We start from the raw sequence: 72,089 nt of genomic DNA on the forward strand, positions 1-72,089 counted from the left end.
CTTCACCCAGGCTCTCACTCTGAAGAGATTGAACATGATGGTCTGTAAACACCATTCCTTCAAAGGACTTATTTCTTTTGACCACACATACTTTCTGGAGCCTGCCATATAGAATAACCCAAACAATGGGACTGCCTGGAGCCAAAACAAGTGGTGCCAGGTGAACCCAGTCTCCTTCAAATCAGAGGCAGACGCTGGGTCAATCCACAGATAATACAACACTCTTGAAAATATGTAACTGATATTGAAAAAAACTCTGAAAATTATCTAAAAAATATTAACCTTTACCAGAAACAGGAAAGCAGATAAATGACTGAGGAACAAATAAGGCTCTTTCTTTGAAAAAAAACTCAAAAATTTTAAGAATGTGATTTTCTCTGTTTGGTAATACATTTTTTATGTATGAATTTGTATTCCAGCATTCAAAAAATCCAGCCCCCAAACATTCCTACCTTTTTTTCTCCCCTGTTTTCAAACTATTTTGATTTTTAGCCTTTGAGGAGGAAGAATAATAACTGAAGTAATGTATTACTTTGGATGTAAAAGCTGAAACAATTTGGGTTTATGAACAGAGGTCCAGCAGAGGTCCCTGTTTCCTGAAAAGCGAGAGTAAGGATTGGTTACATTCACAAAGAAAAGGAGTAATGCTTAGTATTTTCCAAATTATGACACACCTTGATAACACACTTACCACACTTTTTGCCTTCCAAAACTTTCTCTGCTGTGGTTCTTGAGTAGCGACTCGTGAAAAGCACCCTTGTGCCTGCCTGGTGCTTGTAATGCCCATATGGAGTGCTGAAAAGCGGCAGCTCCTCATGGGGCCCTTCCAAGCACAGGTTGTTTTGCACAAGCAAGAACCCCTGGAGAAATGGAGCCAAAGGCAGAACAGAGCTCACTCCCAGCTCTAGGTTTGCAATGGGCCAGAGAGAGCCTGGGCACGTGTGGTGCCTTGGAAGCACAAGTGAAGCAGGCAGGAACAGAGTTGGAAAGGCCCTGAGAAGCCCCAGCAAGGGGCTTTGTTCAATGACACACAGGACAAGAGGCAACTCCTGGGGGCCAGCCTTGGAGCCTAGAAAGTTGCCCTTCCCCAGATGTGGGGCATAAGGGTCACCTTTGTGGGGCATGAGCGGCAGGCAGCAACCTGGCCAAAAGGGACCCAAGAAGCCCTGAGCAGTGGTCATGCTTGATGCTGCAGAGGAAGGCCAAAAAGCCACGAAAAATTGTGACAATCTGTCCCACAGAAAAATTCCTTTCTGATCTCAGCACCAGTACAGGCTATTCTCTAGGCATGTGTCTAAGATGGGTTTTGTTGTCTCACAGGTTGGTCAATACTTCCCAGATGCCTAAAATCTATTATCCCTCAGCATGGAGCTGTCTCAGGGCCTTGTGAAAGTGGCAACACTCAAATGGATGCTGAACTAGCACATCCTGAATCAATTAGCTCTGGCTGTACTATTTGCATTCCTATAGTGTGCTGTATTTAGCAATAATCCAGACTGGAAGTAACAACTTCCTATATAATTGGCACCGAGTGCCACATCAAAATAAAAAAATAGTCACATCTTTTGGCCGCTGTAGGTGGAATTTTTTTTAGAAGTGAGACTTCGCTGTTTTCTTTTACTTTAGTTTTTAATTATGGCCATTGATGGCCTGATCTGAGGTTTATATCTTGTCTCAAACCTGGTTTTCCTATGGGCTGCTGTTGCACAGCAGGGCACTTTAGCGCGAGGGTTTTCAGTACAAAGCAAGTGCTGTTAACAGCACTGGAGTGCAGTAATTCTGCTCATGCCTTCAGGTTCAGGTGGCCCAAAGTTCACTGTAGTGCACAAGACACCTGACCAAACACACACCACCTATGTCTGCCTTCTCTACAGCCCTTTGCCAGCCATTTTTTCAGGCAGCTGCTGTGGAAATAAAAGAGGAAGTTTTAGTCATGTATTGTGCTTGGCCGCCCTTGCCTGATGCTTTTGGTTGGCAAGGACATGTTTCACCATCGACACAATATCCAACATTTCTTTCTGCTGTTTAAAAAGATCCTCTGGGAGTAAAGATTTTGTTAGTGAGCAACCCATCTGACATCATGCTAGAGCTGCTCTAATATAGGCAACATTGAGGCCCACTCTTTGAAGCACAATACTGCTTTGCTTCGTGTGGCTTAGCTTTTGCAACTGCCCATTTCATGAGTCCAGCTCAGTGATGGGAGAGGCAGCAGGTGTATGGGAACTTGTCCTACCTTGCTTCATTCTGGACTTCACCCTCTGATTATTACTCCTAAGGTTTCCCATGGGGATCATCAGTCCTTTTCTTTTCATCCACATCTGTAAGAGTGAGACTGTTGGAACAAATAATCCTAAGGGCAATATCATTTTGGCAGTGTGAGCTAGCACAAGGTGGAAATTAAATGGAAGGGAGTTGGGCACTTTCAATGTCCAAATTCAGCAGCTCTGTTATGAAAACTTTTCTTGGAATTGAAAGAACAGGGTCATAAGTGCCGACTGTTTATTCCACCGGCTAGAGATTATTTCACTCTTGATCTAGTTGCTTCAGTGGGAGGTGCAAATGTTTGGTACTTCCCTGAAGCAGGTGTGAAAGGCCAAATCCATCCAAGGCCTCCTTCCTTCTGCAGGGCACCCAAGAGCCAAGCACTGGTCCCTGCAGGGCCATCAGGCGCTGAGTGAACAGAGCCTGTGTGAGCAAACCCCATGAGTGCTCTGTCAGACTGGTCAAGTCTTTCAGGGATTTGTATTGCCCAAAAAGAAATGCCCAAAAAGAAAAGATGTTTAGGAAACTCTGAATTTGAATTTGGGTCCCCACAATAAATGTCCTTTCAATAAATCCATAAAACAGGCTAATAAGAGGCAGGCAAACATGGTTCTCCATCTTCCTTTCTTCCCCCTCCCACCCCACCTTTTCTTTGGGGTGTGGTTGAGTGATTTTTTTTGGTTACCACTCTGTTGGCATATTTTAATTTTGTATTATCTCATTTCTTTTTTCACCTTGCTCTATTATTGCTGTTTTTCTCCCCTTCTCACCTACAGGAAACATGAACTTTACAGATTTCTGAATGAGATTTCCAATTTAGGATGGCCCAGCAGGCTGGAAACAGAGAAAAATGTCTTCAGTTTGGGTAAGCCTTCTTCCATGGTAAGGGACACTGCCACTTGCTCATAGCCTCCTCTGTGTTCAAGCAAGCACATTTGACAAAACAAAAGATTCAGAACAGATCCTGTGCTGCCATAAAACATCATATTTCTTTGGAAATCTGCTGAGTACCGAGCCAACACACAAGAAACCCGACTTCTTTGACAGGACTAGGTCTGCAGGAAGAAGCAATGTCGTTAATTAGCTGAATTGGTATCATTGCAGCCAGCTTTAGGCAAGAGCTCCTCTTCAAGCCTACAACTGAAACAGCTTCTTTCAAAGCTGAATGCCAGTTGAGAGGGATTATTCTAAGTTTAGTCCTTCTGACAAGCTGAGTTATTTATTTACTTTAAAGTAGAAGTTGTAAGGCTGAATAACTTTATATGAAAGCTATGTATTGCTTTACAGATACAGTGTTTGTTCCACAACAAATCTTTGGAGCTTTCTACAAACCATTTCTTTAATTCAAAAGTCAACATTTTCTGAAAATAACTTTTACATAATTTCTGTAGAAGAATGCTGGGAGAAAACGCTTTGTTTTCTGTCTCTCTATGAAGCAACTGCTTGAGAATGAATTACGGTCCTGCATACAGGACTTAGTACTTAAATAAAGTAAAAGCAATGTGCATAGTTCCCCATCTCCTTTAAAGAGATGTGGTGTATTTCCTGGGGTTAAGTGTCTACAGGCTCTGCAGAGCCCAGAGTTTTAACACTTTCATCACAGCTGGTAGTCACTTGGGCCACCAGTAAGGGTATCTCCACTGTCACTCATCATTACTTTCAGCACTTCCACCTCCTCCGCTCTTGCCAGTGCAAACTGCTGCCAACATCAAGAATGTCCTCCTTTATACAAGTCACTGATTACGGGGTATTGCAGCAATAAACAAGGGTTGTTACATGGCACCAAGTCTGTGGTAAAAAAACCCCAAACTCAACATCCATATGAAAAAGTGCCCCATTAAATTAACAGATGCAGCTCTCATACAAAAAAAAAAAAAAAAAGGAAAACAGGTGAAGAAACCACATAAAAAATTCATTTCAAAATGGCACGACAATGGAAAGATAGGAAGGGCTTTTCCCACTTTAAAAACCCTATAGGCAAGCAGAGAAGACTTGCCTGCCCTGTGTTGTGGGTACAGCAAGGTCCCTGACAGATCTGAAGAATGAAGATGGGACAGTGGGTACAAGCCGAAGGGCACTGTCTGGCCACACAGGGGCTGTCACAGACCGCTGGACTGGGGCAGCAGGCATGAGTACAAACCCCTGCCAGACAGGCTGGGACAGCAGCGGCAGAGGTGATGGGAGCGGGCATGCATTCTCCATGCAAAACAAAACTGAGTCACTGGCCTGGCCTGAAGGATAATTTTGGTGCAGAGGGTGAAACCCAGCCCTCTCCTTCAGCGTGACATGGGCTGTGACGTGGAGCTGGCAACTCAGCTGCTGCTGTTTCAGGAACGTCAAAGCTGTTTATTAGCCCTTAGCAAGCGTGGGAAAAACCTTGGTGGGGAGCAGGGTGAGCCCAGCAGGTTTTCCTTTCATTTCCTCTCCTTCCCTTTTGCTCACGAGCCCCTTTGCCCGGCGTCATGGAAGCCTGAGCTGAGCCAAATTAATGGTGACGGCTGTGGGCTGTGGGCATGAGCAACACCCCTGTGCACAAAGCAAGCGCTCAGGGGCACATAGGGTAAGCCCAGACGTTTAACATACAGACGTAATTTCATTCCACGTTGGAAGGCAGGGCTGGGAACCCTCCATGACATTGGTGCTACTGCCTCAATGCCTCCAGGCCACTGAGGGCCCCACTGAAGGAGGCAGCGATGCTGGCCCTGAGTTATCACAATCAGAAAGGCAAGAGCAGGCGGAAAGCAGAATTAATGTTCCCAGCTTGCAAGGGGGGAAAGAAATGAGTCTGAAGTAGATTCCTACGGATGTAGTGGTGAGACAATTAATTCATCAGTCTTCAAAGGCAGCAGGCAGCACTCTTTTAAAGGCACACACATTCTTGCAGATAAACACCCAGGTCGTCAGTCACACACTTGTGCCTGCAAAATGAGCAGTGCTGGGCTATTCGTCTTTGTTTCAAACAAAGTATCATACTGCAGCTATGTGCATCGCTTCATTTACGATGCAGTTTCAGGCTCTATGCTGAAATAGCCATAGCAAACCACATGGATCTTTACCCTGGAGCATGGTGAATCAGTAGGCACTCAAAGTAGTGTTTGGAAATTTACGCTAACATCTTTAGAGCAGAAGATGTCCTACATTTCTGACAGTTTTCCAGGACTACTGATTGGATCATAAGTTTTTTCCTCTCTCCTTACAAAGCAGTAAGGATTGTTTAAAAAGTTTTCCAAGCTTGCTCCATTTGCTCCTATGCCGAAGTGTAGATGTAAAGATTAAATCTGTAAGTGTCTGAGTCCATGCCATACATGCAGCCTCCTGGAAAGACTGTGACCTCCAGATCTTTATAGTCAGGGACCTCTGTCTATTTTCATGGATGCCCTTTTGAAATCTTTATTCTTTATAGTTAGGGAGTAAACTACTGATGATCTCGTGATGTGCCTTTCTCGTGATGAGCATGGGAGAACATACTGCAGTTTGCCTCCAGCATCAGTGTGGCCAAGGATGCATAAGATGCAGGATGTGATACAACAGACATGCCAAGACCTCTCATCAAATGGTATTTTGGGACAACAGCAATTGCACACGAGCCAACTCTGCTCTCTGTTGGACATCCACATGCAGCTCAATGTATGTTGCTCACATATGCCTGGCATTGCCCTCGCCCTTGAGACAGAACTCCTGGCAAAACAAAGAGCTCAAGTCCCGCTCAGATCCATCAGGTATTTAGATGCTCAACTCCTACTGAAATAAATGCAAGTGAGGTTTGCAAACACAGTTTGGAAGTGACTTCACTGACGTTAGGAAGTAAAGGGCGGTTGAAAAAGAGATGCAAGTTTGCAAGGAGTAAGTGTAAGCACTAAAGTGAACTTCAAGGTGAGAAATACACTGATTTTGTTCATGTTCCAAAAAGAATGTAAGAGTATCCTACTGTTTAGATATTTCTTGACTAAAATTGACTTTGACAATGTGTTTCTTCCTATTTCTTAATGAAAGTTGGCATTCCCTGATAAATGGCAGCACTTCCACGGTGTGCAGCATGGCTTGAGGTAGCAAAATCAGTCCCTAATAATAGGGTTAAGCAAACTGTTAAAACAGGAACTGAACCAAACGCCCAGATCTCCTCCCCAAACGCAAATGAAACCTTTCTTTGAGGTTCAGGAATGTTTGGTTAACTTTAAATTAAACAATGTTGTGTTTCTACACATCCTGCTTTCAGCAAAAACTCCAAGCAGAAACACAAAAATATGGCAGGCACATCTATGTTTGCACTATTTCTGGCCCAGGTGAAACCAGGAAACACTGGAAATCTCACAAAATCAGCTTTGCCTCACAGACTATCCAGGTTCTGTCGCTGTAACCCCACAGAATACAATATAACTCATGTACATACCAATTTATTATTAATTTTTCACCAAATAACTGTGATAAACAAGTTTCCCAGACTATCAGACATATGAACCCCCAATTTTTATTCATTTGTGGCCACATACTATATAGCCACCTTATACTCCTCCTCATTGAGTCACTGGCATAGTTGCCTAAAGACAAAATGCCTCTTGTGGTACTCATCAAACCAAAGCACATCATAACAAAGGTAACAAAACAGGCATATGCATGTTGTCCTTCATATTTGGTTTGTGTCTAATTCAAAATACGTAATCCTGAATTTTGCTGTTTGACATCTCTTTGACAACTCTCTGCATTGGATTTGTAGAGCGTAAATATGAAGGCAACACCATTGTTTCAGAGGTACATATCTGGCCATATGAAATTGCCCTGAAAGTCAGGGCAAATTTTTTAAAGCACTTTTGTGTACCAGACTTTCGCAAAATTGCAAATTTGTATTTAAAGGAACATTTAATGCTATTGCTGGAAACTATACCACTGTCAGCAAAACAAAATACAGACACCCTGATTACCCAGCTATCTGCTCGACCGCAACAAAGCCATCCCAAACGATTCAGTACCACAGCTTCATGCTTGCTAGCCAGATTTATTATATTTTCCAGATTCTAACAAGACACATATTAGGAAATGCATGTTAATCATTGTCCTAATGAGAACAATATGCAGTTAGCATTTAGAGTGTCACACAAAAAATACAGAAGGCAAGTACAGAATAAATGCACCCTAAATTCAAGGAAACCCAATCTTTCTCTCTACTAGCATGTTTCAGTGAAATGGCCCTCTGCAAGAGAAATTTTTAATGAGCTAGCTAAATTTTAACCAGTAGGTATATGTGCTTTCATTAGGCATGGGGCAAAGTAAAATGCCATTCTGACCACAACTGTGAAAGAAAAACAACCACTGTCCCACTTGCTTACGTACAAAAAGCTATGAGTATATAAAGCACTAAAAGCCTGCCCAGCATCTCTCCTCTGGAGACACCAACCTCGCAGTGTTTACATCCGTTTGCAGCCAGATGACTTCTGGAGCAAAAAATTACCCAACATGTGTAAGAGGACAAGAATCTGTCTTTAAATTTATTTGCAAGTACTAAATAAAATGCATAACTTACAGAATAAACCAGTTAATCTCATTTGGTGAAAGTGCAAAACCCATCACACTTCTGAGAGCCTCAAAGGTGCATGAAGGTTTGGTTTGAACTTTCTAATGCAAAATATGTGCATTCCCTGCGCTTTTTTGGTTAGGTGGAGATAATAAGATTTGAGGTACTGATGAAACAGCAAATAAAACAGGCATCAATGGAGTGGGTGCAAAAGAAAGCAAGATTGTCATATCTGCTTAGGCTGTAGTGCCTTGCTGCCACACTACACAGAGGACATCTAAAACCTGTGCCTCCCATTCCTTCCTCCCAACTCTCCTCACAGGTAACAGACTCTGTCTTTCTCTCCATCCCAACCACCACGCACTGTGTGAATGCTGACTCAGCCTTTACTAACTATGCACGAAGAACAACTTTTCTTTTTTCAAACCTCCCTGGAATTATAAAGGTTTTTCCACACCCTGAGTAAAGACTGTTGAAAGTAGCTACAAAACATTAAAGCTGTTTAGAGTGCAGTACCGTTTAATCCCTTCACATAGGATAAAACTAGTAATGCCTTGAAAAGTGAGCGCTGAAATAAAACATGACTGAAAATTGCCTAATCACACCCCACTGGAAGCCCTCCCCAAAAGGGAGATGCATAAAAACTTCAGCTTACTTCTTTTTGAAGGAGTACCTCTCCCTCTTTCCCTTCCTTTCATACCATTCTTGCAAGAAACAGAAAAGTATTTTTTGCACATCAGCAAGCATTACATGAATAAAGCTACATCAGTTTCTTTTCAGAAAGAACAAAACTTAGCTCAAAAATTGACTACCAGCTTCCTGAAGAAAAGAATGAAAGAAAAAAACCCACAATCAAAACAGAACACAAAGCAAAATGAAACCAAAATAACAAATTTACACAATTTTTATGCATATAGTTTAAAATTATATTTTTCACTTAGGGATGAGGTTTTATGCAGGTTATCCTTCTCTTCAAGTCTCCAGAAATAACAACAATAACAACAAAATTTAGCTTTTTCTTTTAGACAGTACCATTGTTGCTGTCTGCTTATGCTTTGTCTTCTTGAAAAAATAAATAATGACATCTTTGCAAAAGGAAAAATCAACCTTAAATAAATAATATCTAGAAATATTGTCTTAATGGTAACTATATAATACTGCAAGTGCATCACTGAGCAGATTGATGTGATCGAAAGATACCTTTTGTTTTATATATTTTACTCAGTTATATGCTTATGTTCTCTCTCAAGTGAAAACTTACGAATTCCAAAAAGAGCAATATTAAGCTTGAAAAATCAGCTTAGATGTCAACACCTGGCTACTAATAACCATCCTCTTGGCTAACATGTGTTTGCCCAGGGCAGTCAGTGTCCATGATCAGCATTCATCTTTCATCCTCGTCAGCTGGGCTGTCTGGCAGGTGCTGGGAGGGGTGAACACGGAGGGGTCTGTGATGCCTGGTTGGATGTCAAAGAAGCGAGTGGAGGTTGTCACGCTGTAGTTCTTGGTGTAGGTTTCCTGTACTGGGTAACAGTCTTTGACGGTGTAAACGCCGACCCAGGATTCCACTGCAAACCAACGAGAAATGTGACTACTTTAGGTGACAAGACAAGATGGGTCCTGGTGATGTCAGTCTCTTTTAACTCATTGCTTCTGTTTATTAGATTCTCATTATCATTTTATTTTTTTTAAATTCCTGTTATTTTCAAACATTTCTAGTGGTTCATTATCGCAAGACTACACTCAACGCTGACCACCTCCAGGTATGTGATGTAGTGAGTCTGTCCCTCTTTTAGCTTCTGTTTAATTCCACAGTGTGCTAATCTCAGAGGTGTTCCCTCGCTCTCTTCCCCCCTTGTTCTCTGTCATCACCTCTGCCTTCTCCACTGTGCTATTTAGGCAGTGGCAGCAATATCACTGAAGTGGTTTCCTTTGAATACCCTTTGCTTTTAGCTCTCTTTTATTAATCTGACAGACACCTTCTGTGATCATTCTTTACCCCTTCAATCACACTCCATCCTGTTGTTTTATGCATTGCAGATCTCTTGATAGCAGAAACTCATGCTGTTAAAATTACCTACTGTGATCGTAAATCAGTTCCTCTGAGGAATGCCGGTAACAAGTTTTTCTAGTCCCAAGGACACTTATTTTCTCCCATTCAGCAGCAATCACACACACTTATTTTTAGTACTTTTAGTTTTATGCCACAGGCTGTACCACAATCACATTACCAGAAATAAATAAATGGTGACATAAAACACACATATACTGTATCCAAAGAAAGAGTGGCAAACTAAGCAGTATTTGAATATACCTCTTTTGAGCATGCTAATATACCAAAAACATTCTGACCTCAATTAATATGGTTTTGAGTACATAGAAATGGAGGAAAGCTTTTACTGAACAAGTCTTTCAGAATTTAGAATTAAAAAATCATGCTTAAATATGATGCTACCAAAGTAGCCTGTATCTTCCCTAAAACTTCTATAATTGTAAAAGAAGTATAATTTTTACAATCCAAACCAGTACTGGCTGAAAGGTATATAGGTAGATGGGTAACTTTCAGACATTATGTTTATGAACGAAAAACACTGGAGATACAAAATGATACAGGATAAAAATCACACATCATTAATTGAATGTATCTGGATATAAAGTTCCACAAAAATTCCAAAAATATCAGATCTGAAAAAATAAATTACTGGAGTGAGTGATAATTTGCCTCTTGCAGACTACCAGAGGATACATCAGCCTCAAAGTTACAGAGGTCTAATGATCATATCCTTCATTCTCTACTTCATTTGTTCTACTTTTTTCAAGAAAGAAATATTTTCCTCTGGCTAAATGCTCAAGTTCGTAACCAGCCTATATATTAGATGTCCATAACCGTAAGTATTGCATTAGCTGAATAGTCCCATAAAATTCATGAAGGTTTTAAAATGATTTTTATAGTTGTCTGGGTCATCAATAAACCATAGATGAAACTGAAGCCAAAATGCTAATAAATTTCTGCGCATTCAAAATCTAACATACTATACCTTGGAAAATCCGGCCTCCTTTCTTTTACGATGCAAGTGTGCAGCTGCCAAGTGCAGAACTAAGCCTTGCGAGCAGCTATTTTTTACCAGTAGAGAGGACAACAAAATTTAGGCACATATTAAGGATTTCAGTGGCTGCAGAACTATGTGTAGACAAACACTGACAACCTGCTTTGTTTCTGTTACACAGACTCTAGTTTGAGTGTGCCCCAATTATAGTGCCAATTCTTCTCTAGATAAATTTTGTATAGAGGTTGCCAGATTCAGACATGAAATGATGCTGTTCCATGCCAAACTCTGTATGATATCAAATACAAAACAATCAAGTCCCCTGAACATATTTAATCCTGCTGAGATATGAGATTTTCCTTTAAAAATCCATTGTTATTAAAATGATATTCTGTGCACAGGGCATTTTCGTTACTTCTTCCAGAGAACTTTTTAGAAATATGGAAAGCTGGGGTGAAACATGAATAATTTTATTTTTCCCTGTGCAGCAGAGATATTGATTATTATTAAAATAAAACAAAAGCATGCACATACATTTCCTGGCTGGTTTTCTGTCAGACCATTCCTGTACCATAACTTCATCTCCAGGTCCCCCAATGTAGTACTGATCTTCGTAAGTTGAATTGGCAGGAATATCATATGGATCCCATGGCTCTGTCAGAGCAATCTTCGAGCAAAGCTTTGTAACTTGTTCAATCTGAAACATCACTGCATCTTTGTAGAGCAATATATATTCAAAGAACCTGAAACATTAAGAAAAAGCAATTAATATATATATATTCTTTTTCTATCCTAAGCAACGAACATTGCTGATATGTAAGCTTGCCTTTGACTTCTCAGTTATAAGAACATTTCCACTTGCACTAAACTTTGCCAAACTTTGAGAAACGCTAACCAGTTGGGCTGAAATTTCCCATGCTGAAAGTTTCTCTCAGCTGATTCTTTCCAAAATAAATAAATCAGGCTGAACTGGTTCAGCCATTTCTGAGAACAACAGAACAACTTTTCTGAGAACAACTGAGAGAAAAACATGTTATTATTCCTAGTTTTGTTTTGTTTTGTTTTAATAACTGCTTCATTAAAAAGCTCCACTGGCTCCATGTTTTGGAGAAAGGACTTAAAATTTTGGCAGGGGAAAAGTTTTTATTAAAAGTTGCCCAGATTTGGCTAAGTTGTAAGCCTTTGAAAAAAATCTGCTTGCATAGGCTGGATAGATTCACTTCTCCATGAATGTGGTAGAGCCTTCCTCTGTACTGGTTAGATGTGGTATCCGCCATCTCCACAGATGTTTCTCCATGGCAACACACAGAGCTGAAGTGGGATGTAGTGGTGAAGGGGGAAGTACAAGGCCCCAAGTGCAGAACTGAGAGGGTCACCCTCCATAAGGCACAGTCTTCCTCTGGAAGCCACCAGACACAAGAAGCAGTAAAAAGACAAAGCAGAGGAGCAAAATAGTAAGGCAAAGATAAGGAGAAGTGTGGAGCTCAATAAGCTTGAGAGGCTAGAAGGTGAAGTTACCAGCATGGACAGTTAATAAAGATTTAAAACCAATCTTCTGATGAGTATGAAGTGACCATCTCTCTGAGGAGAAAGGATAAACATTTATATGGACACTTTCATCTAGTTTCTTTTTACAGTGGTCTGCTCTACCACCAGTACTGTGACATTGCTCCCGCACCTTCAGAAAGGATGTGGTATGGTCCTTACCTTTTAACTGGGCACAAATCCAGAGAGAAACAGAAAATCAAAATTATCAGAAGTATCAGCCAATCTTGAACATTCAGGTGTGAATAGCAGAAACTTAACTTCTCCAGGGTACTTTGCATTACCAATCAGATAAGAAGTTGTTCAAACCATGTCTCAAATCATTGTCATGCTTGCTCTGCATCTTTTGCAAAGGACTTACAGGGGTCACTTTCTAAACCCTCAAAAACTGCATTCATTATTAGAAGCTTCCCTTGAATATCGCAGCTCAAATACTTGGCTACAGGCTACTGTTATGCAGTGACTCTAGAGAAAAGGAAGGGAACAGTTTCATCTTTCCAAGTAATTCTTGCTTCATTCATAATGCTGCCTCCATTTCCTGCAAAGAAAAAAGGCTTGGGTGTCTTAGGACACAGACAGCGTCTACTTCACAAATCTGATGCTAGTCTCTAACACTATTCATTCCGTGCTATCAGAAAGATGGGAAGCTAGTAGAAAACACTGCATAATTCATGCAACTGAAGAGATGATGCACAAAAGCACGAGCAGACCCTTCTCTATTTCCCAAATCCTGCACGTTTCTCTTTGCAGTCCTCACTCTTTTGGGGAGGATGCAAAGTTTACATAAAATAGGGTTGAAACCAAAACAATTTAGAGTTTTAATTTTTGCACAACACAACTGCACCAGACAGCAACAGCTTCACCCACCACTGGCACTGTGGCATTTAAAGGTTGCATAATAAGAAGTATCTCAGCATGGTTAAAAGCATCTGAGCAATATTCCCATCACTTCTTGAGAGCATCATTTATCCTGCATGCATGTAAATACGGTCAGGCTAAATGCCCTTAGCCAAACTGAACAGTGATGGAGAATATAAAATGGGAAAAGGAAGCTCACATGATGTAAACTGGGGCCCATCTCTCACTCACAACCTTGCAAAACACGGGACGTTACTTGTCCTGCTTTTCAAGTTGGGGGAAACTTGCAACTGGGAACTTCCCCCACACTGACAAGACTCATGCAAAGAGGGTAACAAACTGCAAGGCTACACATGACCTTCCCCATGGTAAATCACACTCCTGCCCATATCTTAAAATATTCCTGCTTCTGCCATGACTTTCACCAACCTAAACTTGCCTGCCATTTTCTTAGTCAAAGGCAAGGTTTCCACAGTCATGACGGACTACTGAAGAATTCAATATCTTTCTGAACTCCTTTCTTACATAAAGCCCACCTGAGGTCACATATGGACGTACATAACTTTTATACTGCATTTGGTCCAGAAAACATACAAGAACACTAAAATACACTTATTTACGTATTTTTAATGAGTCTAATGACCCAACTACTCTTCAGCTGGCTGCCCAGCAGCTCCCATTAACGTGGGACGGGAAATGCCTTACAGAGGGAATCTATGATCATGCTTGAGACATCTGACTGACAATACAATGGTTTTGTAAAAGAACACAAAATCCCAGTGTATTAGAAAATTATCACAAACTACTAGGAATGAAAATTAAACTGTCACATTTCTTTTTTATTTTAAATCCTCACTTAAAACTTAATTCACACAAAATTTTAGTCACATTTTCAACAATCCTGCAGACAGCAAGATGGGCATTATGAAACACCAAAGTAAATAAAAATGAGGAAAATCCAAACAAATCAAACTCAGCACCAATCATCTCTCTGGCAGCCATTCTGCAGAGTAGGAGGCTCCACCACGGACATTTTTGGTTCTGGGAGAGGGGGACTGAACATATGTGAAAGAGACAGCAGTCCAACACCTTGATGTGCTGCTGGGATGAACTCTGCCTCTGTGGTGGCAGGCACACGAGAGGAGATCTGCAGAACATGTTCTGCTCACTGTGCATGACAGCCCTGGGTAAGCAGGGGCAAGATTTACACTGTCCGTCTTCAACCCAGATGTGCTTCACATCCAAGTTTTATAGAGAATTGCTCTGTGTCCTGGAAACAGCCAGCACAGAAACCTAAGATTACGCATGATCTGAGTTTAACGGCATATGAAAGGTGAATGGTTAAGTTGTTGTTTTATAAGGAGAAGTATTCACCAGCCAAAATTAATAGCAAAATGTGCACAAATATAAAAATGATAATTAAAAGAAAAGATTTTAAAATAAGAAATATTTTCCTCTTTTTGTTTTTAACCAGCCAAGTCCTGAGTATACTACCTCTATTTGTTTTAGGTGCCTGAGGTTTCATTGGCTTCTTGAGGGGAACCACAGAGTCCTGAAAATAAGTCTTGGCAAAGAAACAAGAGAGGAAATTATTTTTAATTAGTTTGTTTTTTTCAGAAAAATGTAACATATTTGCAGCCTGCACCCACCTGTAATATTATTTTTATAATAATTCAATTATTTAACTGTAACTTCAAAAAAGCCCCAACCTAAAACCAAGTGCCTCAACTAGGCCTCAATTAGCCACCTTGAAACAGACTTGAAGAAGTTACCTGGACAATTATCCTATTTGCCTGATTGAGATTATATCCTTTCCTATCCTATCCTTTCCTATCCTTCCTATCCTATCCTATCCTATCCTATCCTATCCTATCCTATCCTATCCTATCCTATCCTATCCTATCCTATCCTATCCTATCCTATCCTATCCTATCCTATCCTATCCTATCCTATCCTATCCTATCCTATCCCACTCCACCCTGTCCTACTCCTCACCCCCTTGGACAGTATGGGACTCTCTCATGAACCTTAATATTCCTTTTGTCTGTGCCTGAAAATGGATAAATTCCAGCATATGAAGACACATGTTTTTTCTCCCATACTTCAAAGAATTTCTTAATTCTGGACCATATCCTGCACAAAGAATTCCTTTAATTTTGCTGGAAACAATCATGTCAGACAGGTGGGATACAGGCTGGGTTCAGTACTTTCTTCTCCCAAGCTAAGGAAAGTTTATTTCAGAATAAGAGACATAAGAGTTAAACACAAAGCCAGAATACCATGACCACACAATCAAAAGGTGAAGCACTTGTGCTACGGACATACTGCAAGGGGTGGGTGTGCATCTGAATACTGTCCTACTTGTAAGGTTTCTCATGAAATCTGAGGAGATAGCTAGAGGACCCTCTCAGGACATAGCCCACATAACATGAAAACACACTCCTGGACCCTCACAAAGGCCTGAACTAATAAGTTTGTCTTCTGAATGGGTGATTTTTTTTGCATATTAATAATGCATTTCACAACAGTGAATTATTTTTCAACATTTGTCAGAAAAAAACCACATTAATGTTACGATCATGCTACCAGCTCCCTTTCAGGTTATCAGTCTGCATCCTATGCTGGGTCCTTCCCAGTCTTGAAGCCTGCTAGCCTGCCCAACACCTAACACATCTGCCTGACTCCCAGGGTTTGCTTCTGCACTTCCAAGGGCTTCCTTGTGAGAGCCAAACCGAGAACAAAGGAGCTGCTTGCTATACAACTGCCTCTGTAGTGATTCAAAGGAGCAGAGGTGCTGTTAGTGGCCTGGCAAGACCCATGTGATGTATTGAATAATATCAGACAAGGTCATTTACTAGAGAGAAGCAAAATTATGGTTTGAGATTGAGACTGGGTAATAGAAACTTTCTGTGCTAAATCTGGCTCTGCATTATTTTGCTCTGTGGCTTTAGACAATCAACTTACATTACCGGAGCCTTAAAATGCTGTTTATTATTTTCCTTTGATTGCTGTAGCACTGGAGAGACAAATCTGTGATCACAAACCAGTTGAGTGAGGCACTGTATTAACAAAGAACAAAACCACAAGTCCTGCCCCAAAAAACCACTGAAACATTGGTAAAACAGACTTTCCTTTACTGCAAAGGTGTACTGGGGTTTCATGAACCTAGGGCTTTAACCTGTTGATTCAGATTTCCCAGCTGTAGCTATTGTAACATTAAAACTCTCACTCATGCTAGCCAGGATTTATATTACCTAGTAGTATAAAGCTAGGGAAAAACGGAAGCAAAATTTCATGTATTATTTGTATCTGAGATACTGTATTACTCAGCAGAAACAGTACTTTCTATTTAATATCTCAAGCTGAGGTCACTGCAATTATTTCCACGCTAACTTTACTTTCTCTTCTGTGCTTAAATTAATGCTTGAAGCATCTGTCTGCCTTTATGGTACTATGTAATTCTTTGCCAGTTTTGTTTGTAAAAAGACAATTTTAATCACTTTGGAAGAAGTTAACCCCACATCTAACCAGAAGAAATTTCACTACAACTATCCCAAACAAATTCTGTTCTAGTTTGCATGGATAGGTATGTCCATATATTTAACTCTTGAGGTATCTTGTATCCTCCTGATAAAATACCCCATAATGATACCACTCTTTTTTATGCATTTTTTACTGAAGATGGACTGGGAGAATGGGAACCTTCACTAGAAGTGTGACTCCATAATCCCATCTTCTCAGGTCCTCAGATCAAGAAGAGTTCAAGGGAGCAAAGCTGCCAAGCAGACATGCAGATAGCTGATAAACACTCATCAGGTCAAGAACATTCATCTGCTTTTGGAAGGATCTGGTGAGCTCATTTCAAAACGGAGAAGCATTCGTTTTTTAGTGTATTTCTGGGAACTCCTTTCCTCTTTCCCATGAAGTTTTCGGTAATTTCAGACTTGTGTTTTTCTTCTGGTGTATCAGACCTCAACAACAACAGTAATTTACCATATTTGATCTCACATGTTTGGCAGTGGTGCAGGACTATGGTATATTGTACAAATACAGGACTGTGCAAATACATGTGACAGTAAATGTAATGTGATATTGTGTAAAAGCAATATTTTTTAGTCTGACTTAAATCACTCACAGATTGTAAAGGCTTTCTTTTCTTTTTTTTTTTTTAATTTTCGAGGAGATCAGGCATCCTGTATTAGGTATCTAATTAACAAGGTATATGAGGAACTTTGACCACACGACCAGTTTCTGAAGCAGAGAGAATTAGTTAATTTAAGTCCTGTTAATTATGCAGATTGTGTAGAGAGAAAACCTTAAATACAGGAATCAAAAGCTGCAAAGTAAAAGCTACACCAGCTAAAGGATAACATACTTTTGTGACTTTAATTATGAAACTCAATTAAAAATGATGCAATTTCTTATTATTTTCATTGTTTTCCCATAAATTAGATTAATTATTTTGGCAAACACTCAGGGAAAATCAGCTCTTCAGCAAGAAGCCTCTTACCCTTGCTGTCCCTTTCTGACTATTTGACACTTCTTAATAATCTGCCAAGTCACACCCCTCAGAACAATGCAATTGAAGTTGAAATTCAGAAAAACAACAAAGCATTTTGTTTAAGGGAGTTTTGTGAGAGGCTAAAAGATGCACCACCCTTAACAGAGAGCATCTGTGTGTTTACATAAGTAACAGTATATTCATAACTGGAGCCCTCAGTAGACAACGCAGCTCAAAAGGAAAGGAACGGATGACGTGGCCAGCACACCATAATGCTTTCCAATGAATCAATGGAATCACCTCCTAGGGAATATGGTATATACTAGCAGAACCACATGATATCAAAATATACTTGAGGTCAGAGATTATTTTCCTGTTATGGGTTTGTAAAAAAAGTCTAGTACAATGACGCTTCTGTGAGTAAGTAATAATAAAGGTTACTGGAAAATCACAGCAGGGCTTAGAAGAGACCAAAAAGAGTGAGGAAGGCCAGGAGTCACCTCTCAGTATATACAAAAGACCTTAGGAAAGATGAAATAATGAAGAAGGAAATGAGAGAGATGCATTACAATTTATTTATTACATTTCTCACCCTCTTTGTGCTATATGCAAAAGGACAGTAAACAACTCAGTTGGAAGAGGCAATGCTCAAAATTAAGACATAAGAGTGCAATTATTTTAAGGCACTCTGTGAGCTTGTAAAGACGTAAGAAATAGGAAAGAGAAATTTAACATGTAGAGGGAGCCAGAAAAAACATGGTTACAATGACCGAGAGCATCTCAAAAAGGGAAAAAAAATGCATACCCAAACACAGAAGACATACCTGTGTTCCTGTTTTTAATTTTACCTCTAGAGACCAACCAGGAGCATGGAGCTCGTGCCACAAGAGCTGGCAGGACCTGGGCAGGGCCAGGAGCAGTGGTGGCCAAGCTCCCCTGGCATGTATAAATGGAGCCCACAGGGAGCAGTAGAGGCCAGGGCAGGCCAGCAGGGTGTGGGGCAGCTCTTACCCTGCAAGAGTGTTCAGCAAGGGTGTTGAACTCTGCCAGCTTGACCAGGGAGCAACGGGACCCACCCAGCAGAAAGGCATGGCCCATCTAAGCTCTACAGCTGCTGCGACTGCCCAGACAGAGCTCTGGTGGACCCAGCTGTCACCTGCAGGGTGTGCCCTGCTTGGATGGTGGCAATGAGCATCCCTGTATGAGCTGAGGCCAGCTACAGGAACACCTCTGCTTAGTGACAGAACTGCAGGAGCAGGCAACTAGGCTGAGGAGGATCAGGGATTGCAAAGAACTTTAAACTAGATTTGAAGTGGGAAAGAGATAAAACCAGGCTTGCTAGAGATAAGCCTGGGGGTGGCACAACAATGTTTGAGGGATGGTGTGCTATCAAGGTGCTTTGGTCTGCCCTCTCAGTGGAGGCAAGGTATGGAGATCTACACAACAGCAAAGACACGAGGGTTATTGATCCATTGAAAACCAAAGAAGTGCTTGGGAAGAGTCACAAAAGACTTCCTCCCCTCACAAAACGGGTGGCAGGATCAACAGCCCGACCAAAGCGCATCTACACTGATGTATACAGCAGAGGTAGCCGGAACAGGAGTTGGCAGACATTCTGCAACAGGAAAACCATGATACAGTTTGAAAGATGGCAGGATGATTTGCACAGCTGGAGTGTTGTAAAGGATGTCTGTAAAACCCTCAGAAGAGATAGGAAAATGAGGAGAGGTTGTGGAGTACTCCTGTGTGTTAGGGAGTGTTTCATTTGTCTGGAGCTTAGTGATGGTGACAACAGGGTTGAGTGTTCCTGGGTAAGAATCGGGGGAAGACCAGCAAGGTAGATGGCATGTTACAGACCACTCAACCAGGATGAAGGAGTAGATGAAATATTCTACAAGCAGCTGCAAGAAGACTCACAATCACTTGCTCTTGTTCTCATGGGGGACTTCAACTTACCAGATGTCTACTGGAAATATAACACAGCAGAGAGGAAACAGTCTAGCAGGTGACTGGAGCGTGTGGAAGATAACCTCCTGGCACAGCTGGTGAGGGAGCCAGTTAGGGAAGGTATCCCTCTGGACATGTTGTTCCTGAGCAGTGACAAGCTCTTTGGTGATGTGATAGTTGGAGGCCATCTCGGGCATGGTGATCACAAAATGAGTGTTTTAAATTACCAGAGAAGTAAGCAGAGGGATGTCAGCAGAACATCTGGGGAGCTGACTTTGGCCTGTTCAGGGAGAGGAACATGCCAAAGTACTTAATGCCTCCTTTGCCTCTGTCTTTAATTGTAAGACCAGTTGTTCTCTGGGTACCCAACACCTTGAGCTGGAAGACAAAGACAGGATGCAGAATGAAGTCCCCATAATCCAAGGGGAAATGGTTAGTGACTTGCTACACCACTTGTCATATTTGTGTGTGACACACAGAATTCCATGGGGCTGGATGGGATCCACCCAAAAGTACTGAGGGAGTGCACAGAATTGCTCACTGAGACACTTTCCATCATTTTCCAGCAGTCCTGGCTCACTCAGGAGGTCACAGTTGATTGGAAGTTAGCAAATGTGGTGTTCATCTGCAAGAAGGGCAAGGAGGAGGATACAGGGAACTACAGGCCTGTCAGCCTGATGTCAGTAACATGAAAGGTCACGGACCAGATCACCCTGAGTGGCATTATGCACTAAGTGCAGAATTGCGTCCAGACCGCAGGGGTTTACAAAAGGCAGATCCTGCTTGGCCAACCCAAACTCCTATGATGAGGTGACCCACTTGGTGGATGAGGGATGTTGATGCATTCCTGGGTTTTAGTAAAGTCTTTGACACCATTATCCTGAAGAAATTCGCTGCCTGTGGTTTGTAAGGGTGCACTGTTCACTGGGTTAAACACTGTCTGAAAAGCTGGGACCAAAGAGTGGTGGTGAATGGAGCTAAATCCCGCTGGTGGCCAGTCATGACTGGTGTTCCCAAGGGCTCAGTGGTGGGGCTAGTACTCCTTAGTATCTTTATCCATTAACTGGATGAAGGGATTGAGTGCATCCTCAATAAATCTGCAAATGACACCAAGATGGGCAGGAGTGTGGTTGTTCTGCTGGAGGGTACAATCTCTCTAGAGAGGCATCTGACAGGCTGGATCAACAGGCTGAGGCTAATGGTATGAAGCCAACAAGGGCAAGAGCCGGGGCCTGAACCTGGGTCACAACAACATAGGGAGCACTTCAGGCTGGGGGAAGAATGGCTGGAGAGCTGCCCAGTGGAAAAGGACTAGGGGTTGCTGGTGGTCAGCTAAACACAAGCCAGGAGTGTGCCCAAGTGTCCAAGAAGGCCAATGGCATCCTACCTTATATCAGGAAGTGTGACCAGGGCAGTGATTGTCCCCTTGAACCCAGCCCTGGTGAGGCTGCACTTAAAACAGTGTTCAGTTCAGTTCTGGGTCCCTCACTACAAGAACGACAGAGGTGCTGAAGCATGTTCAGAGAAGGGCAATGGAGCTGGCGAAGGGTCTGAAGCACAAGTCTGATGAGGGGTGGCTGAGGGAGCTGGGGGTGTTTAGCCTGGAGAAAAGCAGGCTCAGGGGAGACCTTATTGCTCTCTACAACTTCCTGAAATGAGTTTGCAGCCAGGTGGGCGCCAGTCTCTTCTCTCACAGAACAAATAGTAAGAAGAGAAAATGGCCTGAAGTTTTGCCAGGGGAGGTTTAGATTTAAATACCTGGAAAAATTTCTTCAAGCATTGTAACAGGCTCAGCAGGATGGCTGAGTCATGATCCCTGGAGGTATTTAAAAGACCAGAAGATGTGGTGCTTAGGGACATGGTTTAGTGACGGCCTTTGTTTTTGTTAATTTAACTCTTGGACTCAATGATCCTAAAAGTCATTTGCAACATAAATAATTTAATGATTCTAATTGTCAGATTAATCTGGAGTTTTTACACCTCTTAACCAGGGTCTGAGACTGGTTACAAAATTGGATGTTAGCTCTGCCCCCTACGAAAGTATCTATTTTACACATCAGAAATGCATAGTAGAATGAGGTTCCTTAACTACAAATAACTAAATTCAAATACTCTCCCTTTTCCAGACATGTATTTTAGAATAAAATAATAATAAAATATAAAAAACGTTTTTTCAACTAGAACTGGGTACTGCAGCTTCTTACACACTTTAACTTCTGTTTTTAAACAGAGGAGGACTTTCATATGCCATGAACAGGGATTACAGGCATTTCAGGAGCCCTATAATGATCTCCATCGAGATTGTAAATCCCATCATGCATATATACTTGGCCAGTTAGTCACCTTTCAGTATCCATTCTTGCAGAAAAAGTAATCATGAAGCAGTCTGAGGAACAGATTGCCCTTTGGAACAGATGGGGAGGAGGTCCCTATGCCGATAGAGCAAACTTTTCTTTCATGATGGAATATTCTCTGGAAAAATTTGTGAGGATATGCGCTTGTACCAGATTGCTGTCCCAAGATGTAATGTTTTCCACGTCCCATCTGCAATGATTTGCTTAAGAGGGATGATTCAGGTCTTTCTGATATCTATCCAATATAAAAAACAAAAAGACTGTGTCTGTTTTCAAGGGAATTTGGAAGTCGGGCCAGATAATCAGATGAAACAGCTTGAACGCTAAGTACTCTTCAACTTTCCAACCTCCATCCAAAGATCTGAGTATAGCTTATTGTTAAATAAACTTTGTGAAAGATGGAGATTCACTTCACTGGAAATATATGCAACCTGAAATTATGGCACTGAACCACATTCTTCCTCCCCACCTCCAATATAAAAATAACTTCATTTCAACCAGAAGTCTTTGTGCAGATCTTTTTCTTCTTCCTTCAGCAGCTATCAATCAAAAGTAATATTGTTAGGTGAGTGCATAAATTAATGACTGGATTCAAATACAGTGTGTCAGTGTGTTAAAATTCCAGGTGGAACTGAATGAAAGCGTACAAAACAGAAGAATTATGCAAAAGAAGGGAATGTCTGTGTGAAAGAAAACATGTAATTAGGGAAGATGTTAATTGCTACATGGTTGTAAAGGAAATGGCATTTTGTTCACATATCCACTGAGAAGTGGTGCAGTGCACAGTAACGATTTAGAAAGGGAAGTTTACGGTTCTAGGTCCATTAAGGAGGTCACTTATTCTGCTCTGCTTAGTCCTGATGAGACCAGAACGCTGATGTTGCTCCTGGTTTTGGATGCCTGACTTGTAGGAACAGATAAACAAATAGGATACAGTCTAGAGAACAGCAGGGGGAGTGGGATGTTTAAGAAACAAGACCTATGAAGAAATGGAGCATGTTCAGTCTACGACAGCAAGACTGAGGTATGATGATAAGATGGTCAGTATATCAAAAGCTAAAAATGAATACCAACCTTTCTCCATGTTACCTGAAGCAAGGAGGGCTTATGTAGGAGACACTCTGAAAATGTGTCTTCTCACAGTCCAGCTTTTACAAGAACTGGTGAGAAAACCAGGAATCAGGGACAAACCATGTAAAGCTTCTCTTCCCCAGGATGGGAGAACAGGTTATAGGGCAACTTGGGAGACCTTCCCGGCCTTACATGTAAGTGACTGGAGAATACTGATGGCTGCTGGTCTTTTTTTTGTAACAGACTAGCTCAGTCAATAAGTCCTGATATTATACGACCTGGATTCTTGACACTACTACCTTCCTAAAGATGCTGAACCTTTGGGGATGATTGCCTGAAACCTCCCAAATGCAATAGTGACACTCTCTGAGGGGTCTCAGTGGAGGGCTCCATCTTATTTCACATGGGAATTTGAGAGACGGTGCTATCTCCTGCACACTGACGACCTTCAGCTCTGTTTACCTGCACAATTAACTCTAATGACACCATCTCACTGTTTTCAGTGCCTGAATGAAATAAAGAAAAATACTGTCTAAAATTAGGACTGGTGAGATAGGAGTCAAATGAAACATGTTCAGCATTCACAGGAAATAATTAAAAGGTTAAGCTGTTAAACTTGCTCTTCACAGAACTGGGTTTTTTTTGGTCCTCTATTGAGTTATTGTGCTTTTTGTTATAACAATAACTTTTCCACCTTTGGGGGGTGGGGAGTGGCTTTCAGCAGTCATCACATGCGCACTGCTTGTACGAGTCCTCTGTAAGCAATAACCATGACACAGCACAAGAAACTGGCATGTCCTTAAAAATCAGCTGGGCTGAAAATACATAAATAATTAATTCAGGAAAATTCATTTCAAAACCTTTATCTTCAAGTTATTGGACACACATCAGTGTGTTTGATACAGAACTCTTTCACTCTTTCAGGTTATCTGTCAGTCCATCACAGAAACAACAGTTGCTGAAGACACTGCAGTCAGCTAAAGGAAGCACGGTTAAGCATGTATTTCTATTTTTAAGAATGTTTATAGCTATTTCAATTGTATTGAACCCCTGACACGTTTATTTTTCATTCAAGGACAGTTCTAAGAAGCAGTAGCAAAGAGGGCAAGACCTGTAAATAATATTGGTATAAATATACTACATTGGCACAGCAGAAAGTTTTCCATTACTCAGGAAAAGGTCACTAGACCTATTGAACATGTTTAGACTACCCATGCTGCTTAAAACATGACAAAAATAGCTTTACCATTTAGCATCTGACACAAATACAAACTCGAGTCTTTAGCAAACTGGTATGCTTACCTAATTTTGGGGTGTTTTCCTGACATGGAGCCCAGTGTCCTACATACACTCCCAGGGAGCCATAGTTTTGTTTGAGCTTTGCCTAATCATATGAATTTAGAACTTCTGTGCATGCTAAAATGGTTTTCCTTTACTTATAATCATAACAGAAATGAACGTAACTCATTTTAAAAAGAGAAAATTGCTTTCTAACTATTTCAGAATTACGCAGTCTCATATTTGTGTATTACAGTTTTTTGCCGTTTTAATTGCATTATTTTATATATTTAATGTGCAAAAGTTTCAAAACTGACAAGTGATTTTTAACAGCTTCCTATTTTGGGTGTTCAACATGAAGGTCCTTAAAAAGGGCAAAACTTCAGAGGGATAGCATTCAGTATTTTCTAAAATTCAGTGTGTCAGAGTAATCATTGTAAAATTGAGGTGCCCAATCTTACTAGAAACTTTCTTTTTTTTTATTCAAAGACTGCATAAGAAACTCCTAAATTCTCTCCCCAGAGCAGCATATCAGCAGAAGTCACTTTCTGCCCATCAGATTTTCTCTCTCATCTCTCATGTTTGCAATTTTGAAGAGACAATTGTTTCCACACCCTTAGAGCAGATCCTCATGTAACTGCTGCTGTTTATAATTTCCATTCCCCAACTATGTAATTAGAGAAAAATATGGCTCTATAACCCCTCCTCCAAAATTATACATTAACCTGACCCAAAGACTTGTGAAATCAGCCAGAAAAGTTTCACTGATTTTTATGCAGGCTACATCAGGTGCATCATTTAGCAGGGGAAAAAAAAAAAAAAAAAAAAAAAAAAGGCTGAAAAAAGTTTAAAGCCTAACATTGCTAGCAACTACCTCAAATGGGCAACATAAGGAGATGCTGAAAGGCAAACACACCATTTTATGGAATCGCAACTACACAAAAATGTATTTCCACAAGTTTTAGCCAACTTTTGCATATTCTCTGCTTTGTGATATTTCTTTTTCTTCTCCTTTATAGTGTTCTGGGCCTTGTTTTTAGACAAAGTAACTAACATCTTTATATCCTTAACTGCAAACACCTAAATTATACTAAACATCTTTTTGTCATAAAAACTCTCCTTTGGGAAGATTTTTCAATGTAGTCTCTTGCTACAGCTAACTGGACAAAAATCCTACAACTCTGAGAGCATGGAAACTCAGAAAAATTGATGTGCTTATGAGAAATCTTTGGAGCATTTTCATCTATCCATTTGTTTTCTGGTCTGCTGTATTGCTTGGGGTACTTGATCTCCCACATTCTCTGCACTGCATTACCCACACAGTTGAACTCATCCAGGGAATAGGAAAGTGGTTTCTGAGGGAAGGAGGTGCTACTGAGGCAACCATGGGTAGAGAGAACGGAAAAAACCTTCCTCACCAACCAAGCCTCACATTGTTACTGCCTGCCCCAATGTTCTGCATTGCAGGTATATCTCAAGGGCATTGTACCTGGAGACGACTAGCTCTCACAAAATCTAATTTCTACACGTGCTTCTTCAGTCCAAACATTTTGGGCTAATGATTTGAGCTGCCTGTAATCCTTATATTTGATGCTTGTTCATACACTGTACTAAGATCCTGGTAAACATCATACACATATTGTAATGATGAGATGTTCTTTTACTTTTCATAATATTTTAAGGGACATTAAAAACATAGAAAAATAATCTATGGAATTTTACAGCCAGAAACTGCATTCACATATTTGGGGACATGAATCAAGCTTGTAAGCCTGATTTTTCCCATTCTTTCAAGAGGAAGGAAATCCAAAGAACCAAACTGTGTTTCAGACACATGTTTAACTTCCAAAACACAACAAGACAAGAGGCCCCGCTTGACCCACCATAGATCTCTCTACCAGCCTCCAGCTAAGTAGTTGAGGTACCTACATTTTTGAGGCAGTGCCTTGAATGTCATCTGACTGCACACCACTTTGACTTGGCTTGATTATGCTAGCATAACTTTTGTGACAGACTGGGAACTCTGGACATCTCTAGTGAGCAACTGTTTTCTTCTTCAGAGGACTAGATTATTTACTTAAAGAATATAGGAACTCACAATAACCTGGCTATGAGTTACACATCTTGTGAAGTCATCTACTCTTACACTCAGTGAAACTAACAAAAAATATATGCAAGTATGCCAATAAACAAAGAATACAAATAAATATATTGAGAATCAGTATCTTCATGCTTACATTTGATTTAGAGATAGGCAGAGCAAAAGTTTAAAAAATTAACAGTTTTTTATCTTCTGCTATGTTGAAGTAATTCTGTGATCTCATGTATTTTCCCTCTTCAATAGCAAGGGGATGAACTTAATGCAATAGGATGTCTACTCTCATACCCTCATCTCCTTTTACTCTCTCTACTCTTTTTTTTTTCTTTCATCTATTAAAAAAAGTACAGGAAATACCTCACCTTTACACTTTATCAAAAACATCTGAATTTGTGTCTTCCTCTGTTTTCTGGAAGAGACAGGGTAAGAAACCAGTCTGGCTTTGCAAATCCTGTGTGGTTTTGGGCACAGGTACTTAAAAACAATACAAGGAAGTGTCCAAATAATCACAGAATCGCAGAGTGCTTTGGGTTGAAGGGAACCTTACAGATCATCTAGTTCCAGCCCCCTGCCATGGGCAAGGATATCTTCCACTAGACCAGGTTGCTCAAAGTGCCCAGCCACTCTCATAGATAAGAAAAAGGAATTAATTTCTTGTACAGAAGATGAAAGTTAACAAATCTGGATCTAATTAAATAGTGGTACATTAATTTGGAAATGAATTCTAGTAAGAATTCCTCAATCTTTAGAGGATTCTGCTCTACAAATAAGTATTCTCTGAGAATTACCATAACTGCACAGCATGAGCAAACTTTCCAGTGCTGGCTGCCTAAGCATGGCAGAATCGCAAGTTTCCTGGCAAGAAAAGTATCTGAATAGGATAAAATCACAGTTGCAAATCGTATTAGGAGATACTGAAAGAATGAAAAATGGAATCTTTCTTCATTGTGTTCACTGGGTGGACTCTGGGCTCCATATGAGTGTTTAAAAACCTTTAGCACTGCCATGCACAAAACTGCCCTTGGAAAACTCTGGGGAAAATCTGGCCATTCCCCCTCAGAAACATTAATTTCTGAAACTACAGGTATCCATACAAATAGTATGTTTCCATGCAGACAGCCTACTTAAAGGAGAAATTTCCAGCTGTTTAGCAGCTATACAGGTCTCACACCAGCTTTCCTGTGTAGGGTTTCACCAAAATAAATGGCAAAGCATGAAACATTTTTGGAAGCCCTCTTATCTACTGAGCCATCTGATTTTCAGGTAAAGTAGCAACCATGAATGCCCACAAAGAACTGACAGAAGGACAACAAATTAAGACTTGCTAAGTGTGAAAGTGCCAGAATTGACAGAGACCAAAACCTCAGCAGAAAGTCTTATTAGTGACTAATCTTCCTTGCTATCTTATACCACCTTTTTTTTTTTTTTTTTTGACTGCAGTTGGTCCCATGCTCTGAATAAGAACAGAGCAGAATGAAGACAGAGGTTTTTGTTCTTCATCTTGTTGCTAAGGATTACATTATGTGGAGGTGTTTTGGGGGCCTTTTCATCTTACTCCATTAAAGCCTTAAGAAAATGTACATATGAAAATGGTTTGTTCCAAACAGCCAACCTGAAAAATTAGTTACAGACATCACAAAACTTTTCCTGCTAAAGCAGTTGACCGTGAGTTTTGAACATACACTCTGAAGTATGAAATAATATTTGGCAACAGCTATAAAGGAACAGATTCTGAAGAGCACATTACTGCACCAGAAGTCAATCATTAAGGGTCAGTGAAGCTGTTTTTGGAATGATTTACTTGTGAACTATTCAACTGACCAGAAGGTAAATATGCAGGGTATTATTACAATGTTGTTTTTTAAACTAAGTAAAGAAGTAAGTAACCTTAATAAGAGATGTTGCAAGACATGTGGTAATATTGGTCTTCTGCATTGTTTGCTATCTATCACATTATCACATTCCATTACGAACTGCCCTCAGGAAAAATAATACGTATAGAAAATAAGACAACTAGTAAGTAGACAGTATCACTTTCCATTTGAGAAGGGCAAATGAGTTTAATGAACTTAAGGATAAGCCACTTCTTAGCTGCTTCATATTAAAAAATAATTTGAACTGCAATGAAGAGATTGCTTTTGTTTATAATTTAGGGAGAAGCTCGAACAAAGAAAGTTAAGCTAGAGCAAAGAAAGTTTCAGTCTTCTAATATCCAAAAGAAGGCAGCAATTGAGATTTTTACTACTCATTTAGAACTCCATAAATCTTACGTGTTCTTATACCTGTAGCTATTGGATCACTCTTTGGGGACAACTGGGTTGAATCAGACACTTATGCAGTCCTACATGTAGTTCTATAAAGCTCTGAACCATGTTCTTTCCTTAGTTACAAAAAAAAAAAAAAAAAAAGAAAAAAAAAAGAAAAAAAAAGAGAGCTCTAGAATCAACATAATTTGGTATCTTTCAATGATATCTGATAATCTAAATCTTCTTCACTGCCAGAATCTTACAGGTTATTTTTGTCAGACAAGAAATGAATAAGATTGCTCACTTCCACATGCGAAAGAAATAGGTTATACACATGCAGTGTGGCATCAGCACAGACATCACCATGGATTTTCAATCACCGCTTCAATATGGCAGTGTATACCACTGACCCTCAGCCACAGGGTTGGTTGACTGAGGTAATTTCCAACCTATGCATCCAGTCTCTTCTGTTCCTCCCACACGGACAGAACAGCAGCAACACAGAGGGATCCAAATTTCAGACAATCATTAAACCAACAAGGAGCTATTCAGTGGGGAAAGGCAGAAGGCTTGGATGGAAGTTCCCTCTGGGCTGGATTTAGCCCACAAAACATAGTCTGGATGATGCCAGAATGGAAGGGCAAGTTTCATAAGGAATGAAAGGGATAAAATAAGCTTTCATGGAATGAATAGCTAAGTAGCTCCCCAGACATATGAACTCTTAGTAGCCAAAGACTGAAAAATTGTAGTAACTACAGTGTGAGCACTGTACAAGAAGAAAATGCCTGCCAAATTCACGTTCTGATGCCAGAAATTTTAAAAATCATGAAAACATATAAACAAAAATCTGTAAAAGCATAAATATGGTCATTGTTAAGTTATGGGGATAACCATATTGACTGTGGGAATGTTGCTAATAAAATTCTCCCAGCAAAAACAAGAACTGCAGAAGTTACCTTACCTTTTGGACTTTTTGTGATACACAGGAAGCATCTTTTAATAATCAAGTGGGACACAAAGCTAAATGTCTGCACATAACCCTCAAAACAATGATTAAACTGATTCTCAAATAAATATTAGCCAGGGATCTTTATTAAGGAAGGATGGGAAAAAAAAAAAGTGAGTTCACAAAAAAACAAATGATTCCTTCTTTCTCACTACCACCTGTTATAAATTAGGTTTTGGACAAGGACATTTAGGCTGCTGTTGGAAACCCCCAATTTACTCCTGGGTATGAAAGCACAAGAGGTACCAGGTCCAGAAATTAATACATTACTTAAAACAAAGACTGTCTCACATGTTGAACCGTCCGTGTTTTCACACAAGGGAACACATTCTTGGCAGAAAATCCTGTCCTTGGCCCATGACTGTCAGGTATGGCAAAGTGACCATGATACAGGCAAAGAAGCATCCTCCGGAGCCTCAGGGTAACACAAATTTTCCCTGTGGAATCTAAGATCTCTAGTCAACATACATACATCCCCCCTGGGGCCATGAAAGTGAGGCAGTAAACAAAAACAACTGAAAGAAACAGGGCTGCTTGGCAGAGGTGAGGAGAAGTTTCACTGGCCACTGGTACCTTCATGTTATGCAATGCCATGCCGGGCATAATGCTCCTTATTCTAGAAGAGCCAAAATATTGCACAAAGTGGCCCTGTTTTACCCAGACATCACCCCCTCCCCAGCACATCAGACACTATACAGTGCCTTGAAAACATTCTGGAGGGGAAAATAATTTCCCCTTTGAGTAAAGAAGAGCAACAGGTAAAAAATACTTCATGATAGACAACTCATCAAGTTGCTGAGCATGCAATTCCTTGCAAATCTACAGGTAAGGCCAAAATGAAAGTCATCTGAAGACAGGAATGAAACTGATCAAGATGAGGTTCAGGAGTTGGATTGTTGCTGTTGCAGCTACAAAGATACACAGCTGGATGGCCTCAAGTCTGAATAGCTCAGTATTATTTATTATGCCATGTCAAAGTTAGCCACCAGTTAGTTTATAGCAAGATGGAGAGGACAGAAGGATACCTGAATCACACCTTTTAATTTTGAATCAACTAATGACTTGGTATACCAAAAAAGGCATAGTAAGGTACCATTTCACTGACTTCACTTGTCTGGGAAAATGTCATCCAGTTGAAAACCTGTCCCATGCAGCTAATAAAGGGATAAGCCTGTTGATATGCAAAACAAATCAGGTCTGTATCTGGAAACAAAATATATTTTTTTACTTCACAGAAGTCCTATATTAGGAAATTCTGGTTTAACCTTCAGAGGAGATACTTTTTCAGATGAATGGCCTTTGGTCCTGTGAGAATAGGTGCGATGTTGTCAGTTGTGACATCCGAATTGCGTCAGGCCTCCAGCTGAATGAAGCCCAAATTAAGATCATGAATATAAAGATGTCTTTCACTGTGTTTGTTTAGCTGTGCAGTCACATCACCATCAGCTGTCTGTGACCACAGAACACTGAATCTCTTTCTATTCATGTCCACTTTAAATCTCTACCAAAAAAAGCCACCAAACCCAAAGAAAGAAGAAAAAACCAGGAATAAACTTACAGTGATTTATCTTTTGAAAACATTGGTCCAAGTTACAGAGATATAGGCATATTATATTTTCAGTGCAGTCCTGGGTTCGCCTTAAGTTTTTGCCAAAATGTTCAGTACAAAATGAGCCGTAAGTTTCAATGCAAAAACACATTATTTCAAAAAGTTCAAACAGACAAGCAAGAGATTATAAGAGGGCAGAAAGAAGCAATTCCCTAACTTTAAAGGGTTCAGATGGATAAAAGGCTTAAGCCAATATCCATCATGTATCGAGTACAACATGGTGTTAGTGACCACCATTTAACATCTCTTAGAAAAACAAAACTTCTTAATGAGAACCTCTGTTTTTCAGCAACATCCAGTAAACAGTATCTATAACTCACATGGTAGTAATGACCCCAGTGAGTGTCTGACCGTGGTTTTTAAGTACACCAGCCAGAGCTCTAGCAAATTATCAATTTGGGGTCACTGGACACTTTATCTACATTTTTTCTCTAGCTTTAAAGGGTTTTGTGGATCCTGCTATTTTGAATTTAAGAGCTAGTTTATTTTGTTCCGTTTGGATGTGTGCTGTGTTTTGGTACTGTATAAAATGGCTCCAGAGCACTTAGCATGAACAATAGTTTCAAGAACATTACATTAAACAGAACAGCCATCTCAAAGCAATGGATTTGATTTATTCATACTCAGGTGCTTTTTTCTGTCTTTTTTTTTTTTTTTTTTTTTTCACAACTAACAAAGATGCTGTTGTTCAAGGAAGCACAGCACACAAGACAGAAAAAGCTTTGCTAAGCTAACAGCTCCCAACTTCCTCTAACAGAGTCCGCTTGTTTGTTACTGGTGAAGTTTGATGGCTGAAGAATTTCAACTGCCTCCCCTGAGCAGTGTTTTAATCTCTTCCCAATCAGCCCACCTGTAACAACAAAAGCAATTGACTCCAGTGCCTTCCTGAGCTGTATAGCCCGGCTGACTTCCAACATGATCACGAACTTGGAAAACGGGAATGATTGCTGCTGCTTGTGGGCAGAAACTAACAGATTTAATAGACAAGATGCTCCTCCGTGCAGCCATCACGGACCACAGCTCCCTCCTCGGACAGTTGTTCCCTCCCACAGCTCTTCTCCAAGATACCTTGGCAGGGAGCACCACTGAGGGACTCAGTAAACTGACTTGTAAATGGGCTTATGATAGAAATGCAGGAGATGAGCCTTGTACAGCCAACACTCCACACCCCGTCACACAACTCTCACTAGAACAACTGAGGCTTGCTTCAGGCTATTTGCCTGGCATCTGTCAGTGTGCATCCAGCACAGCAGCTTTCCAAAGCCACCTTTCCAAACTCACAGCCATCAGCAGCAGCAGACACTTGAAAGAACTTGACACCTATAGGAGGAAAGTAAATGCAGAAGGTTGAAGTACCTTCCCTCAGTTCTTGTTCTCAGAAGTGAGTTATACACACAGCAGCTTATGAACAATTTTAGGTCCCAAGAATTCAGGTTACATTTAAAGAAACTGCTGAAAATTCGTTTCTGTTTCACTGCAAATTAAGGGTCTCCTAAGTCTGCACATTCTACATAATCTTAAAAAATGGAACTTGGGCTCCTGGGCAACTTGGCCAATTCTGAAAATTCTACCCGTGACAGTCTTTCATTCCCCAAAACATTAAACTGCAGAAACCACTCCCAAAACCAAGTCTGGGAAACAAATTTGCAGTTGCTCAGGGTAGCTCAATACTTAGCCTATTGAGTCACCACAATGACCACAGAACGGATGGATTATATGATTTTAATAAGTCAGACACCGCTGTTTTTTCCTTTACAATCACACATCCTAAAACAACTAAAAAGTAGTTGAGATAAGTCAGACATGTGTGCCCACACTCTGTTTATTTTGAAAAGTCATCACCTCTTCTCCAGATGAATGTTGTTATATTTGCACCTGACCTTATGCTGCCTCTCCTCAGTCAAGGACAGAGATTGACATATACAGGCAAAGAGCCTGCCAGAATAAGAGACTTATTTCTCTAAACATAACTTTGTCACTCCTCTACCAGCAGTTTGTGTTGCCAGGCGAGGAGTTTATGCTCCCCTTAACTGTGCCTATCTCTTGCAAATATGAGTGAACTAAAGGAATTTAACAACCTGCAGTTCTGTTTTTAAATTAACATTGATAAGGTACCTCCTGATTGTTTTTCTGTTGTGCAGCAACAGTTTTTAAGACACTAACCCTAACAGTTTCAAATACACAGGCATCTCAATGTGCTGAGTACTGTACAATAGGCCAAGGTGGTTACTGTTAAAACACATGCATAGAAGGAAAAAAAAAAAAAAGGGCATTTTCTTCCTCCAACTGACTTCCTTGACCACATGGAAATTTTTTGTTTCCCATCATCACATTTCTCATGGGACAACCTGTTATCGGGCCTTCCCTAAAAATCATTCTGTGGAAAATAGTATGGAAGATAAGCATGAAACTCTGTAAACACAGCATGTGGCAAGTAATACTCCAGCTGTCAAACACCACCTGTAGCATTTCTGCTCTGCTCGTGACTTCATGCTTTCCTATCTTCGTAACTGAGCACCAACACCTGTTAAGTGGCTTCAGCAGTGCCAAAGAGCACACCCCTTGCTCTGTTTCTCCAAGAAAATGAAAGGTGATGGATGACATGAAGTTCTGGCACACAATGCAGTCAGTAGGATTTTTTGTTTGGACTTTTTTGTGCCAGGATTTCTCACCGATTTGTGGAGTTGTCATACTGAAATCTACACCATTTGAAGTTACCTTAAAAAGAAACTCTTGCTCCAACTGCAAACCATGCCAGTGACTGCTACCTATTTTGCGAAGTGTCCTGAGACAGAGGCCACCAAAGGGTTGAACAAGAGTGAAGAAGGTTTAACATCCAGAGAGCACAAAAGAAAGAAACTTCATATAGGAGGCAATAAAGGATTAAAAAACATGTTCTGTGTTTAACAGCATGAACACAGCCTTGCCTCTAGGGAGCTGTTTCAAGTCCTCCCCCTTCACACTGTATCTAGAACGATCTAGTCCAAATGGGAAACAGCACAATATACTCAATGTTTGTTTTCTCTTATTCTGCTATCAGTATCAGCTGAGCACTACATAAAACTTTAAAATTGACCCTGTTCACCTTGTCTATCCCCAAAAATTTGATCCTGAAGGGAAAGAAACAGTAGGGCAAGGAACGCTGGAGAAAACAAAAGAAGAGTGTACCTAAGGCCGGGTCCGTAAAAGAAGTGAAAAAGAAAGCCCAGAAATGAACCCAACTGGAATAATTTTCCTCTAAAATCTCAGCATAGGATCACTGTTGGTAGTTTTTACACTCTGAGCCAGAGTGCGGGAGCCAACTCTATGACCTAGAGAAACACCCACCCAACAAGCTGGTTGAAACCACAGCTATGACTTCTCTAATGAACTGGCTCTGCGGGTTGTCTGGCAAGCAAGGTGCGTGCCCAGGTGGCAGTGACACAGTGCTGCTGGACCATGGGGAATGGGCAGTCTTTACCATTGTGGCCACTGCATCTCAGGTGATCTCAAAACAACTGATGGGAAAGAAGTGATGTTAAGGAGGCAGCAATTGGGTGTTTGCCTTATGGCTACTTCTCTGGAGTTGAGGTAGGGATGTTTTACTGGGCTGATGTAGGTATGAAAATTCCACATAGCAAATTACATGAAGGTGAAACAGATATCTACAATAAAACCTGAAAGTTTCATGTTTTCCTGCGGTTACGAGCCTGCAAGCCATTCCACACAGGCAAATCTTTGTGTCCTCGATTAACCTCAGCCAATAACTCGAACAGGGCTGTGTCTGATTAAGGTCCACATTAGCAAGCCTCAGAAAACGCTTTGTAGAAAAATGTGGTTGTTGGCCAACCCTGATTGCTGCATAAAAGTTACATCTGATAGGAGCAAAATGTGAGAATTTAGATGAAATTTCCTTAGAGACCAGGGCAGCACTATTTTTCTTGTTAATTTTGTACTCACTGCCGCAGCATAAATACCCCTTTCTTGTCAACGTCAGAACAGGGTGGAGGAGAGGTTATTTTTCAAAAGACAGGATAAATCCTTTTGCCTCTAACTTCTGGAGGCTTCAGTTTACGACTCACTGTGTCCACAGTGAAATGAAGTTGTGATCACAATTCTAGACCTGATCCAACACACACTGAAACCAATGTGAGACTTTCTTTTGACTTAAATGGAAGCTGGGTCATGCCCTGAGCAGACACTACTGCACAGATAACAAAACCCCTCTCCAGTTTTGGATGGCAGAAAACATGAACCTGGAAACATTAAAGACCCCTGAGGTCAGAAACTGTCTAGAACAAAAATCTGATACAGGAAAAACCAACAAGCACACCTGTCTGCACTCTGCCTCTTTCTAGCCCCATCAACCCAGAATAAAACTGCATCCAGAGCAGGTATTTATCAAAAAATTAAAAAGATAAGATCTTGGCAAAAAATAAATTCTGGCCCAGAGTCTAAAATGTAGAATAATTATTCAATCTTGAAATAAAGTTCTCAAATAAAATAAACATAAGCTTGGAGAAATGAGTGTAGTACAACTTAGAAGCTAGAAAAGACTTGCATCAGGCTTTGTAGCACACTTTTATGCTTATCAGACATGAAAGTCAACCTAGGAACTTGCAGACGGGAAGCATGAGCACCCTATGGCCAGAGTCAGACTCCAAGCTCCATGTCAGCAATCCACCAGCAAAAAGTTATATGTTGTATGCTTTTTTTAACATTCTTCATTTGGCTCCTATGCAAAAAAGTAATGAAAAAAGCATATAATGAGGGAAAGCTAAGCTATAAATAAAACACACAAAACAGTTCTAAGAGCGCCAGGGAATATGGAGAGAAAGGAACACAGAAGAGCATATGCTCTGGAAAGATTAAAGCAATTACTATGTGATGTTGATATGAAATTGATTTTGAGGAAAAAAAAGACAGCAGCAAAAAGGAATATTGATCTTTTAACAGGAGAGACCATTCGTTTGGATGATGCAGCATCTGTAGGCTGGTCTTTACCTTGTCTCACACACCCCCAGGACGGATGCACTATTATTTGAAAAATTTGTAGGTGGGAGAGGCAGAGGTATGGGCAGACCTGCTACCCTCACACTAGCAGGTATGTTTTGATATATTGTCTGAAAGTGATTGACACTCAGTAGCCAGAAATGTCTCACTCAGGAAGGCCTCTCCAGGCCAATCAGTTCTTCCACCCAATCTGAGCTTGGCAGGCTGAGGAAGAAAAAAGAGGCTCTTCTTCAGTCAACTCTTTTCTACATTTGTTTTTCAGCAAATCAAGAAACAGACAATGACACAGGGATTTTTTGGGATTAGTTTTGGGCTTAACAGATACATCCTGTATAAATGAAGAACAGGAAGGTCCTGCAGGGCCGTGCAATGGGAATGAATACAGTGTACCACAGGTAATGAATGCATCCTGACAGCTTGCTTACTGACTTAGGACTAAGCACTGACAAGAACCAAGAAGGCCCACAGAACTTGTAACTCAAATTTGTTAGCAAATTACTGAGCTAGAACCTCCTCCTTTACTCCATAACGTTGTTCACATGTTTGAGTATAACCTCTTCATTATACCTCATGATACCCATTCTACTACACATTTTTGGATTAGCTTCCAATTTCATTTAAAAAGCAAAAGAGCTTGGGGGCGTGGGGAGGGAAATATCTCTGAAGGTAAAAAGCTGACACTGTTAATCATAAATCCCTCGAAATATATATACATATATCTACACGGAAGATGGATCCAAGCTGTGTTGGTGACAGGATTCCTAGCGCCAGCAGTTCCCAGAACGCCGGTGCCTCCGCCTCCACCGTCCCCGCTCTCCCCAGACGCACGCAGGGGAGGTGCCGAAGGCAACGCGGGCCCCGAGGGAGACCCCCCCTTCCCGGCTTCGCATCACCCCACACCCCCCGGGAGGCGCCTCCGGGCTCTGCGCCGACCCTCACCGCCCCGCCCGGCCCTGCCGCAGGTCCCGCCGCCACCTACTTCTTGCAAGGGATGAGCGCCTTCCTCTCCTCCAGGATGCGGAGGCGCTGGTTGGGGCCGTCGTAGGTGACAGCGGCCCGCGTGTTGCGGCCCGAGCCGTGCTCGTAGAACACGATGCGCCCTTCCCACTGCCGCGGCGCCTGGCACGGCTCGGCCGCCGCCGCCGCCTCCGCCGCTCCACCGCGCAGTAGGAGGACGCCCAGCAGCAGGAGTAGCGGCGGCCCCGGCCCCGGGCGCAGCTGCCGCCCGGCCGCCGGCCGCGCCATGCTCCGCTCCGCGCCGCGCTCCCTCGGCGCACGGCCGGCCCGCACGGCGCGCAGGCGGGCGGGCTGTGCCGGGGGCGGGGGCGGCCCGCCTCCAAACCCGCATCACCTCGGCCGCGAGAGGCGGCTGCCGCCACAGCGCCCGGACGCCAGCGGGGCATGAGGGAGGCGGCGCGGCGACAGGGACCAGGACCCTCGTCCTCCCACGCCTCCCTCGCCGCAGTCGGGAGGGTCTGGGCGCCTTGGCCGTGCCCACTGCTCCGCCAGGGCTGCCCAGAGGGGCAGCTGCGAGCTCCAAGCCCCGGCCACTCTGCGTGAGCCTGGGGAGGCGACAGGCGAATAGGACAAATTGCTTTAATGTTGCCCTCGAGTGGGAGCATTTCAGTACCTCCCCACGGACAGACAGTGACACCAAGCATTCCTTAACCACGTATATTCCTTCATCTCCCTCTGCCCTCTTAGGTGTATCAGCTGTTGCCTGCTCTGGATGTGCTTTCCTCACCCAGTAAGGCAAGGGGAGGTCCGTGCCCCACAGATCCTCCGTCTCTGCAGCTCTGCTGCATCTGCAGGGGGCAACACTGGTGGTAACATGGCACCTGGCCGGGGCAAGTATCTCTGAGCCACGCTGGGGCTCTCTCAGGTCACTGGGATAACCTGGCATTGAGTTAATCTTCTTATCTCAGCGGGTCCCTCAAAGACTGGGGAGCGGCATTTCCCACAAAGAAGAACGGGTCCGGAGCTCTTTCCGCGCAAGGGAAGAGAGGTGGGCTGTGAGGGAGCCCTTTGCCCCCGCGTGGGCACGCCACGCCGCTGCACCAGGGGCGCGCGGCCACGGAGCGCCAAGGAAAGGAAGATAAAAAACAGCTGGGGGAAAGTCTGAAACAACTTCTTCCACTCGTGTGCAGATGCTTTTTGTTGGGGACAGAGGCGGGGGGAGTCGGGCGGCAGGCTGACTGCCCGCACAGCAGACCCACACCGGCCCTGCGCTGCCCCGGCTCCGCCGCCCGCTCCCGGCTCGGCTCGGCTCGGCCGCCGCCGCTTCCCGTCCCGAGCAAACCAGGCCACCACCCCGTCTGTCCGCCCGTCCGCTTCACGCCTTTCCCTGTCTTTGCCGAGCTCATGGAGGGAATTCTGCAACCCCCTGGAGGCGTCGAGAACAGTCGCCGGAACTCCCTCAAGCCCGCAAAAAGTTTCTTCTCCTTTGAGAAAAAGCGGCGTATAAAGTTCAGCCCCATGGGAAGGAGCCGCGGTTCCTACCGTCGCCTTCCCTCTCCCCGCGCCGGAGCGCAGAGCCCCGCGGCAGAACCCCCCCCCCCCCCCTCGCCCCCCTTCCACCTGAAGGAATTTATGACACAGATGAAAACTGAAACGGAGCTGGAGCGGCGGCCGAGAGACGCAGTGATGTCGCCGGGGGATTAAACGGGGTGAGGTGATGTCACCGTGCCTGCACAGCAAAACGCACACATACACGCACACCCCCCACCCCCCGGAGGAGCGGGGCTGCCAAGGGAGCGCGATCGGCCCCACGTCACTCGTGCCACTGGTATAAATGCGGTCCCGCGATGTCCATGGCTGTCGGCGCGGCGGCTCCCGCGACTTGACTGCAGCAGGGCTCCGGGAGGCAACGCCGCTCCGCGCCCTTCGGCCGCCGGGACCCGCGGGGCGGCGGCGGGCGGCGGCGGATAAGCGGGAGAAGGAGGAGAAGAGGATGCTGCGCGCCTTGGTAGCGGTGTCCCTGTGGCTGCGGGTGAGCCCGCGGGCGCAAGGCGCGCCGTGCGAGGCGGTGCGCATCCCCATGTGCCGCTCCATGCCCTGGAATATCACCCGCATGCCCAACCACCTCCACCACAGCACGCAGGAAAACGCCGTCCTCGCTATAGAACAGTACGAGGAGCTGGTGGCTACCGGCTGCAGCCCGGTCCTGTCCTTCTTCCTCTGTGCCATGTACGCCCCCATCTGCACCCTGGAGTTCCTCTACGACCCCATCAAGCCGTGCCGCTCCGTCTGCCAGCGCGCCCGCGACGGCTGCGAGCCCATCATGCGCCGCTACAACCACAGCTGGCCCGAGAGCCTGGCTTGCGACGACCTCCCCGTCTACGACCGCGGCGTCTGCATCTCCCCAGAGGCCATCGTCACCGACGTGCCGGACGGTGAGAACCCTGGGGGCAGCGAGAGATGGGAGGGACAGCTCCCTCCACCCCGCGGGACGCCCCAGGGTGGGACGGGGGGGGGGGGGGTGGGCTGCGGGACCCTTGCGCTCCAGTTGTGGAGCCACTACCGGCGGTTTTCACTCCCTGACGCACCTCTGTTTGCAGATGTGAAGTGGACGGACTTCACACAGGGCTTTATGGTCCCGGACAGACCACTGGAGCCTGACTGCAGGAGCCGCGGCCAGGGTGAGCCTAGGACGACCCCCCACCTCCACCTCCCCGGAGACAGGGTCCCTCTGACACCCCTCAACCTTTTTCCCTTCTCTTCCTTTGAAGAGCGGTGCAGGTGCAAAAAGACAAAGCCTACGCTGTCAACCTACTTGGCCAAGAACTACAGCTACAGTAAGTGAATGAGGGAAATGCTTCACTTTGCCCGTCCCACACCCTCCTTGTGTCCCTGCAAGTTAGGCAGCTCTCTGTGGGTGCTGAACCCACACCAGGCCCCATTCAACAAGCCTGGCATGAGAAGACTGTTCCAACACAGCCTTTCCGAGTGAGTGTTTGCCTGGGGTTACCTAGCTGTCCTCTTCCAAAATCCAACTGTAGCACACAGGATGTGCAAGCAGTAGTAGTAATAGCACAGATGATGGTGTGTTTCTGACTAAAGCAGTAAAATGTCAGAAACATGCGCCCTTCTGCTCTTCAGAAAGGGTGGTTGCTGCTGCTAAGGTCACTCTAGTAAAAGCAATTACATCTGTTGTGAACGTGACGACTTGGCCAGCAGGTAGAATAAATGGGTTAGCTACCCAAATAAAACTTGTAAATGTGAACTGGCTGCAGCGAAGTAAAAGGTTTTTAGAAATTTATATATGCTTTTACTTACTAGCCAGAGTTCTGTCTGGTGCAGGATTGTCAAGAGATTAACTGAATTCAGTGACAATTTGCACCATCCAGCCAAGGAGGTGGCTGATAGTTTTATTTTATGTTGTGTGACATTGGCAATAAAAATAAGTATTCACCCCTCTTCCTCCTTGGCTAACCCCTGCCTCAGTTTTCTGGTGGTGTGAGTCAGGAAGAACTCTAATTAAGATTAGATAAATGCCAGATTAAACTTAGTGTCAATACAAAGTTCCTATTAAGTATGAATTTAATATGCAGTATTGCTTTATTTTGCACTTTGCGGGCATTTTCTCAGATGGCAGGGTTTTTTCCAGTCATTTACCCAGTTCTTTAGTAGGGTTAGAATATAATTCAATTTCTATTTGTTTGATATCAAATGAAAGTAAGTTTGTGGCTAGTTGCTTCTTTGTTAGCATGTTTGGTGGGAATAATCAAGCTGAACCTCTAGCTTAGGAATTGAACAATTATTTTGTTCCATATAGCATTTTGGTGCATTTACACAACTTATTCTTTTTATATAATTCCTTGGTCAGCATCAGTGCAACATAGAGATATGTTTAGATGGAACAATAAGTCATAGTTGCCTGAAACATGAAAAAGTAGTGATATCAAATGACTGTTTAAAAATGAAAGTCAGGTGTTAGCTGTGTAAATTCTGATTCGAGTGATTTCAGTGGGAGTGTTCCTTGGGTAAAACCTGTATATTGGGGTCCAAAATTTAATTCCATTGAATTTGTGAAATCAAGATTTTGTTTTTGAGATGCAAACTTTTATTCAGTACCCTCTGAGATAAATAGACGTATTTATATGGAAAATGAATTGAGGGATGAGATTTAATGAGTTGAAAATCAAGCAATTTTTTTCTGAAAACCTTTAAAATAAGACATACAGCCAAATTGTACTTTTAGCTATCAGAACCAATCAGTCTTGAAAATGGATTCTGAGTCTGCCAAACTGAAATTCCTCACATGTTTTGTGTCTGTTATACATGTCCTGATAAAGGTAGCACATAAACCCCAGACTGCATTAAAAGTGCTGGTATCCTGTTTTCTACACGTGAAGTTTATTCCAAATGTTATGAGGTTCATGTGAAGGCTTTTGACCCGGTGGGGGCAGGCTGATCACCCTGTGGCCTATACACTTCTCACGCTTCTTTCACTCAAGAATGTTTGGACAGTAGAACTACGCTTTCTATTTTGACATTTCCTAGAGACAAAATCCTTTATGTAAAAATCATATTTAATTTATTAGATCTGGTATTTCTCACAGGAGAGAAGGGATGAAATGCTGGAGTGGTAGGTAATGCCAGGGTTTGTAGGTACAAAGTTAGTCAGGGATCATTTCAGAGCAATCTACAGTGTTTCATCTTCATGCGTCCATGCAGTTTTCCTCAATGAAAGATAAAAATACAAGTGATTGTATTTTCAGAGTCAGAAGAACCTGTTTCAGTGTCTCATTTATATAAAAATCTCACTATTGGTAGAGAATCCAAAGGCACAAGATGAAAAAAAGTATAGCTCAAGTACATCATTGCAATCCTAGCCTAAATTGTTTCTAGCCTTGCCTTATTTCTTATATTTAAGAAAAGACTATATTTCCTGGTTATATTCTAGAAAAAGTGATTTTATTATTGAAAAGACTGAATACTTGACAACTGTGAGGTAAATTACTCAGTACTTAATCAGAAATAGCCAGATGTGGCTGGGGAATGGATTAGATTTATGCAAAGGGTTGTTCAAATCTGAGTTGGAGGAGCTGTTTGTGTGTGTGATTCCAGGCAAGACTGGTTGGCTTGATCTGGCAAAAATTTAAGCACATGTTTAATTTCACAGTTGTCAACAGTCCTGCTGAAAACCAAATTGAGATCAGGCCTCTGTTATTCTAAGCTACTGTTTATGCCCACACAGGCAGAAGTAGTTTTAGTTTCACAACCAAAACAATAGCTTTCAATTCAATGTATTTTATTTAGTTTTGAGATGTGTTTAAATTTCCAAGACTGCTTTGTGTTCTCACTCCTCTATTTTTCTGTTTGCAGTCATTCACGCTAAAGTAAAAAGCATAGAAAGAGGGAACTGCAATGAGATAACGACTGTGGTTGAAGTCAAAGACATACTCAAGTCTTCAACACCAATTCCTCTGTCCCAAGTGCCTCTTCTTACAAATTCGTCCTGCCAGTGCCCACCTCTTCAACCAAAGCAGGATGTTCTCATCATGTGCTATGAGTGGCGCTCAAGGTGAGCCATGACAATGTGGTGCAGAAAAGTGTTAGAGCTGGCTGTGATAGATAGGAAGGAGGATCAGCAAAGCTCTCTTCCTCATCATAGGCTTCTTTTGCTGATAGTTTTTGTTACGATAACTCATACATGCACCTACATATTTCCATTATCTTCACAGCTGATTTTGTCCACTTCATCACGCTCAGCTTTGTGCTATGATATGGTGTTTACAAAATTTGGCTCACGCAAAAAGCAGAAAATCTGGTGGCATTAGGTGCTGACAGCATATTGATAAGGCATCATGTAGCAGTTCAGTCACCTACAGCTTGGGAGTGTTTTTCCAGGACCACTTTCCATAGGGATGAGCTACTTTGTGTGCAACAAGCCCAGCCGTTGCTGTAGATGATGGTCTGTGTTGCCAGGACCACTTGGAAGGTGTTGTTCTGTCTCACCAAGGGTGTGGGCAGGAGATGATACACATCTTCTGTCAGCAGAGCTGCTGAAGTCAGAGCCAGGCCTTCTCCACTGGCCTGTCCATCAGTGCCATCAACAAGATGTTCCTGATCTCACAGCCGTACTGGGACAAGCCAAAGCTGCAGTCATTGGAGCTCCAGCTCCCGGATGGCAGATGAAAAGTAAATACTCTCAGAGCAGCTTGCCAGTCCTGCTGTATGATTAGAAGAAAAAAACAAAACAAAACTAACTTTACCAGACCTTTCATCTGGCAGTCAGCCTAGCCCCAGGCATGGAAAGAAATCCAGCATGGTGGTCTGGAGGGGAAGGAGTAATGAATCACATCCCTGGTTCCTTGAGGCAGAAGGGGACATCCCATCTGCATTAGCACCTCAAGTGTACCAGTAGATGCCAGCAGAGCAGGTTGTGGTGTTTTAGGTACTGTGTAGGCCTCTGTGTTGTGGTTTGGAGGCAGGGCTGTCTGTAAAATGTGCAGGCTGGTTTTGCATACTGTGATGTTGCTGTTAATTGGTCATGCACACTTGTTAGGACCACAGAACATCCACATGTGGGACCTGATGGGCCATGTCCATATTTTTAATGAGTTTTATGTTGATATTTTGGGAGCATTTTATAGGTGTTTCTAAAATTTACCATCTGATATCTTATTTCTTTAACTTGTTTCTTGGTGAGCTAGCAAACACAGTATTTTATTCCTACCCAGCTCTTTGCCCCTCCAGGTCTGGAAGTATTTCACAAATATTAATGTAGATCCCTCTATTTATGTTAGTCATTTTAGGGATACAAGCTCTGACTCATGTAGAAGGACTATGACCAGAATGGCGATGGAGGGCTCTGGGTTGCAGAGGATCCTCTGGAGGCTGTTAGGAGAGGGAGAATTCATAAGTCAAAGATCACAATCAGCATCTCCATTATTATGGAAAAACACACGATTCGCTAAATATGTTGTGATGGTTTTTAAAGGTCATTGAGGTTTTTAATTTCATATAGTGTACTGAAATGGATTTGAAAAAGAAACATAAACAATTATATGTGCTTCCTGTTGAACTCAGTGGCAGGCAAACAGAAGGTTTTGAGTTACAGCAGTTTTTTAAAATGACAGAGGCAGAATGGGTGGAAGCTGTACCTCCTCTGCAGTCAATGGTAAAATACCTATTGCCTGCTGTTAGGGTTAGAGCCTCACTGGATAATTTGACATGGACCAAAGCTGTATCAGATGTACCCCATGTTGTGGTTTCATTCATAGCAGTGTGGCCTTGGCGTCAATCCTGTACATTAGTCTTCTGATTTCTCTTCGGAAAGAAATGTACAACACATTGGTCCTGATTGTCTAGGGTTTGTGCTCACGTTAGGCCTTTTATGTTTGGTCAAACTGGATGCACAGTTACTAATGGCAATGAGAGGCAGAATTTTGTACTGTGTTTGAGCTGCTAAGTAAGAGCAGCAACATTATTCATGGAAACTGAAGGTCAGGCTCTGCTACACTGTTTAACCTTCACCAGCCAGAACAGTGCTGTGTGATGTTGTGTGCATTTATGACAAGGTCTTGATGTTCCCAGCCAACACTGGTGTCTAAGTAAAAACGCCCAGAATTGTAGTGAAATTTATATTAGGGCATGTTAAGGCCTGGTATCTCAAACAAACAAACAAACAAAAAAACCCCAAAAAGTTGTCTCTAGGTTGGGACATGGAAGGTGTGACATCAGACTGCTTTAAAATAAGCTGCTTTAGGAGCTGTTTAAGGCATGCATATATATATAAATATATAATAGTCACATTTTTGTTTTGTTCATTTCATAACACCTTGACTCAATGTTTTCATGTAGGAGCTAGCCAGATTTCACTGGTAGGCAAGTAGGGCAAGTATCACTAACCATACATCTTCCAAATTCCCCTTAAAGCACTTATTAAGCAGTTAGATGTAGGAAGCATATACTGCCATCCTCATGTATTTATAGGTAGAAATGGATGCAATTGTAAGCCATCATATAATTATATTACTATTTTTCATACTAATGTTGTATTACTTTTAATACTAAGTTGTGCTTGTGAAACAGCTTGTTTCTCAAAGTCAGAAGTAAAATGTATAAATTTAATCTGCTTTTCACACAAACAGAGAAACATATGGTATCCCATCATCCCATTCATAAAACCTGCCAGTACCAGCACTTGTGGGTGCATTTCAACCCCAATCTGTGTTAAATCATCTGGAAAAGCATCTCAGGAATTAAAATCAGAAATATCTGTAACTTGTGTCTATTTCTTAATTTTCAGGTTGATGCTTCTTGATGGATGTCTAGTTGAAAAATGGAAGGACCAACTAAACAGAAGATTTAAGGTAAATGCAACCAAAGAAAAGAATGCGGATGTTCCTGATAAAAAGTTAAACCACCTTTGTTTTACTTCAGTATTGATCAACTTTCATGACTTTCAGATATCTGTAACTCCTCTGGGTATCATTATTTTCAATTGAACATTTTCAGTGCTCATAGTTACCCAAGTATAAATGAAAATTTGAATACTTTTATCTTATGTTTTAGGATCTCTAAAATTTTATTTCTATTTAATTTTACCCTGTGGGATGATCTTCAAGTGAACTCTGGTTTCTTACAATAATATCTCTAGGAATTTCTTTCATATCCCTGCTGCTGCAAGAAGCGATAATATGAAAGTGAAGGTGATATGCAGATGAGTACGTAGCCCACATTAGATAAGAAAGGAAATTTAAATCCTCTGCGCTGGATTAATGTTTTTGCTGCATTAAAGATTACAGGCTGGAGATGCACACTTCTCACCAGTTACTCCCTGCTAAGACTCACCCAAGGGATTGGGCATTGTCTCTCTGGATTCAGGAAACACTGGAAGGAAAAGTCTTTAGTATAGAGACATGCGTGGCAGGCAGAGCAGATGCCCCTGCTTTTTGGGGCTTCAGGATAGTACTTGATATCACTTTCTACTTGTAAACTCTTTTTAATGGAAGAAAAGGAGGGATTGAGAGGTCTGATTCTTCCTCCCACTTTTAGAGATGGAAGAATGTTATTTTTGGAATTCAGAAAGGTTTTCAGAGCATTAAGGACACATGTATGTATAAGGACATATGTACAAGTTTGTTTTAATTACGAGTTGATTGGCAACTGATAGAGAGGAGGAGAAGAGACATAGGAGTCCACAAGCAGAAGCTTTTAGATTACAGACCAAATTCTTGCAGGAAATTGCATTCAATGCTTCTCTCATACTCCCTTCACTGACTCATGTGAAACAAATGTGTGGAAAAGAAAACATGCTTTAAATCTTTAAAAAGTAAATACATGGAAATTGCAGAGGATGCCATGTGGGATTTAGAAGAATATTGACATATGACTTGGATTCCTGAAATCCTTTAGCTGTCAAATTAACGGCCTGTTACTGGCACACAGTGTGTTTTAGTCACCTCCTCACACTGTTTTGTCATTTCTAATTGTGTCTTGAATCATGTTTGGGCATTAGTTTTCAGATTGTCAAATAGATGCATGACCGCCAAACAAAATACCCTTCAAAGCACATGTCATTTCCTCTAATATTAATAGTTTCAGAAACTAAATCCTCATTTAAGTATGTTTGAGTGGGACACAACTAAATGTCTGCTGATAGTTTTGGTTTTATAAAGATGCATGAAATGACTCTGACCACACAAAGCCAGTATGGAGCTAGGTATCACAGTGGCTTCATTTTAATGCCCATCATTCATCTCTGAAGACTTGCATCCAAATTTTATCTTGAGTTGCCACTTAAAATGGATGTTTTGAGCTGTCTGTCAACCACAGAAGACAGTTGTTAACATAACCACAACATGGCCAGTCTTTTCTCTAGCCAGGACAAGAGTCGGAGCTGAAACAGTCAGTGCAGAGATGCTGAATAGTTAAGCTAGAGAGCACTTCTCTTGCTGTGATCGCTGCGTAAGTCCACTGCCTTTAGGAGTTTCAGAAGGGAAAGATAATAGAGGGGAGAGGTGAGACCCTTTCCGGGTTTTACTACCTACCTTGTTTTCCTTAAAGTAGGTATTTCTGCTCCTAGAGATGAAAGTCTGCAGTCCCTGTTGCTGTTTTATGGATCCCTCCACGTTTTGGAGAGCTGACCAGTTAAACTTAAGCTACTATTTTGTAGCTACTGCACTATTGGGTTTTAAAATCAGACAGCTGTTACCTTGGTAGGCTTGTTGCTTTTCAAAATTTCTTGGGGATGCTGCTGAATAAAGCTGCAGGTGCATTATTCAGACCTTGCCATTGCAACTCTCAACACTGTGATTTCACTGTGATCATCACTATTGTCTGTCCATAACATAAGCTGGTTCATGCCCAGTCCTCTCCACCCCAGGGAAAAGCAGAAGCAGAAATACCAGCTCCCCTTGTAGCTATGTGCTTAAATATATATTGTGAAAGGATAGTTTGATTCCTGTAGACTTTTCTGAGGAAAAGTCAAGTAGCATGTTCAGCAAGACAGCAAAGAACGGCCTTGCAAAGAGTTCCATTGTGCTGGTCCTGAGTTTTTGATGGCATGCTGCCAGCTCCCCTCTTTCTGAAAAGGCACTCACATGCAGCATGCACACAAGATGGGCAATTGTCATTTTAATCCACTGGTGTTGTGGAAATTCCCTCTAACCTAGAACACATGGAAGGTTCTCCCTGCAAATAGCCATAACATGCTGACATCAGTGGCCTTGCAATATAGAGCATGAAACTGTTAAGGGCAGCACTAGCATCAGTGGTTCAGGGTAGCTTTGGTTAAGATTTATGATTATGTCTTTCCCTAACTCATCCTCTTTGTCTTCTGCATTTCCACAGAGGTGGGAACAGAGACTGCAAGAACAAAAACGGCGAACTGCGCGCAGTAAGAACCAGAATTCCGGACGCAGTGGTCAGAGTGGAGCCCTGAAACCACAAACCAAGAGCACCAACCCACTGATCAGTGGCCCCAAAAAGGCCATTAAAATAAGAAATGGCCAGAAAGAAATTAACCCCAAAAAAGTATGAGTGTGAAATTCCCAAAAGGAAGGACTTTCCCTGCACGACAAGGGTCACAATCTGGCTTGGTCAGCATGTTTTATTAATCTGGAACTCACCGACTTTAAAAAATCATGTCAGTTTCTACATAGACCTTTTTGCTGCACTTTACTGTTACAAGGTTTGCTTATCCTTTCAAGTCACTGCAAGCCATAGAGCATAGGTTTGCACTAATATGAGGTAGGCATATTCCAGCTGACTGAGCTTTATCTTTGGACTCTGATTTCCCATCTAGATAGAACTAGTGTTGGCTGCCAGGGGTTTTGACTCCTGACTCCTTGTACCAGTTGGCTGGTCAGCTTCCCTGCCAGATGTTGGAGAGCTGCATGGAGTTTCTCCTCAGCTGGTGTAGTATTAGTCTGTGAGTTTGTGAATTTGTTGAGAGCTCACTAGACTCAGCAGCTGAGGAGCAGAAGAAGGATGGTAACCTCTGGCAGGTATCTCAGGCAGCAATGACTGAAGCTGCTGGAGCTGAACCTGTCTGCTGTTTGGAATCACAGCCTTTGTTCAGAGTGTTCAAAAGCATAGTTTACCATTAAGCATCTGGGTATGCATTATGTGATTATTTTTACATGTGTGCTGAAAACATGCTTACAGTGATAGTATTTGATCATGTGGGTTTGTGTAGTAAAAGTGCATTCAAAGCAGACACTTAATTTTTTTATTGTACTTCAGGCTGGCTTCTGTTGTTCTAATTTCAAATATATTTAAACATCTAATTAAAAATCCATATTTTTTTGGAAGGACAGATTAAAGTGAACAGATCTGTAGAATTCTTAAAAGTAACACATTTGCTGTAATATAGCTTTGCTATGAAAACTGGAATAGAAGCTTTGTTCTAAAGATAACTGACAGCTACTGTACAGTATTAAGGAGAAGATAGGGCTTCAAGTGGCTCAGTAATAATTTGGATAACTTTTTTTCATTTGATACCATATTTCTAACCTTTCTCTGAGATCAAATAAATAAATAAATAAATAAATAATTCAGCCTTGTCCCTATTAATGAGCTTCTCAAAGCAGCTGGCTATCTGCAGTTTTTCTTATCAGAAAGTAACATTTACCATGAAAAGTATGACACAAAAGCAGATGTTTTTATTTATGCAGTAAGTTTACTGACTTAGCATTTTCTGTGTGGGGTATTGGAACAGCAAAGGTAATACAAATCTGATCGACATAAGTCCAAGATGGCATTTGTGCTGTTCCTTCCAAGGTGTACTTGGATGAGCAGCATAGATAACACTTTCTGATTTCAATTTCATGTAACACACAAGAAGATCACTGACATTTAGATCAGAAGAGCTCATGATAGAAGCCTGAAAGACCTTCAAGATTTCCTTCAGGAATAAGGACTAGACTGGGCAATTCTTGTAAAATGAGGATTTTTATAATAGAGAAGTTTTACAACAGAAGAAAAAACAGGAGTTCTGTGTAGATTATCATAAGGAGTAACAATTGGGTCACATCACTATGTTGATCTTTACTATGACAAGAATTCCAATGAAATTTGCATGTGTGAAATTCACAATAGATTACGCTGAAGTGATTTTGGTAGCAGCAGTTATATACTTGGTAATTTGCTCAAGCTAGTTTGAGACATAGATGCCAAGTTACAGTGTTTAAAACAGACAGATGTGTTCAAAGAAAATGGGCTAATAGCATAGAGAATAGTCCATGGGAAAAAAAAAACAAACCTTATATTGTCATTGTTGAGCTTTGAGCAACTGGTTAAAATATACAAAGGTCATCAGTTGAGTGTAGCCTTACTGGTAATTCTGGGCAGGTGCAGTACTTTGTTAACATGGAACACCTGCAGAACTAAATCTAAAATTCATTCCAGGTGCCAGGAATGCTGAGCATATATAGTGTCTATTGACTTTAGTAGGAATGATGTGTGTTTGACATGTCTAAACAAACAGACTACGAGCTTGGATGCTTAAATACAGACTATAGATGGAACCTTAATTGTGTTCAGTGAAATGGAAAAACTGGAATGGAAATCGAAGGAGACAGAATTTCACTTGCAGGTGACTAATTTAGGTGAGTTTGAAAATGCTGACTTAAATAAGCATGATCTAAAAGATCAGTATGATTGGAAAACTTCTCAAATAGTTTTATGTAGTCCGTAGCAGGAGTTCTTAAGATGTGATTACCTATTGATCCCAACTTTAAATACCCCAATAAATGAATATATGGTTAGCCATTAAAAAATGAGCAACAGTCACATCAATGTGATGTTGAAATAACAAATACTGAAGTCATGATATATCACTTAAAGAAATTTTATTGTGAACATAGTCAAATGTGTTTTTTAAATGAAACTTTTGGAACAGCTACCTAGACTCCATGGCAACATCACATTTTATCTTACAACTGTTAAAATCGAACTTTTTTGTCATTTTGTCAGAGGAAAAAATGTACAAATTATTTTCTCCTGAGAGCTGTCACCATTCCTTCTCCAAGTTGCAGTCATTATACTGACCATTCCAGTATGCTGGAACAGACATGGATGCACCAAGCCAGGCGTTTCCAAACTCCTTAACATTTTTATGTATACTCTATGCTGATTAACTTTCAATCTGATATGGTAAAAATATGGAAGAAGGAAAGGCAATAAAACAAAAAGCAGGGGATGTCATAATACAAAGAACAGACATTCAAGGGATAAATTGATAAGGTAGTGTGTTTTTCCAAACCTATTTTTTCCTATATTTTAAGAAGGGTCAACCCAATTTAGCACTAACACAAGTAATTTCATTTTGAAAATGCCCTACAATTATTAACTCCTTGTGACATCAACTGCCAGCTGAATCTAGACCCAGAACATCCGTACCTTCCAGCTTCCCTTCCCTTGGCATGAAATGGATGTTGGAGCAGTTGGGGGCTGTTTGAACAGGCAAATTCTTCCCCAGAGGGTCCAGTCCCCACCTCTGCTCACCTGGCATGTGGCAAAAGGTCAGACTCACCTCTTTTCATGCACATCCATGGCCAGGTGTACCTGTTGCTCTGCTAGTGCACTCCAGCACTTGAGTCATTAAACTTCAATCCAGCAAAGGGGGGCCGATAGCTTGCTGATGGATGAATGTAATTACCATAACTACTTAAAGATGAAAAATTACCAGGCCAAATTCTTGAAGTGTTAAATGGGTTTTTTTTCTCAGTGTTGCAGCTGCCTTCCTACTGAGGGGCTTGGCATTTTTTTTTAATATAAAATAAAAATTGCCTGGAACACCAAACATATGCTTCTAGTGAGTTTCTTACTACCTCCCACACAAATGTGCCCAGTTTAGTTAGAAGTGCCATTCAGTATTTTCACTGAATGTTCTAACCTCAGTTCCAAAAGAATGAAACCTGAAAAAATATTTACTCTAATTGTGAATGATTGGCAGCATTTTAGAAGCTTACTGTAAATGCAAATCAGAACTCTTTTATGAAACACATTTTTAAAAAAACCCATAAATCCCCCTCAACAAGACCTGAATGACCCGGTCACTTCAATTCCGTGTTGCAACTTTTGTCCAGTCAGTGCATATGACTGAGGAATACTTCCTAAGCAAATAAAATGAAGATTTTCCTGTCCAAGTTACTCAAACAGCTCTTAAATTCTTCCATCCAGAATTGTAACCTAGATTCCAAATGAACGAAACCTGAAAAAATATTTACTCCAATTATGCACAACTGACACGTGTTTTGGTTGCACTTAGCAGTTGAATGTAAATGCACATCTGAAAACCTTTCCTCAACCAGATTTTTCTGGTAAACTACATCAGCTACAATTAATTTTGTAAATAAATATAATCCCTCGATATGGGTCAACAAACATTCAAAATTATGTTTCTGTTTATAAATAGCCCCACACCCCAATAACTTGCAAGTCATTAATTTTCATAGAGGTGTATTACTTCTGATTAGAGCTAGCAAAGGCTTTCTGGAAAAATTGCAGCGAATTTCAACTGCTGACACTATATTTCATGTAACATCTCTGAAATTAAACAACAGCCTTATTGGAATGTAAACCAGCATTTCAAACTTGCTTGTTGGATATGCAGTAAATTTGAGGGCTTCCAGGTAATGTATTAATATTAGACTGGTTCCTGCTGCTGCCAAAAGGCTTGTGGATAAACCACTATGGAAATGAGTATAAAGTAAGGGAGGGCAACACTCCTTTTCTCTAGATTGGGATATTAAGATCAAGCCCCAAAAGTACTTAAAATATATCGGGCAGTCTATTTCCACATAGAAGGTTAATGGTTGTATCAGAGTAACCAAGAGATGCCCCACACAGAACATCCTAAGTATTTTGAAAACTTTATTGTTTGTAGATACTCAGAGAACTTTAGTATGTATTTTCTGAGCAAGTTAACCAGAAAGCTGACCATTTGCTCACGAAGAACTGTGGATAAACTGAATAGATACTTGCAAGGTCTGACTTGCCAGTGTAGTTCACTTAGCAGACAGAGTAAAGGAAAAACAGTGCAGTGGTACAGAGCCACAAACTGATTGACTCCATCTTCTTGGCAGGAAAAAAAAGCTTTTTCTCCATTCGTCTTATTTTTTAATGTAGTAATTTAGTACAAAAACTCAGTAAAATCAGACATACTTATTCTTCTAAAACAGTGTTTTAAGATTTATAACCCTCTTGTTTATCATTCTAAACTGAAACAGATCTTTAATATAGTCTTTAGTGTCAGGTTATGATTTCATTAAAGTTCCTAAACAAGGAAATATGTGGTCTGTGGTACAAATAAACATGGCCTGTGGTTCCATTTCTCTCCTGCTGGGGCAAAAATCAGAAGAATAATTATGTTATCTTTTGTTAGTCTTGGAAGAATTATAATCAAATCTTTACACCACCTAATTCTATGATGAACTACAAGATGTTTTCTAAATAAACAGTCGTAAAAGCCACATTCTCTTTTGAACTGGCATTTATATATGAGATAAACTGACAGTCAAACTTTCTGTAAGTTCTATATGCAGCAGTTTTGTGTAAATTTAATTGCAGGAAGATTTTAATCTATGAGACTCCGTGGAGTTTATGTTGTAATGAAGCCCTCCTGCCTCTATGAGTCAAATGATTGCTGATCCCACCAGAAATGTTCAAATTCTTAAATATTGCATCCCTATCAATGTCACAGTAATATAATTTTCAAAGAAGAGTGGATGGCAGTATAAATAATGTGTGCAATATCTGTGGGGCAAGTTAAACTTTTAAAGAGATAAAGCAATCTCTTAAAACACTGACAGTATTTTGATTGCCATTTTTTTGAATGCATGTTTTGATAATTGTAAAAAAGTCTGTTTCTCAAAGGTGTAAAAGCTTTGCAAATCTGAATTGCTTCATCATCTGAATGAAACAGTTATGTTTGATATTTTAAGGGATATCTGTTAAACTTCTCCTTTCCAAAGCTGCTAGACGACTTTAAAATCAAGAACATATTTAGAAGATGAGCGTTAATAAATGAAATGTTTCCACCTTTCAATTTGGGTTTGGATACTTAGGCAAAATGTAGAAAAAACTGTCATAGATCCATGCGTAATATTTCAATGGAATCTACTGGATTGCTTTAATCAAGCACAAAGCAGGGATTGTAATTGACACACATGAATATGGAACCCCAAATAGACAAACCCCTTCAACATCCAATAATTAAACCAACCTGACGAAAATGTTATGTTGTTTAAGAATGATGTGATGCAATATGAAGGATAATGGTTAAGCAAGAGCAATAACTCAATAGAAAAAAATTTCGCCATACTTAAATAGGCAGAGGCAGAGCTACGGTATCCCACAGCAAACTAAAATTTCTCAGACCAGAGCAATAAGTATTCATAACCCCTGTATGATACTTATCAAACGCCTTGGTTGTGAGCTTCCACCAGACATGTTATGGACTCTTAAAAATACATAAAAGTGTTTTGCTGTTTTCAACATTTCTGCTCCTGTCAAAAAATAAACCCACCTAAACTTTCAACTTTGTATTTGTCCCACTGATTGAGAAGTCATTAACTCCAGCAAAGATCTGAGGAAATGAACTGAATTGATATATATGAAATTGCTCTACTCAAGCAATCTACTCTTCTGAAGCTGTTTTTTGGTTTAAAGTACAACATGCCAGCACCCAAAAGACCCAAAGTGCTTAAATAATGCCAGGAAGAACAGTTTTAATGAGTTTTTGAGCTAAAAAAGAAGCCAAAGGACATACAGCAATCCTGAAGTATGTTTCTCAGAACTCACCTCACTGAGGTGGCATATAAATTCTGCACTAATTACAACCTCCTACAGGCTAGTGAACTTCAAGCTGAGTTTGTGGCAGTAAAGAAGCTGTAGGTGAAAATGGGCCACCAGGAGAATGCTCAGTCCAACTTCTGCTGGAGGAATGTCTATAATAACAAATGCCCCATCATAACAGAAATATTTGTTAGGAAGCTCTTTATAGCAGCTACTTGTATTAAATACAATAGGAACAATAAAGAATGTATGAGATGGACTACATTCTTTCTAGACTTCACACTTGAAATCAATGTAAGTAAATTGCTTTATGTGAATGCCTTCCTTTAAAATCTCAACCTTCAACAGACGCAGACAGAAAAAAGTGAGAATACATCAGCTCCAGAATAATATTTGTGTTCTTCATGAAGGCCAGCCAAGTTAGACTGGACAGGATATGAACTCTCTAGTTTGGCAAGGAGGTACATGTCAAGAATAGTTGTTATGTAAGAGCTGGCTTTGTATTTTAGTTCCTCTGATATATTTGAATTAAATAAATGGACTGGAAAGGACCTTTTAGTTTATTATCCTACTTGTGACAGTAATCATTAGAAGATATTTAGGAAAAGGATAAATAAACAATGCAAATGTTTTTCAGAACCCTGAGGGAACCAATAGAACTTAATAGCCCAGTGCAGTCTCACCTGGAATGCACACGTATACAGCTGGCCAGTGGGCCCAGCAGCCCCATTTGGCTCACATTTGGAACTGCAGAACTCGATCTACATCACAGTGAATGTGCCATTAACAGTGTCTTAATCACCTTCCTTGACCCTTGTCCTTCCTTGTTCTTTTTAAGGTAGGTATACACAAAACACTTTAGTATTCTGGAACTATTGAAAAGGCATAAATTTGTTAAAATGATAATAGAAGAAGCATCTACTAAGCATACACAAAGAAACCATTACTAATGTCAAACTCCTAGCAGGCCCTGCATCAATATGTTTTGCAATATGCAAAAGCTGCTAACAAAATTGTCCAACTAAAATTGGGTGAGTAGGAAGAAAACTAAATGTGTTTATGTAGTCTTAAATATAGTGATTAGGTAGACAAATACATCTAATCACATGAATATCAATTTTCAGAAACTGTATCTTAATTGTTTAGTCTGCATCCAGCCCTCCAAATAAAAACCGAATGCTTCTCACTGCGTGTTCTATATTAGATGATCCATGAACAGCATTAGACAAAATATCATGTGCAAACTGTGCGCGAATTGATTCAGGACAGGTCTTCTTTGCCTCTTCTGGATCAGCTGGGCCCATTAGATTCCTCCACTCTTCCACAGCATTTTCCTTTGATAAGACCATTATCACTGATGGACCCCTGTAAAATCAATATACAGAAGCTTTTACACTATTCTGATGCTTCTGAGATGCAGACTTAGTTTTAGTGGTCAGAGGTATCATGAAATGTTATATTAAGCATTGAACTATCTTAATTTTATTAAGCTGCCTAAATATTAAGATTTGTTTCCGCATGTTTTGTTTAAGGAAAAATCTCATATTTGAAAGTGAAAGAGATTATGATGATCAGGTATTTGGATTTCGACTTCTTGTCCTAAAGACATTCTCGCCCAATAATTTCTGAAGCAAGACAATACATACTGTTTTTCAATCAGCTATACTAACAATATCATGAGGAAGATATTTGTCCTGCATGAGGAGGAAAAGGATCACAATTGAAAGCGGTTCCTTTTTAGGGAAAATAAAATCCCAAATAAAATACCATTAAGGTTGAAAAGAGTTGTAAATCTCCCTTTTGAAAGAAGAGTATTCTGTGCTAGAAGCCACTAAACCTGCCAGAAAGAGTGACAGGTTGTAAAATCCTTGCGCCAGTTATGGTGTAGCATGTTTTGTTGGCACTGTAGAAAGTGTGATGTCTACTTATATACCTCAGTACTTTAAACCAAGACACTTACTGTGTCATACAATTCACCAACTCTTCAAAAAAGGGTTTTCCTTTGTGATCCTTGTAAAACTGTTCAGCCATTTCACGAGTTAAAGCTTGTTCTTTTACCCTTGAGATGCTAAATCCAGCATCTTTAACTTTTTTTATAATTTCATCTAGGAGAATTACAGACAAGATAATTTTTGGTTGAAATGGTTTGGATGCAAAAAATGCAAATCCCATACACCCAAACTTTAAAAGTTTCAGAAAATACTAGATGACTTTTTCTAAAACAATCACCAATAGCTATTAGAATTCTTCTTACAATATCAAACCAAATATGGACAACATAAAAACCCACTTCAACAGTCCTCTAAAATAGGCAGAAACCATTGTCACTGTATTTTCCATCTTGATGCACCTATCAAACCCAGATTTTAATTAACTATGCCAATAGCATTCACTGTTATTTCTCACATTGAACAGAATGTGGACTGTAGTTGTAGTGCTGTGTCAAACATCACCTGGCCAGCCAAAATCAATGTGGATTGTCACAAGAGGGGAAGATTGACTCACAAAGGCCAATGATGAATTAGCATTAGAAAGACTACTGAAATTTGTTGTAACAGAATAGAATGATGCTATGTAAGGAGTCTAGGTAGAGGATTTTTAGAGTGGCAGCAAACATCCTTAGGGCAAGATTCTGAACTGTACTTAGTACTCTTTTTATTTTGATTTTTTTCTCCTTATTCCTTTAGACTACAGTAACTTAAACCAAGGATGGGAATGTATTTAACTGAGCAATGACCCCTTTTGAGTCAGTAGAGATACTGTCTGAAATAAGTAATACAAATTTGGCAAGTATCTCTCCTTTGACTAATAAAGGTGCTGGGCAAGTAGTCTGCAGAAGTGCCTGGCCCTTAACTTAGCAAGGAGCTCTATTTCTTCAATTCACCACTATTCTAGTAAAGAAAAACATAGAGGCAGCTTAAGCAAAAGAAATGTCACGTTTGAGATCTCGATCTTAATTATGCAAGCTGTGTAAAACCATTTCTCTGCACAGAAAATGTACTTCAGAGAATCAGAAGAATGCATTTGATGTGACTTACTGCAGTGTGCATTGCTAATCTTTTGTAGAAACGGTTACATCACTAGATATAGCCCATACTTTCTAAACTCCTCACCTTTATGAGTCTTAGCAGCCTCAGGTTTGATTAATGCAAAGGTTTGTTCCTCAGGGAAGAAGAACTCTAGTTCCTTCTGAGCATCGGTAAGTGAAGAACTGCCGTGCAGCTGATTGATAGGTACATTTTCAATTGCATACTGTGCACGCAAACTAAGAGTCATTAAAAGAGTGATGTTACTTAAAAGCATAGCCATTTTGAGCTCTGAACTATAATTAGTCTTCACTCAGGGGATATAAATTAGTGTTGATCTGAAAATCTGAAATATGAACACCCTCCCTCCCAACAGTCGTGCTGTTATATTTCCAAGAAATACCACTTATTTCTTAATGACATGGCACTTCTGTCAGCAGCAGGTAAGATGATACCATTGCAGTTTCCTAGAGCAATGTTATAAGCAGAACTCAGGTAAATATTCTACTGATGCAAAGTTTTCAATAAGCTACAAGAAAATCTTAGTGGTATTTCAAGAAAAAATAATGGTGGTATTTCAAGACCCCCCCACCATTAAGAATAGGTATTACCAAAATTTTTTCTCTGACTCAAGAGTTCCCCTTTCACTTCATTGCACTTTTTAAAACTCAGCTTTTAATTCTAATTTTAATTTAATTAGCAGCCATTATATCGCAAAAAATGCTGCAGTTCCTGTATGTAATGCACTACTACTTCCAAGAAAACTGCAGAAATGCATATCTGTTTCCAGATGATGGCACTATAGTTCCACTAGTTGGAATGTGGAATGAGATGAAGAATGTGAAAGTAGGTTGGAAACTGTGAATGATGGTTTACTTCTGTGACTATTACCTCTCTGGATTTTCCTTAGCCTCTTCAAGAGTCTTTGGGCCTAGTAAACCTCTCCAGTGTGATACAGCATTTTCTCGTGTTAGAGCCAATACAAGAGTTGGACCACTGTACAAGTGGAAAAGTAGCATTAAAAAAAGCAATTAAACTCTTGGAACTTCTAAAAAGTAATTTGATTATATATAGCCCAGACTAGGAAAATGAGCCCCAGTATTGGAGGACCTTAAAACTTATCTGATTGTTTAAACAGGTACAGGCTGATGAAGCCTTATGGGACTTAAATATGAGTGTAAATTGCAAAGTTATTGTGTTTTGTCACAATGGCAAGACAGAGAAAGACTGATTATGCCCCAACCATGTCATAACTTCATATGAAGAGAATATCCAAACATGTATATACCCCAAGGCATCCAAGCACACAGTCCGGTTGAAGATTTCAGAGCTCTCCTACAGACAACCTAAATGCAGCCGTTACAGAGCAGACCTAGACTGTTTTCACTCAAATCAGTGGACTTGGCCACTGAGACATCATACATACTGCCATATAGAGTAGCTAGTAACTTTTAAAAACTTGATTTTTTAAATTTGTTGTGCTTGGAAATTATTCCATTCATCTGAAGTTATCTGTTCCTGTTTTGTCTTTTACTAAACTTTTAGACATGTGTATCTTGCAGCCATGTGTTGTCCAGGAAGTGTTCAACACCAGATTGGATGGGACTCTGAGCAACCTATTCAGGTGGAAGGTGTCCCTGCCCATGGGAGGGGGTTGGAACTAGGTGGGCAATAATAATCCCTTCCAACCCAAACATTCTGTGAGTCTATGATTCAATAATTATTTAATGTGAAAATTTCAGTTTTATCTGATTCTATATAGACTCTACAGATTTACATTCTCCATTCAACATACCTGGTCATTTGCTCTAGAAGGACCAGGAAGTAGTCTTGACCTACATGCTCTTTGTAAAACAAACGTACTTGTTCCTCAGATAGAATTATTTCTTTCTGCATTGCTATTTGGAAACCGTCATCCTTTATCCTTTGCAGGATGGATTCTGTTAAATATATTGAAGTAATGCTAAATTGCCATGCATCTATTCATTTACACACTTGTAGAGAAATGACATAGATTTTTCAATGACAATGTTAAATTTTTTATAGGTGAATTTGTTTCCTAACTAAAGAACAGGAAACTAATTTAAAGCAACTGCTAGGAGGCATCACTAATTGCCTGGACACCCAGAAAACTGATCCTCATTGTCTTTAGACTTTCTCTTGCTTAAAAAAACCTCAGTAGGAATTCCTGACTGATAAATATGATACATGTTACTACCATCAAAAGAAGGTCTAAGGAATTTGAATAGGTGAAAACAAAGTCTTACAAGACCACATGTGTAAATAAGCAGTATTTGGCACAAGTCAAAATTACCTACAAAATTAATGTGTAATTACGTAACTACAGAACTGCTGCTCTAAGTAACGTGCTAGACAACCATAAGGAAAATAAATTCACAAGGAAAGATAAAAATTGTAGTCTTTCAGCTCTCCACACATAAATTTGCTCAAGTACAGGGATTGTCAAGCTAGAAATAAAAATACTATCTGAAATATAGGAAGAAAAGTAAATATATGTCTGAGAAGAAAAGTAAACTTGTTTGGATGAAGCTTCATGTAATGGGGTAGATTTTTTGATTTAATCTGTATAAAAATGCTGTCTGTTTAGAGCTGCCTTTGAGCAGCACTGCCTCATGCAGCATAGACCATCTTGGACTGGATATTTTTCCCCTTGCCATTGATCTATCTTGAGCCTGCTATTCAATATCAGCTACTTTATTATGGTGAGAAATCCAGTCCCCTATACTAAATTTGAAAATATGAACATATCTGAGAGGTCTTCTAGAAATATTCCGTGTACAGAATTTCTTGAAAAATTAACCAAAGGAACAAAATATCATTGACATTTGCATTCTCAATATTTGAAAAACATTAACCTCATAACTTCATTCCAGACAAAGATTACTGCTGGCCTAATGCTGGAAAGATAGTATAACCTTTAAAAGTTTTGCTAATTGAGTTAGAATTTATAATTCAAAATTGAGAGTATTTATATACCCTTGATAGAAAATACAGTTATTAACGCTTACCTCGCCTTTCCTTCAAGAGATTAGGTCTAATTATGGCCAAAGTCCTTTCAATGTGATGTTCTGCCTCACTTGCATGAAAATTTGGAAAAAAGAAGGCAAGCTGTCTGCTGGCATCTTCAACACTGTCTTGCACATCACATATATTTACCAGACTCTCAGGTTTTGTGAGTCCTGGCAACCTGATGAAACATTAAGTAATGCAGTATTTAAGTCACTGCTTAGTGTTAACAAGCTGACTTTTGAAGATGTACTTTCTTAAAAATTTATTGAAACATAAGAATAAAATGCAAAACTAAGTTTTTATTAAATTCAGATTCATGAGTATAGTAACATTTCTGGGAAGAGAATTATTAATCTTCTCAAAAAGTGCCTGATTATGTGCTCTGAAGGAGAAATCTCAGCCAGGCTGCTTTAACAATTCCCCTCTAGCTTATCCAAAATAGTTTCTCTGTTTCATGAGACAGAATTACCATTGACAAGAGTACAGTGTATAATGAATGATCAATAGAAGTCTTGTGCTTAATTCATGTACTACATGATCATAAAAAAGATAGTACTACAGAGTTGTTGATAACAGAGACATTTCTAATTGTTTCTTCTTGCCTGTTTGTTTAGCTGTGTAAATCAAGTCCCTCTTGGCCACTTGTAGAAAATGCAGAATTCCCCAGCTGTACTAAATTAATGGAGAAAGGGATGCAGCAGGCATTGACAAAAATGTCAATTACTATAACAAATTCATTTTCAGACACAGCATTTAAGCTCATGTTGCTTTAAGTAAATGTCTTTTCTAAATATAAAACCTGATCTGATATTTGAATTTTTGTGAATACTCTATTTTCTGAGGCTGCGTGTACAACTATCATCCTTAAAATCCTTTACAAACCCTTGGCATAGAAGAAAAACACTCATTTCAAGATACCATGGTTGTGAACAGATAATTCTTACAAATTTTTTGATATCTTGAAGCAGGGTGGGGACACAAACCCCAGTGTGGGGACACAAACCCTTCCGCTTCTCTGCTGGCTTTTACAATGTTCCCAGGGAGAAGCGCATACCTCAGGTGTGCCCTGTTCTGCCCTAGGCCATACCTACAGCTTCCCAAGAAACATAGGGGCAAACATGGGAAAGAGTGCAACCTTCAGTTGGCAGTGCAGGCAGTCTCCTGACATGGGTGAACTAGAATTGCAAGGACTACATCAGCTTTGAAGTGTATCATTGTTCCTGTTGTTCTGAGAACCCACTGAAGATGAGTTCAAAGAGATCAATGACCTTGGCTTGTCATCTTTAACTAGGAAGCAAGAAATTTCTGAATTCCCACAAGAACTGGGGTTGCATCTCTAGTGGTGGTACCATGAAGGACTAGGTGACGAACTCTGCCTGCTCCCTGGACCTACACACATGGGCACATCTCTGTAGGAATATACCTTGGTTTATGGCTTGCTTTTGAACACTTTGACTAAATCACAGATGCACATTTTCACTGGTACTTACTTGACTTTCTCCTCAGGCTCACCAGAGTAACTTGTTTTGCGCAGGTCTTTCCAATGAGGAATAGCATCAGTTGCTTCTTTTTTAGTGATTATCAAAACTTGGCACGGTCCAGTCATCATGAATTGAACAAATGCATCAAAGTCAGGCTAAAAAACATAATTTCCCCCACTATGAATTGCAGGAATTCTGAGTTTGTCATCAGAAATAAGAAAATTATGCTTTTAAAGTAACTCATGCATTACTGTTCCAAACTGGCATTCACATGCATTCCTCAGAACTCTGATGGATTGTTTGGGAAATTTTTTGATCAATCATTTGAGACATTCTCAAATGTCTAAAAAAAGTAAATTGAGATAAAAAAAGTCATGTAACTACTTTAAACAAGTAGTTCAAGCAACTAGAGTTGTTTAAACCAAGTAGTTTAAACAACTAGATGTTCTTCCAGGTTAAAATGCAAATGACAAGAATGAAGAAATTTATCTAGCAATTCAGTGTGATCACATGCTGTGCTTGTAGTACAGCATGTAGTGTGACATAAGAAACTGCAATACAGTTCCATGAATAATTTTTGAAACTAAAAGCCATGTAATTGCCAATAAATATATAACACTGAGCTGTTTGCAAGACGTTTGTAGGGTTTCCCTTCATGTGCTTTCCTATGTGTTTTTCACTTCAGTTTCAACTTTCAATCCTGTGAAAGTGCATTTCCATCAGAAAAAATAACTTTTGAAGCTTGTGGTGTGAGTTTTTAATTATTTTTATTTTTTTATAATTTTTTTTTTTTTTTAGTATGTGACCTTTTTTTTGGGCATATCTGTTCTTCTTTTAAATATTTGACTAAAGCTGTACCAGTCAGCATCACGTCATTTCATATGATAGTTTTTTCCTTTAGTAATATGAGGATGAAGTATTCACTTCATTCACTTCATCTGTATTCTTTCAATTCATTGCTTTTCTCTTTCAATCGTCTTCATATCTATGCATATTCTTAACCCATTTCCCAAGATGAACAAACTTGGAGGAAACAAGATTAAGTACAAAAAATGTTCAGTATAGTGCATAAAGTGTGTCTTTATACTGTGGTGGCTTCAAAAGTACTCTTGCTTATGTTAGAATTATCTGTAGCTGTTAATTTTGGCTGTCCTGGATCTTCTTCCTGGAGCTTCATCATTAAAAAGAAATGATTTTTGCTTCCAGTTTGATCTGAAGGCCTATCACCTTGAGTCTCCATTCCCATGTAAAAGGCAGACTCCAGGAATTCAGCAAGATTGTGGAGTATTAAATCAGGAATAACTTTGCCCACTGAGCACAAAGGAATCAATATGTTTTAAAAAAAATATTTTTCAGCTTAAAATTAAACTTAAAGAATGCCAGATAATTGGCCTCTCAATATGCATAGGGCTCTCTGGAACCATATAGTTCATAGCAGTTTTATTTTTCTTCTGTCCTAATGTTGGTAGGGATCTGCTATGGTGTAATAGTGTTTTTTCCCGCTCTCCGCAAGATTTGAAAAGTCATGGCGCAGTCCCAGATGACTGAAAAATAGGGAAACATTGTATACATCTTTTCAAGGGTGTTAAGGAGGACCCCAGGAACTACTGGCCTATCAAGCCTCACCTCTGTGCCTGAGAAGGTCATGAAACAGATCCTCCAAGAAGCTGTGCTAAGGCTCATGGAGGACAAGGAAGTGATTTGGGACAGCCAGCACTGCTTCACCAAGGTCAAGTCCTTCCTGACCAACCCTGTGGCCTTCTACAATGGAGTGACTTCATCGTGGACAGGGGAGGAGCTACAGATGTCATTTCTCTGGACTTCTGTAAAGTCCTTGACATGGTACCCCACAACATCCTTCACTCTGAAATGGAGAGAAATGGTTTTGGTAGATAAGGAGTCGGTTGGACAGTTGCATCCAGAGGGTAGTGGTCAGAGGCTTGGAGTCCCAATGGACATCAGTAACAATTGGGGTCCTCCAGTGTTCATACTGGGGGCCAGTGTGGTTTAGTATCTTCATAAATGACATAGGTGAAGGGCTGAGTGCACCCACAGCAAGTTTGCAGATGGCACCAAGCTGACTCAGCCAAAGGACAGGATGCCATCCAGAGGAACCTGCACAAGGAGGGGGCCCATGAGCATTGGGCATTAACAAGACCAAGCACAAGGTGCTGCACCTGCTCAGGACAGCCCCCAGTGTCAGCACAGGCTGGGGCATGAACAGATTGAGAACAGCCCTGGGGAGAAGGACATGGGGGTGCTGGTGTATGAGGGGCTGGACATGAGCCAGGAATGTGCACTTGCTGCCCAGAAAGCCAAACGTGTCCTGGGCTGCATCCAAAGCAGCATGACCAGCAGGGTGAGGGAGGGGATTCTGCCCCTCTGCTCTGCTCTGGTGAGACCCCACCTGCAGTGCTGCATCCAGCTCTGGGGACCCAGCACAGTAGGGACATGGAACTGTTGGAGCAAGTCCGGAGGAGGCAACCAAGGCAGTTGGAGGGATGGAGCAGCTCTTCTATGAGGGAAGACTGAGAAAATTGGGATTGTTTGGCCTGCAGAAGAGAAGGCTCTGGGGCCACCTAATTGCAGCCTTCTAGTACCTGAAGGGAGCCTACAAAAAAGATGGAGAGGGACTATTTACAAGAGCATGTAGTGACAGGACAAGAGAAGATGGCTTTGCTTTGAAAGAGAGTAGATTTAGATCACAAGAAATTCTTTACTGTGAAGGTGATAAGGAATAGGAATAGGTTGCTCAGAGAAGTTGTGGATGTTTCATCCCTGGAGCTGTGTTCAAGGCCAGGCTGGATGGGGCCCTGAGCAACCTGTTCTAGTGGAAGGTGTCACTACCCTTGGAACCAGATGATCTTTAAGGTCCTCTCCAGCCCCAGCCATTCTGTGATTCTATGATTCAATAATATATCAAACATTGTATGGTTTGTTTGTCTTTGTTCTTCCCATGTCTACCTCTACACTTAGCTAGTCTCAAATTTGGCTGCTATTCCCATGAAGACAAATTTACCTCTGTTTCAAAACTGCCTCTGTCTAACCTACAATCCCAGCTTTGCTAAAACCAAGCTCTTCATAGTTTTTTACAAGATGTCCCTGTTACTTCTTTTCTAAGCCATAGTGCAGCCATCTAGTGACTGCTATCAGTTTTCGTTTTTCCCTCTGACTTAGTAGGAGCCATCTCATCTACTCCTATTCATTTGGAATGCCACAGGAACACCTTCCCACCTTCTCCTTCAGATTAGGCAAACACTTCCATTGCTCCCTCTAATAATATCAAACAAACAATTTGTCTGCATATAGTTCCAGCCTCTATCTTAGACACATAGCAGAAGGAATAAATATTTGCTAAGCAACTTCATTTTTTTTGTCTCAGATCCTACTGAAGAGTTAATTTTAGCTATCACACTGCTGGAAAATATGACCATATCCAGGTGCTAGCTTGCTAGACCACTGCCATTTAATGGTGGGCAGCCTAATTTAATTATTTTCTTGAACTTTATGTATGTCTTTAGTTAGTTTTGTCCCCTAATATAGGACAAGGCACAAAAAAGTAGATTTTGGCTGAGATGCTTTCCCTTTCTGCCTGTGCACATATTTATTCCCAGAACTAACCCATGATAAAATCTGGGAAGAAATAAAAAATGCAATATGTGTTATCACTTATTTTCTGGCTGGAAAAATATATGTCAAATAGATACACACTGTCACATAGATGACGCTGGATTTTGGGTTTGTGCCACATTTCGGCACCTAATAGCCAAGGTCGAGTAATTGCAGAAATAATCTACACAGCACTCTAATTTTCTTTCCTACAAAGGTCACTGGACCTGTCATGACACATTTTAAAATCAGTATAATTTTATTTGGATAAATAGTGTTATAAATTTAGCTCTATCCATTTAGATCCATCTAAGGATCATGCACATTTAGATAACAGAAAAAAGAACTCAATCTTTTGGAGGTCAGTTTAAATCTAATTGGAAGTCAGTTTAAATTGGGTGGAATATTAGATTGCTACATTATGATATTTATATGAGTCAGTGAAAGAAAACAGAGAGAGAATATCTCTTTCTTTATGTACATTAATTCAGTTTTCAATATACTTAAAATTTACCATATGGAGTTTTTCAGGCACATCTAATAACAATTATATGTTTTACCTGTTCCTTTCATTTAGGTTTTTAGTTTGTTTTTACCTCTTCTTTATTCTGGGCATAAAATACTCTGATTTGCTCTTCAGTAAGCATTCTCTCCTCATCTGCTTTAATGTCAAATCCTGCATCTTTAATCTGCAATTATTCAGTTATTACTCATGGGCATTTGAAAATGGACACACACAAAATCATATGTTATTGTAAATCTAAAGATTCATTGGTTTTGGAAGCTCCTTTAAATTTAAAATTCTCTGAAATATTCAAAATATAACTGCTATCTTTGCCTAAACTGGACTTCCAGCCTTTCAAAGCACTTCACTAAATTTGAGATTACAATAACCCCTAAGTTAATGTTTGAGAAAAAACATAATGAAGTTCAATGTATGTAGTACATTCATTCAATAGTTAATAATCCCTTTTATTTCACATTGAATAATTCTTTGGATCACTGTGCGTTGTTAACATGCAACTTCTGTTGCAAACTATTATAAATTATATTCATAATAAATTCACATAAATACGCACTTGTTAGCAGTTGTTGTATTAGGCTAAACTACTTGGCTTTAGGGACAGCAAATAAAGAAAAATCTACTTTATGATTTTCTGTTTTAAACTCGGTTACTGCACTAAATGTAAGCATTTCTGACTGATGCACACATATGGCTTGCATCAAAGTTCACAGTCCATTGGGATGAGGTATGTACCATATACTGATATTTTACCAGCAAAGGCAGTATCCAGCCCCAGTACTGATGATACACCAATACTGATGATACGGATGATACCTGTGTACCAGCACTCTGCCCCTGTGGTGCTGCTGTGTGTTTTCAGCCTGCCTGACAACGCTGACTGTGGAACCCGTGTTGGAAAACACACCTTATGAGCCAAGTCGCAGCTGCTCCAGCTAAATTGTTTTCAAGCACTGCCTTTTTTTTTTTTTTTTACTTTTTCTACACTGAGCTACCTTTCTTTCCAGCTAAGCTAGAGTAATTGCAGAAACAACATATAGCACTCTGATTCCCTTTCCTGCAAAGGTCACTGTCCCTGTCATAACGTCATAACGCTTTTTAAAATTATTTTCATTCAGTCTTGATATAAATTGTTGTAAGGTGCTTTTTTTTTTTTTTTTTTTTTTGTAACAGAAGCAATGTGAATCAATGTCTAACCTCGGCTGGCATAGAATATTAAAGCAATAATATAAATTTGAATGTCAGATTATTTCAGGTAAAAATTATCATGCTTTTATTATCCTTAGCAGAGAAGCTTTATCAGATTCCATTCCAAAGTCTGGGCATAAATTAGGATCTACTTAACCTTACATTTTGCTATTATGCCTCTTAAATAAATAGAATGAATTAATATCTTAAAATTCTCTCTACCTTCTTTTTAATTTCTTCTACATGTCCTGCTAAGACATCATCAGGTTTTATAATTCCAACAGCATAAGTGAGTACTTCTGAAAAAGGGAAAAAATATTGTGCTAAGTAATGCATTCATCAAAATAAAGGGAATCATCTTTACTGGACCTGAAGTTTACAGTTACGGATTTGACTGTAACTCAATCAGATCCCAAAAACTGTAGAAGAATTTAAGATAGTGATAATGGAAACATCAGACTACTACTTATTACCAGTACTAGAAACACTTAAGCAACTTCCTATGTTAAGGAAAATATTACCACCAAATGTTAGTGTAATACAGTGTCTGAGAGATCCCCTAACCTGAAGCTGAACCTGAGCTAAAGCTCTGTTTTCTGATTTTCTATCATGTTTAGGTTTTGGGGATTAGTGTGAAGTCTGTAGATAATTGCTAAATTACAATACTGTACTTCTAGGTCTCACAGAGTTTATGAGAAAAAATATATGCTAAAACTGAGGTCAGGAATATATCAGTTGAACCATATAATTAAAAAAAACAAAATGAAACAACACCAAAACATGAAGAGGAAGAAAGAGAGATGACATGACTGTGATCTAATGCCTTTCACAGGGAAAAAAAAAGCCAGATCAAGAAGAAAGAGAGGATGGAGAAGTTTGTCCCATCTCGGGGTTGTAGAATGGCATTCTCTGCATAGATGAAGCAGTAGGAACATTCAGTAGCCGCAGATAACAAGAAAAATAGAAAAGATGTAGGTCTCAGCTAATGACAAACCTGAGATAAATCTCAGACAGGACTTTTAAACAGGATGGTGCTTATTTAATTTCAATTACTTCTGACATTGGAAACTTACTTCTGAATACTATTTGAGATGATTAATCCAAATAGTAACTTTTTTCCCATATTCCTTTTCCTTTTATTTTCTCTTCTTCTTTTCCCACTGTTGCTTTTCATTCTTATCTAGACATTTAGTCTACAGGATTTTCACCTCCCTGAGCCTTTGCCTATTACTATCCCTCTGTAGATGTGATCCCATTACAGATTTGTTCCTTCTACCCAAAAACAGTTCCTAGGAGACATAGGAGACATAGGAGACATAGTTATTGGACTAAGTGAACTGAAAACTGGGAAAAATTAATGTCATAGAATGTGCACTCCCTAGAGTGCTGCAGTATTAACTCAGTCTGTGTAAGATTTTACACACAGAAGCTTCCAACTCTCTGCCATGGAGAATACCATTTTAGAAAGGTATTTTCTAAATAATGGTGTATAGCACTATATAAAAATAAAATTTAGATAAATAAGATTTTGATGAGTATTTGTCATATAAGATACTGTGTATTCATAATTGTAATATATGAACTTAAAAGTATTTTCCAGCTGAAAGAATTTCATTTCATGATTCAATGACTCTATTATATGCATTTATAAATACATATTAATATAGCCTTTCTTTAAAAGATATAGCACTAGTCTTTTAGAGTATTAAAGAAAATACATGAGAACCTGCACCATATGTCCATACGAACCATATGTCCATGAAAGTTTAAAAAGAAAATATCAGCTGTTATTACCTACTATACCATTTGTCAGCAGCATTTCATCCCATTGGTTTTGATCACTTATTATGGTCTGAAACAAAATTAATTAACATTTTAACATTCTAAAAAGGCAGAAAAAGCATCTATTTCCCTCTAAAGTTGTTTAAGCAATTAGGATTTTTACCTGGATCTGGATTTCTTTCTTCTTGCCTGCCATTTCCCTGTGATTATAGAAATATATTAAAATCCAAAGCATTTTTAAAGTTTTTTAAAAGACCATGTGACATACAGAACTGATTTTTATGGTTCACAAAGTATCACTGCCTTCTGATTCCCTTAGTAATTAACTCAACTGAAGCCCTTACAATTATGGTAGTTAATCCTCCACTTTGGAATTCTGTGAAGAAACATTCAACGTGTTAGCAAAACCCACATGGCACAAGAAAAAGAAGAAAATTTAGTATCTCAATCTGTTAGAGTCTTCAAAACTTTCGACCTCAACAATCTTTCAAGCTTATAATCACTCTGCTCAGAGTAGCCACAGGCACTTTGATGGGATGACAGCTGCTGTAACACTGGACCATTTCAGAAAAATATTGATTAAAGAGCTTCAACTCTAATAACATCAAATCAGTCTTCCTGTCTGCTGGGATACATAAAAAGCAATGACATACTTGTGCCCCATAACTAAACTCCCAAACTGAATACTGGTACATTCATCATTCTGTCATTAATAAATACTGTCCGTCATATATTTATGATAGACAATTAACTGTGAACTGGACAGAACAATGATCCAGTTAAGATACATGTGTGGATGGAGTTTGACTTCAGCACGAGCAGCTTGTGTTCCTAGAGTCCTTGGTTAAGATGGTGGTCTTTGTCTCAGGGAAAATGACAATGCCCCCATGAATGTGACCTCCTCTGGCACTGTAATTTGAGAAGTCAACCAGCAGATATGTCCAGGCACTGAACTATCATGATACACTCACCAAAGCTGTTCCCTTCAGGTCACAGACTGAGGCATAGAAGGCAATATGAGAGTTCTTACCCTCATGCTTGTTTCCCATTTCATGTAAAAGTGTTGTTAAGGATTAAAATTTTGAATGCAACCTTTCTTCAAATCCTTTAAACCAGGTGGTGGTACAAAGCATGACATTAATTCCTATCCTTTAAAGACTCTAAGGAGATAATGCTGACTACTGACAGTGGAGGCAACTGGGAGATGGAAATATGTCATATTAGTAGGAAATCTTCATCAAAATAACTTTTCATGATTACCTTCTGTCACTGAGCAATGTCAACCAATTCTTTGCAAGATCAGTTCTGCAAAACATAAATCAATACATGAAAATGGTCTGTACATCCCAATTGTTCTACACATGCTCCCCAACTAAAAGTATTCAGTCATACACACTCAGATGGCACAGCAAAACACCGCAGAACAGACACGTGCTGCTTCATGAAAATATACAAATGTGCACATTAGTCTGGCATAGTAGCTGTATGTGATAGACATGTGAAGAGTACACTTGACATCTATATTTTTAAACAATATTTTCACATAACATTCAGTAATGCAGTCAGTACTATACTGATTAAATCTGAACAGACAAGCATATTTGCTCCTTTGTCTATGATACAGGCAACATGCTTCTCCAACTTTGACCAAAGGCATTTTTCTATCCACATTTCCTCATGGATGTGCAAACTCTGCATCTCTTACTATACTCTTTACAACCGAAACCACTTCCTTGAACTAGTCAGATCAGACATAAAAATAGACCTGCATGCACACTCAGATACACTGTCAAACTGCTTTTCAAATAGGCAGTCTTTTCAATAGCCATTAAACACCTTAGCACAAACCCTAATCGCACATATACATGAAGTCACCAAAGAGCTTGTGAGATTTTGACATGCTGCTGTGTGTTATTCGCATACAGACACATAACACCCTGAGCATAAGCTCTTGGATCCTTGTGAGCTCCTAGGTGGCACTCCAGTGGGTCATCTGCCTGCCCCCCCCCCTCCCCCCGAAATGTGTAAGTGAACAAATGCACAGACACACAGGGCAGTTCAGGGCCGACAGTGCTCTACACCAGGTGACGTAACCAGGAAGAGCTCCCAGACACTCGTGTACCCTGTGGTTTGACACACAACCTGCACAGTAAGCACACCACAGCACAGTGGCTTGGGTACCCCTAATCCCTGAGGTGGAAGTCCACTCAGGAGCACACAGGCCCCCCCAGCACACTTTCATCTATCCTGGAGCAGCTGCTGGCCTGGGGTCACTCGGTGACTGCCCAACTGCCACCCCTCAACAGCCCTAACGGCATCCCCCATCCTTTATCTGGCCCAGCCCCATCTCTGCTCCATCACCAAGGGTCATTTTTCCCCCATCACCCTATTTTAGCAGTCTGGGGTTGACATGGCATGGGCAGCTGAGATACAGGCATGCTGAGAGGGAAATGGGGAGGGAGCTGGGGAGTGAAAGGTTGGGAGGAAGCGTCACCATTTCATCTGTTTTCTTTATTCCAGGGAGAGTCAACCTTATCCTTTTTAACATATGAGAAAATTAGCCTTGGCACGTAATTAGGGATCTGCCTTCACTCTGTCTTGCTTGCAAATTGTGAGACAATGGAAACTAAAAGAAGAAGCTTTTAGTGGCAGTCCTGGTGACCAAAAGAGGGTCTTGAAAGCCCAATAGTAGTGACTGCCCATGCTCATACACTATCAGTGCAGGTCAATCATCACACTTTGCAGAACAAAGTTACCATTTTAAAGATGCACATTTGCATCTCAGCAGCCCTCAAAAAGTCACAGAAAGTAAAGGCAAATCTTACTCATACACATAGAAAGCACAATTGGTCCAGAGTACAGTGGGGTTATTTTC

At 40.5% G+C, this 72,089-nt stretch overlaps 3 protein-coding genes across 3 annotated transcripts; 1 reads left to right on the forward strand and 2 right to left on the reverse strand.

Annotated features, from left to right (window-relative positions):
* Positions 1-7,235: 7,235 nt before the first annotated feature.
* EPDR1 (ependymin related 1) lies at positions 7,236-37,603 on the reverse strand. The gene is made up of 3 exons (XM_066192175.1): positions 37,303-37,603; positions 11,353-11,561; positions 7,236-9,339 (listed from the first exon to the last, which is right to left on the reverse strand). The coding sequence occupies exons 1-3, from the start codon at positions 37,566-37,568 to the stop codon at positions 9,149-9,151; spliced, it is 666 nt and encodes a 221-aa protein (XP_066048272.1). The 5' UTR covers positions 37,569-37,603; the 3' UTR covers positions 7,236-9,148.
* A 1,670-nt stretch (positions 37,604-39,273) lies between these two features.
* On the forward strand, positions 39,274-49,295 carry SFRP4 (secreted frizzled related protein 4). The gene is made up of 6 exons (XM_066192163.1): positions 39,274-39,715; positions 39,881-39,961; positions 40,052-40,117; positions 42,651-42,849; positions 45,580-45,643; positions 48,126-49,295. The coding sequence occupies exons 1-6, from the start codon at positions 39,274-39,276 to the stop codon at positions 48,312-48,314; spliced, it is 1,041 nt and encodes a 346-aa protein (XP_066048260.1). The 3' UTR covers positions 48,315-49,295.
* A 6,422-nt stretch (positions 49,296-55,717) lies between these two features.
* Positions 55,718-69,410, reverse strand: NME8 (NME/NM23 family member 8). The gene is made up of 11 exons (XM_066189257.1): positions 69,378-69,410; positions 69,227-69,284; positions 67,655-67,731; positions 66,318-66,410; positions 62,122-62,267; positions 60,631-60,809; positions 59,397-59,541; positions 58,493-58,597; positions 57,689-57,840; positions 56,536-56,680; positions 55,718-55,940 (listed from the first exon to the last, which is right to left on the reverse strand). Exons 1-11 carry the CDS (start codon positions 69,408-69,410, stop codon positions 55,718-55,720), a joined length of 1,356 nt encoding a protein of 451 aa, XP_066045354.1.
* Between the last annotated feature and the right edge of the window lie 2,679 nt (positions 69,411-72,089).

This window comes from Chamaea fasciata, unplaced genomic scaffold (assembly GCF_029207755.1).
Source record: "Chamaea fasciata isolate MVZ Bird 193981 ecotype frontalis unplaced genomic scaffold, bChaFas1.0.hap1 SCAF_1, whole genome shotgun sequence".
In the NCBI taxonomy this organism is placed as follows: Eukaryota; Metazoa; Chordata; class Aves; order Passeriformes; family Sylviidae; genus Chamaea; species Chamaea fasciata.

Bases quoted from the DNA above. Each gene is read 5' to 3' on its own strand.
- NME8 (XM_066189257.1), bottom strand. From the start codon at position 69,410: ATGGCAGGCAAGAAGAAAGAAATCCAGATCCAG. The intron at 59,542-60,630 runs GTAAGCGTTAAT...TATATTTAACAG, and splicing joins TCTCTTGAAGGAAAGGCGAG to AATCCATCCTGCAAAGGATA. The intron at 58,598-59,396 runs GTATGTTGAATG...CCACTTGTACAG, and splicing joins CTTCTAGAGCAAATGACCAG to TGGTCCAACTCTTGTATTGG.
- SFRP4 (XM_066192163.1), top strand. From the start codon at position 39,274: ATGCTGCGCGCCTTGGTAGCGGTGTCCCTGTGGCTGCGGGTGAGCCCG. The intron at 39,716-39,880 runs GTGAGAACCCTG...CTCTGTTTGCAG, and splicing joins CGTCACCGACGTGCCGGACG to ATGTGAAGTGGACGGACTTC. The intron at 42,850-45,579 runs GTGAGCCATGAC...CTTAATTTTCAG, and splicing joins TGCTATGAGTGGCGCTCAAG to GTTGATGCTTCTTGATGGAT.
- EPDR1 (XM_066192175.1), bottom strand. From the start codon at position 37,568: ATGGCGCGGCCGGCGGCCGGGCGGCAGCTGCGCCCGGGGCCGGGGCCG. The intron at 11,562-37,302 runs GTAGGTGGCGGC...TTAATGTTTCAG, and splicing joins GCGCTCATCCCTTGCAAGAA to GTTCTTTGAATATATATTGC. The intron at 9,340-11,352 runs GTATGTGCATGC...GTTGGTTTGCAG, and splicing joins CAGAAAACCAGCCAGGAAAT to TGGAATCCTGGGTCGGCGTT.